Source organism: Mercurialis annua, linkage group LG3 (genome assembly GCF_937616625.2).
Source record: "Mercurialis annua linkage group LG3, ddMerAnnu1.2, whole genome shotgun sequence".
Lineage (NCBI taxonomy): Eukaryota > Viridiplantae > Streptophyta > Magnoliopsida > Malpighiales > Euphorbiaceae > Mercurialis > Mercurialis annua.
In genome coordinates, this window is record NC_065572.1 from 35,429,739 (window position 1) to 35,501,827 (window position 72,089).

At 36.5% G+C, this 72,089-nt stretch overlaps 3 long non-coding RNA genes across 3 annotated transcripts; all 3 read right to left on the minus strand.

The window, feature by feature from the left end:
* Positions 1 to 39,710: 39,710 nt before the first annotated feature.
* Positions 39,711 to 40,522, minus strand: LOC130015359 (uncharacterized). Its single transcript, XR_008790492.1, has 2 exons — positions 40,323 to 40,522; positions 39,711 to 39,877 (listed from the first exon to the last, which is right to left on the minus strand). It is a non-coding gene; the product is annotated as an uncharacterized LOC130015359 (long non-coding RNA).
* Positions 40,523 to 48,016: 7,494 nt separating this feature from the next.
* Positions 48,017 to 48,828, minus strand: LOC126672517 (uncharacterized). The gene is made up of 2 exons (XR_008790475.1): positions 48,629 to 48,828; positions 48,017 to 48,183 (listed from the first exon to the last, which is right to left on the minus strand). It is a non-coding gene; the product is annotated as an uncharacterized LOC126672517 (long non-coding RNA).
* A 7,495-nt stretch (positions 48,829 to 56,323) lies between these two features.
* Positions 56,324 to 57,135, minus strand: LOC130015349 (uncharacterized). The gene is made up of 2 exons (XR_008790467.1): positions 56,936 to 57,135; positions 56,324 to 56,490 (listed from the first exon to the last, which is right to left on the minus strand). It is a non-coding gene; the product is annotated as an uncharacterized LOC130015349 (long non-coding RNA).
* Positions 57,136 to 72,089: the final 14,954 nt, after the last annotated feature.

Sequence of the window (72,089 nt, forward strand, 5' to 3'; positions counted from 1 at the left end):
ACGATACTAAAATCCATTCACAAGATTCCCCCAACACACCCAATGTACGTTTGTGTCTAACAACCTAAGATTAGCTTTTAAGAAATTTCTAGATTTTTAAATAAGCATCAAAAACAGTTTATAACCCAAAATATTTAGCAATTCGATAAGTCTATCAATTGTAACATTAAAACCAAATCACCCAATGTAGAATTGAAATTCAAGAGACTAATATAACATCAAGTTAAGATTTCCAGAATTTATAATTCAAAGCAATATAGAAATACAATCAAACCACCCAAAGTATTGATTCATACAATGATCTAGCAATCTCTACACCACATAAGAAAAGGGAATTGAACCACATACCTCTTGATTAGGCTAATAGCAATAAAACTCAGAATTCAACCAACCCAAATCAGCCTACAATCACACGCTTATAGGCTATAGGATTTAGAACTCCTAGAATTGACGAACTATAGATGAAATCACAAGGGAATGATTAGGAACACTTACCAAGAATCAAAATTGAGATGAAATGATGGAGGAATGACCTAAGATAGAGGTTTCAGCCGAATTAGGGTTTTTAGAGAAGTTAAAAGTGTTTAAAATCTGTTTTAGGTCGAGTTAATGTGAGTTTAAATAGAAATCAGCGAACTGCACAGTGCACGCATCGCGCCCGCTACACCTCCTTCGCGCCCGCGAAACATGAATCGCGCCCGTGATTCATGCATGTCGCGCCCGCGAAATGCTACTGCCTCCGATGAAAATTTGAGATTTTGAAATTGAAATCGAAAGCGTTTCAAACTCTGAGATTACTTCTAATACATCTTAAAACACATTTTAAAAGGTTTGGAACCTTTGACACGCGAATCTAAGTGGTCGAACCACTCAAATGAACCCAAGGTATCGTTTAGACTTAACGAAACAAGTTAGAAAAAATATGGGGTGTTACATTCTCCCCAACTTAAAACAAAATCGTCCTCAATTTTACAACAACGAAACTAAACAACAACTCACATAAACACACCAAAGTAATGCACATAGTACAATGCTCAAAATATCAATCACCAAGTAGCACATAAATACACACATAACCCAAAGTACTAACATAGCATAAAAGCAACAAACAATACCAACGTACCTCAAGGAAAGAGGAAAGGATAACGGTTCCTCATGTCGGACTCCGTCTCCCAAGTGCATTCTTCTACAGAGTGATTCCGCCACAGAACTTTGACCATCGGAATCTCCTTGTTCCGCAACCTACGCACCTGCGTATCGACAATCTCAACAGGTTGTTCCTCATAAGACAGCTCTTGGTCAACCTCAACACTCTGTGGTACAATCACTTGAGAAGGGTCAGAAATGCACTTCCGCAACATCGAGATATGAAATACTGGATGCACCAAAGACATGTCTGGCGGCAAAGCCAAACGATAAGCAACTGCCCCAACTCTCTCTGTAATCTCATACGGACCAACAAACCTAGGCGCTAACTTTCCCTTAACACCAAAACGCACAACGCCCTTCATAGGCGAAACTCGAAGAAATACATAGTCACCAACCTGAAACTCAAAGTCCTTCCGCTTAAGATCGGCATAGCTTTTGTGCCGACTAAAGGCAGTCTCAAGCCTACGCTTGATCAAAGGTACCGTCTCAGAGGAAAACTGGATAATCTCAGCTCTAGAAAATTTATGCTCGCCGACCTCTTCCCAACATATAGGAGATCGACACTTGCGCCCGTACAAAGCCTCTTAGGGTGCCATCTCAATACTAGCGTGGTAACTGTTGTTTTAGGAAAACTCAATCAAAGGCAAATGAGTATCCCAGCTACCCTGAAAATCCAGAACACACATCTTGAGCATGTCCTCCAAAGTCTGAATAGTCCTCTCAGACTATCCTAGTCTGAGGAAGAAATGCAGTACTGAAATCCAACCTCGAACCCAAGGATTCCTGCAATGCCTTCCAAAACCGAGGTGTGAAAATCGAACCTCTGTTTGAAACTATCGACACTGGTACACCATGAAGACTAACAATCCGATCGATGTACAATTGTGCCAACTTCGAAGCCTGATAAGTAATCTTGATCGGTAAGAAGTGAGCTGAGTTGGTCAAACGGTCAACTATCACCCAAATCAAATCATACCTCTTCCAAGTACGTGGTAAACCAACCACAAAATCCATAGCGATCCGCTCCCATTTCCACTCTGGAATAGGTAGCGGTTGCAGATATCCAAACGGTCTCTGATGTTCTAACTTTACCTGCTGGCAAGTCAAACACTTAGACACAAACTCTGCAACATCCTTTTTCATTCCGCTCCACCAGTACGTACCCTTGAGATCATGATACATCTTGGTAGAACCCGGATGAACACTGTAAGCTGACTTGTGCGCTTCCTCCAGAATCTGGTCTCTCAAACCATCTGAATCTGGAATACACAGTCGAGAACCGAACCTGAGAACTCCATCCACCAGAACAAACTCAGAATTTCCATCCAGATGGATCTCATTCATAATCCGTTTCAATTGTGGATCATCAGCTTGTGAAGCTTTGATCCTATCAATCAAAAACTGGTTGCACCTGCAATTGTGCCAACATACAACCTTTCAGCGAAACCTGAAATCTGTATCCCGAAGCTTAAAAACTATGCCACTCACGGACCATGGGTCTCCGCCCAACCTCAGAAATATGGGCCAAACTGCCCGAAGACTTGCGACTCAACGCATCGGCCGCCACATTAGCCTTACCCGGATGGTACTGAATAGAACAATCGTAGTCTTTCAGTAGCTTCAACCATCTGTGCTGCCTCAGATTCAACTCCCGCTGATCAAAGATGTACTTCAGACTCTTATGACCAGTAAAGATCTTGCAAGTAGCACCGTACAAATAATGCCTCCAAATCTTAAGAGCAAAAACCACAGCTGCTAACTCCAGATCATGAGTAGGATAATTCACCTCATGCTTCTTCAGCTGTCGAGAAGCATAGGCAATCACCTTACCATATTGCATTAACACACAGCCCAAACCGATACGAGAAACATCACAATATACAGTGAACCCCTCAATGCCAGATGGCAAAGCCAACACAGGAGGTGTAGTCAAAATATCTTTGAGCTTCTCAAAGCTTGCCTCACACTTGTCAGTCCATTCAAACTTGACACCCTTCTATGTCAGTTTAGTCAACGGTGCAGATATTCTGGAGAAATCTTGCACGAACCGATGATAGTAGCCAGCCAACCCAAGAAAACTCCTGATCTCAATAACTGACCTTGGCCTCTGCCAATCCATAACTGCCTCAATCTTCTTCGGGTCAACCTTGATCCTATCCTTCTACACCACGTGTCCTAAGAAAGTAACTTGGTCCAGCCAGAATTCGCACTTTGAGAACTTAGCATACAGCTGATGCTCACGCAAAGTCTGCAGTATTGTCCTCAAGTGGAAAGCATGCTCCTCCTCACTCCGAGAGTAAATCAGTACGTCATCAATAAACACAATAACAAACTGATCCAGAAAAGGCTTGAACACCCGGTTCATCATATCCATAAATGTTGCTGGTGCATTAGTTAACCCAAAAGATATGACCAGAAACTCGAAGTGTCCATAAAGCATTCTTAGGCACATCGATGTCTCGGATCCGAAGTTGATGATACCCGGATCTCAAGTCAATCTTCGAAAAACACTTAGCACCCTCTAACTGATCGAACAAATCATCAATACGAGGAAGAGGATACCTGTTCTTGATAGTAACTTTGTTCAGCTGTTTGTAGTCAATACACAGCAAAAAAGACCCATCCTTCTTCTTGACAAACAACACAGGAGCACCCCACGGAGAAGTACTCGGTCTGATAAAACCATTATCCAGTAACTCTTGCAACTGTTCCTTTAACTCTTTTAGCTCTGCAAAAGCCATCCGATACAGAGGTATCGAAATAAGAGTTGTTCCAGGAACAACATCGATACAGAACTCAATATCACGGTCAGGTGGTAATCCAGGTAACTCTTCTGGAAACACATCAGTGAACTCATTCCCTATCGAGAGACTATGCGCATTACCACTGACAGCCTCTAAGTCACGAACCACCGCTAAGAAACCCTGGCAACCCTTGCCCATCATGCGCTTGGCCTTGATTGCTGAAATAAGATTCTTTGGTGTCTCTACCTTCTCCCCATGGAAAGAAAAAGGTACATCACTAGGAACCCCAAACACAACCGACTTCTCTCGAAAGTCGATAGAAACAAAATGGCGTGAAAGCCAATCCATCCCCAAGATAACATCAAAAGATAACACGTCAAGTACAATCAAATCAGCCCTAAGATATCTACCATGAATAACCACAGAACAAGACGGATAAACCACGTCCACCACAACACAGTCAGACAAAGGTGTAGATACAGATAAAGGCTCTAGCAACCTAGATGGTGTTTCACTCAACTTAGCAGCAAAACTCGAAGAAACAAAAGAGTGAGTTGCACCCGCATCAAACAAAACAACTGCATCTACAAAAGAAATCGGAATAGTACCTTGCACCACGGCGTTTGATGCACGAGCATCCTGAGGAGTCAAAGCAAACACTCTAGCCTGACCCTGTCCCTGCTGCGGTGCCTGAGCAGAACTGAAACTACCCGAACCTCTACCACCGTTACCACGGCCACCAAAACCACGTCCTCCTGAACCACGGCCCCGCTGGCCACCAAACGAAGCGGCGGGTTGAGAATACCCCGCCGAAGAAGTAAAAGCAGTCCTGTGCTGCTGAAAAGACGGCTGAGCAACACTAGCCGACGACAATTGCTGCCCAGATGTCGGGCACTGTCTCGCAAAATGGCCCGGTTGGCCACAAGCATAGCAGCTACCCGGGGCTACCGTACAAACTCCAAAGTGCCTGCGTCTGCAGTTCTGACAAAAAGGAACACTGGATGCTCCACTGCTACCCTGTCCAAAACTATGGCTACCACCGCTGTAACTAGAACTGTGGGAATACGGCTGATATCCCCTCCGTTCACCCCCTTTCTTACTCTTGTACTGGAAAGACTTGGACTGATAGCTACTGCTACCACTCTGCTGCCCACTACTCTGAACAACACCGCCCGCCTTCTTGGTCTCAGTCATTTTCCCAAAGTGCAGTAAATTTGCCTCCATCCAACGGGCACTATCCACTAGAACCGGAGATTCCTTGCTCTTCTCAGTTAGAAGACTGATAAAATCTGAGCCTAAACCTTTCACATACCTGTCGTTCACCCTTTGCTGCTCAGTCTGCAGATCTGGGGCAAAACGACACAGCCTCACAAACTCGGTAGTGTACTCGTTCACCGACCTGTCTCCCCTTTTCAAAACCACCAATCTGTCTCTATGACCTTCGGTCACTGAAAAAGGCAAGTAAAAGTTCTTGAATCGAGTCATAAAATCCTCCTAAGTAATAGTAGCCATTTCAGCACGAATGGCACTACGAAACCAATCACTTGCAGAACCCTTCAAAGACATTTCCATTAACATTATAGTTTGCCTCTCGGTAGCCTGCAATCTCTGAGCATTCCGCTCAACTTCCTCCAAGAAGTCTAGGGCATCGCCGTCGCCCGAAAAATCAGTCGACTTTAGTCTTGCATATGCCAACACAAAATCTTTGTCAGTGGTTCCGCCACCACCAACTGCAACACCACCAGCCTGTGGCACCTGCTGCTGTACAATCTATCCCAGCATAGCATACTGGTTCTGCATGGCTATCTGTCCCGCCTGCAGTTGCACTTGATTATTCTGGAGTGCAGTGATCCCAGCTAGAAACGTCGTGAAGTCAAATGGATCCATAGGAGCTTGTGGTACACCTGGTGCCTGAACGCCTGCACCACCACGTCCCCTACCTCTGCCTCCAGCAGCCTGTCCTCTGCCACCCCGTCCTCTGCCAGCTCGGCCTCTACCAGCCGGAACTCCACCTGCACGTCCCCTGCCAACTTGACCCTCTAGTTCATGTTTGTCAACTTCAATCGACATAGCGTCATCAGCTTCAGCCTCAGCCTGAGCTGCAGCACGCCTACGAGTATTCATTCCTAAGAATGAAACAGATAAATCTCAAACAATGCCCACATGGCAACACCAGAGTAAATTTAAATAGCTCAAAAATCCACAATTTATCCAAGTAATAACAACAACATTTCAAAGTAAAGCATAACTTGCAAAATAAAACATCAGTAACATATAAGACCGACTCAAACATTCCTAAAGGTGAAGGTAGAAAGTTTTGAAAACAAATGATGACGTTTCAAAAGTCAAGATTTGAATCCTAATTCCGCAATAGATCCTATAACACAACAGTAACACTTAACATGCCTTAAAGCGATAAACACATAACATGCAAAAATTTGGCCTTAGTTCGAAACTAAGGCTCTGATACCAACTTTCTCACGACCCAATTTCATGGATCGCGACCGGCGCTAGGGTATGGGTATGGTCGTACCGAAACCCATAGCAAGCCTCACGAAAAACCTTATATTCAATATAACCTGCAAGAAAACCAATGCTCGGGGGCAACCGAGACTACAGCCTAAGTCTAACAACTTATATGGTAGTTCTAGTATAATTACTTGATAGCAATTCAAAAACTATGAAACATGCCTCATATATAAATAATCCAATGCAACATACCAAAGTATAATAATATAAAAGTCGTACCACTACGACAACCAAAGTACAATAATAGAGACAACTAGTTCTACTGCGGTCTAAGAGGTAAAACTGTTGACTAGTCTAATAACATAAAAAGACCTCCAAGGAATCAAAAGATCGAGGATGACCAACGCTCTCAAAATCATAAACCTGGAAAGTTTGGAAAACAACGGGGTCAGATATACTGAGATGAGTTCATAATGCTATCTACATTTATTAAGTTTAAAACCCTTAATACAAATCCTTTTATACTAATATATATACTTGATTATGGAAAACAGTATTGAAATGAAATCGCAAAGTATTTAATCCAAAGTAGATGGGAACATATCCTCATCGATTCCCAAAGTAGGCCAGACATTAGTCAGCCAATCCCAAAGTACTTACCGGTGCACACAGTCTCGATACAAGCCTATCGAGTAGCTCGTTTCAATCCAGATCCATAATCATTAAAACAGTTCATAAACATTTGATATACTAAAATAACTTGCGGTACTTAATAAAGCGGTAAATAACACTATAAACTCACTGCTTGCTTATCCACGTGAATCTTGGCAAACAGCTAACCCTGCGTAGACTCTGAAGCACGAGCAGTCGACGGGTCTAAAACATTATATAAGTCAAAATCCGAACAACCCCTAACTCTAAGAATACTAGACTCCACATAGGACTAGCATTTCATAACGCAACCAAAGATTCAAACAAGGTAATCAAAATACCACCAAGTATCTATACAACCAATTTACAAATAAGGCAAGTTAAGCTTAGGTGAGTTCTTATCTTTTAAAACGAAGCAAAGTACTTAAATACTTAAATAGTCTTTACAAAACAATTACATTTCCCAAAGTAGTGTGTTAGCCTTATTGCAATATAGCTCAACACAACATGTCGGGAGACCACGTCTAACCCGACCCATCCATAAACCAAGTTTAAAACCAAAGTCTTTAATCAAACCTTAAATGGAATCAAAGTTATTTATAATAAGAACTCACACCGTAGCTTAATAATGCCATAAACAATTTAGCTTGCTAACACTTAGCAAGTAGCATCCCAAGTACATTTAATTATGCCTCCTCAAATAGAACCAATAAGATTCAACACCTTTCAAGTATCAACTTGAAGTTAAAATAGTTCAACCGAAACCCTACATGACATATAACGCCTTGTATGCCTTATATTATTTAATTCAAGACAAACCACATCCTAAGATAATCTAACATTCTTTTAACAAGTTTTAATCCATCTCCTAAACAATTTCCAGCCCTTAGTAATAAGTTCAAACCGAGTTTAAATTCAAAAATGTTAACCAAACTATATGCTATTCCATTTAAACAATTTCTCAAAACCGCCCCATGTATTGTTTAGCATCTAATACCCTATGATCCATTATTTTGAAATTTCCAGATTTTAGTTTAATCTTAAAACATAATTTTATCTCAAAAGCATTAATCAAACGATACTAAAATCCATTCACAAGATTCCCCCAACACACCCAATGTACGTTTGTGTCTAACAACCTAAGATTAGCTTTTAAGAAATTTCTAGATTTTTAAATAAGCATCAAAAACAGTTTATAACCCAAAATCTTTAGCAATTCGATAAGTCTATCAATTGTAACATTAAAACCAAATCACCCAATGTAGAATTGAAATTCAAGAGACTAATATAACATCAAGTTAAGATTTCCAGAATTTATAATTCAAAGCAATATAGAAATACAATCAAACCACCCAAAGTATTGATTCATACAACGATCTAGCAATCTCTACACCACATAAGAAAAGGGAATTGAACCACATACCTCTTGATTAGGCTAATAGCAATAAAACTCAGAATTCAACCAACCCAAATCAGCCTACAATCACACACATATAGGCTATAGGATTTAGAACTCCTAGAATTGACGAACTATAGATGAAATCACAAGGGAATGATTAGGAACACTTACCAAGAATCAAAATTGAGATGAAATGATGGAGGAATGACCAAAGATAGAGCCTTAGCCGAATTAGGGTTTTTAGAGAAGTTAAAAGTGTTTAAAATCTGTTTTAGGTCGAGTTAAGGTGAGTTTAAATAGAAATCAGCGAACTGCACAATGCACGCATCGCGCCCGCGAAACATGAATCGCGCCCGTGATTCATGCATGTCGCGCCCGCGAAATGCTACTGCCTCTGATGAAAATTTGAGATTTTGAAATTGAAATCGAAAGCGTTTCAAACTCTGAGATTACTTCTAATACATCTTAAAACACATTTTAAAAGGTTTGGAACCTTTGACACGCGAATCTAAGTTGTCGAACCACTCAAATGAACCCAAGGTATCGTTTAGACTTAACGAAACAAGTTAGAAAAAATACGGGGTGTTACATTCTCCCCAACTTAAAACAAAATCGTCCTCAATTTTACAACAACGAAACTAAACAAAAACTCACATAAACACACCAAAGTAATGCACATAGTACAATGCCCAAAATATCAATCACCAAGTAGCACATAAATACACACATAACCCAAAGTATTAACATAGCATAAAAGCAACCAACAATACCAACGTACCTCAAGGAAAGAGGAAAGGATAACGGTTCCTCATGTCGGACTCCGTCTCCCAAGTGCATTCTTCTACAGAGTGATTCCGCCACAGAACTTTGACCATCGGAATCTCCTTGTTCCGCAACCTACGCACCTGCGTATCGACAATCTTAACAGGTTGTTCCTCATAAGACAGCTCTTGGTCAACCTCAACACTCTGTGGTACAATCACTTGAGAAGGGTCAAAAATGCACTTCTGCAACATCGAGATATGAAATACTGGATGCACCAAAGACATGTCTGGCGGCAAAGCCAAACGATAAGCAACTGCCCCAACTCTCTCCGTAATCTCATACGGACCAACAAACCTAGGCGCTAACTTTCCCTTAACACCAAAACGCACAACGCCCTTCATAGGCGAAACTCGAAGAAATACAGTCACCAACCTCAAACTCAAAGTCCTTCCGCTTAAGATCGGCATAGCTTTTGTGCCGACTAAAGGCAGTCTCAAGCCTACACTTAGTCAAAGGTACCGTCTCAGAGGAAAACTGGATAATCTCAGCTCCAGAAAATTTATGCTCGCCGACCTCTTCCCAACATATAGGAGATCGACACTTGCGCCCATACAAAGCCTCATAGGGTGCCATCTCAATACTAGCGTGGTAACTGTTGTTGTAGGAAAACTCAATCAAAGGCAAATGAATATCCCAGCTACCCTGAAAATCCAGAACACACATCCTGAGCATGTCCTCCAAAGTCTGAATAGTCCTCTCAGACTGTCCTAGTCTGAGGATGAAATGCAGTACTGAAATCCAACCTCGAACCCAAGGATTCCTGCAATGCCTTCCAAAACCGAGGTATGAAAATCGAACCTCTGTCTGAAACTATCGACACTGGTACACCATGAAGACTAACAATCCGATCGATGTACAATTGTGCCAACTTCGAAGCCTGATAAGTAATCTTGATCGGTAAGAAGTGAGCTGAGTTGGTCAAACGGTCAACTATCACCCAAATCAAATCATACCCCTGCCAAGTACGTGGTAAACCAACCACAAAATCCATAGCGATCCGCTCCCATTTCCACTCTGGAATAGGTAGCGGTTGCAGATATCCAAACAGTCTCTGATGTTCTAACTTTACCTGCTGTCAAGTCAAACACTTAGACACAAACTCTGCAACATCCTTTTTCATTCCGCTCCACCAGTACGTACCCTTGAGATCATGATACATCTTGGTAGAACCCGGATGAACACTGTAAGCTGACTTGTGCGCTTCCTCCAGAATCTGGTCTCTCAAACCATCTGAATCTAGAATACACAGTCGAGAACCGAACCTGAGAACTCCATCCACCAGAACAAACTCAGAATTTCCATCCAGATGGATCTCATTCATAATTCGTTTCAATTGTGGATCATCAGCTTGTGAAGCTTTGATCCTATCAATCAAAACCGGTTGCACCTGCAATTGTGCCAACATACAACCTTTCAGCGAAACCTGAAATCTGTATCCCGAAGCTAAAAAACTATGCCACTCACAGACCATGGGTCTCCGCCCAACCTCAGAAATATGGGCCAAACTGCCCGAAGACTTGCGACTCAACGCATCGGCCACCACATTAGCCTTACCCGGATGGTACTGAATAGAACAATCGTAGTCTTTCAGTAGCTTCAACCATCTGTGCTGCCTCAGATTCAACTCCCGCTGATCAAAGATGTACTTCAGACTCTTATGACCAGTAAAGATCTCGCAAGTAGCACCGTACAAATAATGCCTCCAAATCTTAAGAGCAAAAACCACAGCTGCTAACTCCAGATCATGAGTAGGATAATTCACCTTATGCTTCTTCAGCTGTCGAGAAGCATAGGCAATCACCTTACCATATTGCATTAACACACAGCCCAAACCGATACGAGAAACATCACAATATACAGTGAACCCCTCAATGCCAGATGGCAAAGCCAACACAGGAGGTGTAGTAAAAATCTCTTTGAGCTTCTCAAAGCTTGCCTCACACTTGTCAGTCCATTCAAACTTGACACCCTTCTATGTCAGTTTAGTCAACGGTGCAGATATTCTGGAGAAATCTTGCACGAACCGACGATAGTAGCCAGCCAACCCAAGAAAACTTATGATCTCAATAACTGACCTTGGCCTCTGCCAATCCATAACTGCCTCAATCTTCTTCGGGTCAACCTTGATCCTATCCTTCTACACTACGTGTCCTAAGAAAGTAACTTGGTCCAGCCAGAATTCGCACTTTGAGAACTTAGCATACAGCTGATGCTTACGCAAAGTCTGCAGTATTGTCCTCAAGTGGAAAGCATGCTCCTCCTCACTCCGAGAGTAAATCAGTATGTCATCAATAAACACAATAACAAACTGATCCAGAAAAGGCTTGAACACCCGGTTCATCATATCCATAAATGTTGCTGGTGCGTTAGTTAACCCAAAAGATATGACCAGAAACTCGGAGTGTCCATAAAGCAATCTTAGGAACATCGATGTCTCGGATCCGAAGTTGATGATACCCGGATCTCAAGTCAATCTTCGAAAAACACTTAGCACCCTCTAACTGATCGAACAAATCATCAATACGAGGAAGAGGATACCTGTTCTTGATAGTAACTTTGTTCAGCTGTTTGTAGTCAATACACAGCAAAAAAGACCCATCCTTCTTCTTGACAAACAACACAGGAGCACCCCACGGAGAAGTACTCGGTCTGATAAAACCATTATCCAGTAACTCTTGCAACTGTTCCTTCAACTCTTTTAGCTCTGCAAGAGCCATCCGATACAGAGGTATCGAAATAAGAGTTGTTCCAGGAACAACATCGATACAGAACTCAATATCACGGTCAGGTGGTAATCCAGGTAACTCTTCTGGAAACACATCAGTGAACTCATTCACTATCGAGACACTATGCGCATTACCACTGACAGCCTCTAAGTCACGAACCACCGCTAAGAAACCCTGGCAACCCTTGCCAATCATGCGCTTGGCCTTGATTGCTGAAATAAGATTCTTTGGTGTCTCTACCTTCTCCCCATGGAAAGAAAAAGGTACATCACTAGGAACCCCAAACACAACCGACTTCTCTCGAAAGTCGATAGAAGCAAAATGGCGTGAAAGCCAATCCATCCCCAAGATAACATCAAAAGATAACACGTCAAGTATAATCAAATCAGCCCTAAGATCTCTACCATGAATAACCACAGAACAAGACGGATAAACCACGTCCACCACAACACAGTCAGACAAAGGTGTAGATACAGATAAAGGCTCTAGCAACCTAGATGGTGTTTCACTCAACTTAGCAGCAAAACTCGAAGAAACAAAAGAGTGAGTTGCACCCGCATCAAACAAAACAACTGCATTTACAAAAGAAATCGGAATAGTACCTTGCACCACGGAGTTTGATGCACGAGCATCCTGAGGAGTCAAAGCAAACACTCTAGCCTGACCCTGTCCCTGCTGCGGTGCCTGAGCAGAACTAAAACTACCCGAACCTCTACCACCGTTACCACGGCCACCAAAATCACGTCCTCTTGAACCACGGACCCGCTGGCCACCAAACGAAGCGGCGGGTTGAGAATACCCCGACGAAGGAGTAAAAGCAGTCCTGTGCTGCTGAAAAGACGGCTGAGCAACACTAGCCGACGACAATTGCTGCCCAGATGTCGGGCACTGTCTCGCAAAATGGCCCGGTTGGCCACAAGCATAGCAGCTACCCGGGGCTACCGTAAAAACTCCAAAGTGCCTGCGTCTGCAGTTCTGACAAAAAGGAACACTGGATGCTCCACTGCTACCCTGTCCAAAACTATGGCTACCACCGCTGTAACTAGAACTGTGGGAATACGGCTGATATCCCCTCCGTTCACCCCCTTTCTTACTCTTGTACTGGGAAAACTTGGACTGATAGCTACTGCTACCACTCTGCTGCCCACTACTCTGAACAACACCGCCCGCCTTCTTGGTCTCAGTCATTTTCCCAAAGTGCAGTAATTTTGCCTCCATCCGATGGGCACTATCCACTAGAACCGGAGATTCCTTGCTCTTCTCAGTTAGAAGACTGATAAAATCTGAGCCTAAACCTTTCACATACCTGTCGTTCACCCTTTGCTGCTCAGTCTGCAGATCTGGGGCAAAACGACACAGCCTCACAAACTCGGTAGTGTACTCGTTCACCGACCTGTCTCCCCTTTTCAAAACCAGCAATCTGTCTCTATGACCTTCGGTCACTGAAAAAGGCAAGTAAAAGTTCTTGAATCGAGTCATAAAATCCTCCCAAGTAATAGTAGCCATTTCAGCACGAATGGCACTACGAAACCAATCACTTGCAGAACCCTTCAAAGACATTTCCATTAACATTATAGTTTGCCTCTCGTTAGCCTGCAATCTCTGAGCATTCCGCTCAACTTACTCCAGAAAGTCTAGGGCATCGCCGTCGCCCGAAAAATCAGTTGACTTTAGTCTTGCATAAGCCAACACCAAATCTTTGTCAGTGGTTCCGCCACCACCAACTGCAACACCACCAGCCTGTGGCACCTGCTGCTGTACAATCTGTCCCAGCATAGCATGCTGGTTCTGCATGGCTATCTGTCCCGCCTGCAGTTGCACTTGATTATTCTGGAGTGCAGTGATCCCAGCTAGAAACGTCGTGAAGTCAAATGGATCCATAGGAGCTTGTGGTACACCTGGTGCCTGAACGCCTGCACCACCACGTCCCCTACCTCTGCCTCCAGCAGCCTGTCCTCTGCCACCCCGTCCTCTGCCAGCTCGGCCTCTACCAGCCGGAACTCCACCTGCACGTCCCCTGCCAACTTGACCCTCTAGTTCATGTTTGTCAACTTCAATCGACATAGCGTCATCAGCTTCAGCCTCAGCCTGAGCTGCAGCACGCCTACGAGTATTCATTCCAAAGAATGAAACAGATAAATCTAAAACAATGCCCACATGGCAACACCAGAGTAAATTTAAATAGCTCAAAAATCCACAATTTATCCAAGTAATAACAACAACATTTCAAAGTAAAGCATAACTTGCAAAATAAAACATCAGTAACATATAAGACCGACTCAAACATTCCTAAAGGTGAAGGTAGAAAGTTTTGAAAACAAATGATGACGTTTCAAAAGTCAAGATTTGAATCCTAATTCCGCAATAGATCCTATAACACAACAGTAACACTTAACATGCCTTAAAGCGATAAACACATAACATGCAAAAATTTGGCCTTAGTTCGAAACTAAGGCTCTGATACCAACTTTCTCACGACCCAATTTCATGGATCGCGACCGGCGCTAGGGTATGGGTATGGTCGTACCGAAACCCATAGCAAGCCTCACGAAAAACCTTATATTCAATATAACCTGCAAGAAAACCAATGCTCGGGGGCAACCGAGACTACAGCCTAAGTCTAACAACTTATATGGTAGTTCTAGTATAATTACTTGATAGCAATTCAAAAACTATGAAACATGCCTCATATATAAATAATCCAATGCAACATACCAAAGTATAATAATATAAAAGTCGTACCACTACGACAACCAAAGTACAATAATAGACACAACTAGTTCTACTGCGGTCTAAGAGGTAAAACTGTTGACTAGTCTAATAACATAAAAAGACCTCCATGGAATCAAAAGATCGAGGATGACCAACGCTCTCAAAATCATAAACCTGGAAAGTTTGGAAAACAACGGGGTCAGATATACTGAGATGAGTTCATAATGCTATCTACATTTATTAAGTTTAAAACCCTTAATACAAATCCTTTTATACTAATATATATACTTGATTATGGAAAACAGTATTGAAATGAAATCCCAAAGTATTTAATCCAAAGTAGATGGGAACATATCCTCATCGATTCCCAAAGTAGGCCAGACATTAGTCAGCCAATCCCAAAGTACTTACCGGTGCACACAGTCTCGATACAAGCCTATCGAGTAGCTCGTTTTAATCCAGATCCATAATAATTAAAACAGTTCATAAACATTTGATATACTAAAATAACTTGAGGTACTTAATAAAGCGGTAAATAACACAATAAACTCACTGCTTGCTTATCCACGTGAATCTTGGCAAACAGCTAACCCTGCGTAGACTCTGAAGCACGAGCAGTCGACGGGTCTAAAACATTATATAAGTCAAAATCCGAACAACCCCTAACTCTAAGAATACTAGACTCCACATAGGACTAGCATTTCATAACGCAACCAAAGATTCAAACAAGGTAATTAAAATACCACCAAGTATCTATACAACCAATTTACAAATAAGGCAAGTTAAGCTTAGGTGAGTTCTTATCTTTTAAAACGAAGCAAAGTACTTAAATACTTAAATAGTCTTTACAAAACAATTACATTTCCCAAAGTAGTGTGTTAGCCTTATTGCAATATAGCTCAACACAACATGTCGGGAGACCATGTCTAACCCGACCCATCCATAAACCAAGTTTAAAACCAAAGTCTTTAATCAAACCTTAAATGAAATCAAAGTTATTTATAATAAGAACTCACACCGTAGCTTAATAATGCCATAAACAATTTAGCTTGCTAACACTTAGCAAGTAGCATCCCAAGTACATTTAATTATGCCTCCTCAAATAGAACCAATAAGATTCAACACCTTTCAAGTATCAACTTGAAGTTAAAATAGTTCAACTGAAACCCTACATGACATATAACGCCTTGTATGCCTTATATTATTTAATTCAAGACAAACCACATCCTAAGATAATCTAACATTCTTTTAACAAGTTTTAATCCATCTCCTAAACAATTTCCAGCCCTTAGTAATAAGTTCAAACCGAGTTTAAATTCAAAAATGTTAACCAAACTATATGCTATTCCATTTAAACAATTTCTCAAAACCACCCCATGTATTGTTTAGCATCTAATACCCTATGATCCATTACTTTGAAATTTTCAGATTTTAGTTTAAAATTAAAACATAATTTTATCTCAAAAGCATTAATCAAACGATACTAAAATCCATTCACAAGATTCCCCCAACACACCCAATGTACGTTTGTGTCTAACAACCTAAGATTAGCTTTTAAGAAATTTCTAGATTTTTAAATAAGCATCAAAAACAGTTTAAAACCCAAAATCTTTAGCAATTCGATAAGTCTATCAATTGTAACATTAAAACCAAATCACCTAATGTAGAATTGAAATTCAAGAGACTAATATAACATCAAGTTAAGATTTCCAGAATTTATAATTCAAAGCAATATAGAAATACAATCAAACCACCCAAAGTATTGATTCATACAACGATCTAGAATCTCTACACCACATAAGAAAAGGGAATTGAACCACATACCTCTTGATTAGGCTAATAGCAATAAAACTCAGAATTCAACCAACCCAAATCAGCCTACAATCACACACATATAGGCTATAGGATTTAGAACTCCTAGAATTGACGAACTATAGATGAAATCACAAGGGAATGATTAGGAACACTTACCAAGAATCAAAATTGAGATGAAATGATGGAGGAATGACCTAAGATAGAGCCTCAGCCGAATTAGGGTTTTTAGAGAAGTTAAAAGTGTTTAAAATCTGTTTTAGGTCGAGTTAAGGTGAGTTTAAATAAAAATCAGCGAACTGCACAGTGCACGTGTCGCGCCCGCTACACCTCCTTCGCGCCCGCGAAACATGAATCGCGCCCGTGATTCATGCATGTCGCGCCTGCGAAATGCTACTACCTCAAATGAACCCAAGGTATCGCTTAGGCTTAACGGAACAAGTTAGAAAAAATACGGGGTGTTACAATGCCAAACGTATACAAACATTACAAAAAAAATTCAAACGTTTCACCTTTTTAGCAATTGAAGCCAAACGTTTAAAAACCTTATGCAACAAATCCAAATGTTTCACCTTTTTAGAAATTTAAGCAAAACGTTTACAAACGTTACAAGACAAATCCAAACGTTTCACCTTTTTAGCGATTTAAACCAAACGTTTACAAAGGTTATGAAACAAATCCAAAAGTTTCACGTTCTTAGAAATTTAAGCCAAACATTTACAAACGTTACGAAACAAATCCAAGCGATTCACCTTTTAAGCAATTTAAGCCAAACGTTTACAAACGTTACGAAACAAATCCAAATGTTTCACCTTTTAATAGAAATTGAAGCCAAATGTTACGAAACAAATCCAAACGTTTCACCTTTTTAGTGATTTAAGCCAAACGTTACGAAAAAAATCCAAACGTTTCCCCTTTTTAGCGATTTAAGCCAAACGTTACAAAACAAATCCAAACGTTTCGCCTTTTTATCGATTTAAGCCAAATGTTTTCAAACGTTACGAAACAAATCCATAAGTTTCACCTTTTTAGCTACTTAAGCCAAACGTTTACAAACATTACGAAACGAATCCAAAGATTTCGCTTTTTTAAAAATTTAAGCAAAACATTTACAAACGTTACGAAACAAATCCAAACGTTTCCCCTTTTTAGCGATTTAAGCCAAACGTTTACAAACATTACGAAACAAAACTAAACGTTTAAAACGTTACGAAACAAATCCAAACGTTTAACATTTTTAGCGATTTAAGCCAAACCTTTACAAACGTTACGAAACAAAACCAAGCATTTCACCTTTTTAGCAAATTATGCCAAACGTTTATAAAGGTTACGAAACAAATCCAAACGTGTCACATTTTTAGCAATTTTAGCCGAACGTTTGCAAAGGTTATGAAACAAATCCAAATGTTTCAACTTTTTAGCAATTTAAGCCAAACATTTACAAACGTTAGGAAACAAATCCAAGCGTTTCACCTTTTTAGCAATTTAAGCAAAAAACGTTTACAAACGATACGAAACAAATGCAAAAGTTTCCCTTTTTAGCGATTTAAGCCACACGTTTTTCAAACGTTATGAAACAAATCCAAACGTTTGACTTTTTTAGCAATTTAAGCCAAACGTTTACAAACGTTACAAAACAAATACAAATGTTTAACCTTTTTAGCGATTTCAGCCAAACGTTTACAAACGTTACAAAATAAATCCAAACGTTTCACCTTTTTAACGATTTAAGCCAAAAGTTTACAAACGTTACGAAAGAAATCCAAATGTTTCGTCTTTTTAGCAATTCAAGCCAAACTTTTACAAACGTTACAAAACAAATCCAAATGTTTCATCTTTTTAGCGATTTAAGCCAAACATTTACAAACGTTACTAAAAAAAACCAAACGTTTAAAATGTTAAGAAACAAATCCAAACTTTTCACCTTTTTAGCGATTTAGCGATTTAAGCCAAATGTTACGAAACAAATCCAGACGTTTCACCTTTTTAGCGATTTAAGCCAAACGTTACGAAACAAATCCAAATGTTTCACCTTTTTAGCGATTTAAGCCAAACGTTTACAAACGTTACAAAACAAATCAAAACGTTTCACCTTTTTATCGATTTAAGCCAAACGTTTATAAACGTTACGAAAAAAATCCATACGTTTCACCTTTTTAGCGATTTAAGCCAAATGTTTACAAACGTTACAAAACAAATCCAAACGTTTCACCTTTTTATCGATTTAAGCCAAATGTTTACAAAAGTTACGAAACAAATCCATAAGTTTCACCTTTTTAGCGATTTAAGCCAAACGTTTACAAACATTACCAAACTAATCCAAACATTTTGCCTTTTTCGCAATTTAAGCAAAACATTAACAAACGTTACGAAACAAATCCAAACGATTCCCCTATTTAGCGATTTAAGCCAAAAGTTTACAAACATTAGGAAACGAAACTAAAAGTTTAAAACATTACGAAACAAATCCAAACGTTTAATATTTTTAGCGATTTAAGCCAAACGTTTACAAACGTTACGAAACAAAACCAAGCATTTCACCTTTTTAGCAATTTAAGCCAAACGTTTAGAAACGTTACAGAACAAATCCAAGCGTTTCACCTTTTTAGTTATTTATGCCAAACCTTTACAAACGTTTCAAAACAAATCCAAACGTTTCACATTTTTAGGAATTTAAGCCAAACGTTTACAAACATTACGAAACAATTCCAAGCGTTTCAACCTTTTAGCAATTTAAGCCATATGCTTACAAACGCTACAAAACAATTTCAAACGCTTCACCTTTTTAGCGATTCGAGCCGAACTGTTACAAACTTTGCGAAACAAAACCAAACATTTCACATATTTAGCAATTTAAGCCAAACGTTTACAAATGTTACAAAACAAATCCAAACATTTCCCCTTTTTAGCGATTTAAGCCAAACGTTTAAAATGTTTGTAAACAAATCCAAACCTTTCACCTTTTTAGCGAATTATGCCAAACGTTTCCAAATGTTTAGAAATAAATCCAAACGTTTCATCTTTTTAGCGATTTAAGCCAAACGTTTACAAAAGTTACAAAACAAATCCAAACGTTTCACCTTTTTATCGGTTTAAGCCAAACATTTACAAACGTTACGAAACAAATCCATAAGTTTCACCTTTTTAGCGATTTAAGCCAAACGTTTACAAACATTACGAAACAAATCCAAAATTTTTGCTTTTTAGAAATTTAAGCAAAACATTTACAAATGTTACGAAACAAATCCAAACGTTTCCCCGTTTTAGCGATTTAAGCGAAACGTTTACAAACATTACGAAACAAAACTAAACGTTTAAAACGTTACGAAACAAATCAAACGTTACATATTTTTAGCTATTTAAGCCAAACATTAATCCTGAAGATCACTAAACTTTCAAATTTTTTCATTTCAGTCACTAAACTATTTTTTTTTCATGTCAATCACTGAACTTTCATTTTTTTTTTCATTTTGGTATTTCAGGCCAAAAATGCTTAGGTGGCAGCCAGAAGTTGACATGTGACATCTGGATTTTACAAGTTTTACTTTGAAAATTTATCAAACATACATAATTTCAGTTTGAAAATGACTTTTTGGATCAAATAATGCATATATGGCAACTTTTCAGGTTAAAAAAAACTTAATTCCGGCTGCCACCTAAGCATTTTTAGCCAGAAAATACCAAAATGAAAAAAAATGAAAGTACAATGATCAAAATGAAAAAAAAAATAGTTTAGTGACTGAAATGAAAAATTTCGAAAGTTCAGTGATCTTCAGGATTAATTACCCCTTTACAAATGTTAACAAAACCAAACATTCCACATTTTTAGCAATTTAAGCCAACCGTTTAGAAACGTTACGAAACAAATCCAAACGTTTAACATTTTTAGCGATTTAAGCCAAACCTTTACAAACGTTACGAAACAAAACCAAGCATTTCACCTTTTGAGCGAATTATGCCAAACGTTTATAAAGGTTACGAAACAAATCCAAAGGTTTCATATTTTTAGCAATTTTAGCCGAACGTTTACAAAGGTTATGAAACAAATCCAAATGTTTCAACTTTTTAGCAATTTAAGCCAAACATTTACAAACGTTAGGAAACAAATCCAAGCATTTCACCTTTTTAGCAATTTAAGCCAAACGTTTACAAACGTTACGAAACAAATGCAAAAGTTTCCCTTTTTAGCGATTTAAGCCACACGTTTTTCAAACGTTATGAAACAAATCCAAACGTTTGACCTTTTTAGCAATTTAAGCCAAACGTTTACAAACGTTACAAAACAAATACAAATGTTTAACCTTTTAAGCGATTTAAGCCAAACGTTTACAAACGTTACAAAATAAATCCAAACGTTTCACCTTTTTAACGATTTAAGGCAAAAGTTTACAAACGTTACGAAAGAAATCCAAACGTTTCGTCTTTTTAGCAATTCAAGCCAAACTTTTACAAATGTTACAAAACAAATCCAAATGTTTCATCTTTTTAGCGATTTAAGCCAAACGTTTACAAACGTTACTAATAAAACCAAACGTTTAAAATGTTAAGAAACATATCCAAACGTTTCACCTTTTTAGCGATTTAAGCCAAATGTTACGAAACAAATCCAGACGTTTCACCTTTTCAGCGATTTAAGCCAAACGTTACGAAACAAATCCAAATGTTTCACCTTTTTAGCGATTTAAGCCAAACGTTTACAAACGTTACAAAACAAATCAAAACGTTTCACCTTTTTATCGATTTAAGCCAAACGTTTATAAATGTTACGAAACAAATCCGTACGTTTCACCTTTTTAGCGATTTAAGCCAAACGTTTACAAACGTTACAAAACAAATCCAAACGTTTCCCCTTTTTATCGATTTAAGCCAAATGTTTACAAAAGTTACGAAACAAATCCATTAGTTTCACCTTTTTAGCGATTTAAGCCAAACGTTTACATACATTACCAAACGAATCCAAACATTTTGCCTTTTTCGCAATTTAAGCAAAACATTAACAAACGTTACGAAACAAATCCAAACGGTTCCCCTTTTTAGCGATTTAAGCCAAAAGTTTACAAACATTAGGAAACGAAACTAAAAGTTTAAAACGTTACGAAACAAATCCAAACGTTTAACATTTTTAGCGATTTAAGCGAAACCTTTACAAACGTTACGAAACAAAACCAAGCATTTCACCTTTTTAGCAATTTAAGCCAAACGTTTAGAAACGTTACAGAACAAATCCAAGCGTTTCACCTTTTTAGTTATATAAGCCAAACCTTTACAAACGTTTCAAAACAAATCCAAGCGTTTCACATTTTTAGGAATTTAAGCCAAATGTTTACAAACATTACGAAACAATTCCAAGCGTTTCAACCTTTTAGCAATTTAAGCCATATGCTTACAAACGTTAAAAAACAATTCCAAACGCTTCACCTTTTTAGCGATTCGAGCCGAACGGTGTCAAACTTTGCGAAACAAAACCTAACATTTCACCTTTTTAGCAATAACGTTTACAAATGTTACAAAACAAATCCAAACATTTCCCCTTTTTAGCGATTTAAGCCAAACGTTTAAAATGTTTGTAAACAAATCCAAACCTTTCACCTTTTTAGCGAATTATGCCAAACGTTTCCAAATGTTAAGAAATAAATCCAAACGTTTCATCTTTTTAGCGATTTAAGCCAAACGTTTACAAACGTTACAAGACAAATCCAAACGTTTCACCTTTTTTATCGGTTTAAGCCAAACGTTTACAAACGTTACGAAACAAATCCATAAGTTTCACCTTTTTAGCGATTTAAGCCAAACGTTTACAAACATTACGAAACGAATCCAAAATTTTAGCTTTTTTAGCAATTTAAGCAAAACATTTACAAACGTTACGAAACAAATCCAAACGTTTCCCCGTTTTAGCGATTTAAGCTAAAGGTTTACAAACATTACGAAACAAAACTAAACGTTTAAAACGTTACGAAACAAATCCAAACGTTACATATTTTTAGCTATTTAAGCCAAACATTGATCCTGAAGATCACTGAACTTTCAAATTTTTTCATTTCAGTCACTAAACTATTTTTTTTTCATTTCAGTCACTGAACTTTCATTTTTTTTTCATTTTGGTATTTCTGGCCAAAAATGCTTAGGTGGCAGCCAGAAGTTGACATTTGACATCTGGATTTTACAAGTTTTACTTTGAAAATTTATCACACATACATAATTTCAGTTTGAAAATGACTTTTTGGATAAAATAATGCATATATGGCAACTTTTCAGGTTAAAAAAAAACTTAATTCCGGCTGCCACCTAAGCATTTTTAGCCAGAAAATACCAAAATGAAAAAAAATGAAAGTTCAATGATTAAAATGAAAAAAAAAATAGTTTAGTGACTGAAATGAAAAATTTCAAAAGTTCAGTGATCTTCAGGATTAATTACCCCTTTACAAATGTTACTAAACAAAACCAAACATTCCACATTTTTAGCAATTTAAGCCAAACGTTTAGAAACGTTACAAAACAAATCCAAGCATTTCACCTTTTTAGTTATTTAAGCCAAACCTTTACAAACGTTTCAAAACAAATCCAAGCGTTTCACATTTTTAGGAATTTAAGCCAAATGCTTACAATTATTATGAAACAAATCCAAGCGTTTCAACCTTTTAGCAATTTAAGCCAAATGTTTACAAACGTTACAAAACAATTCCAAACGCTTCACCTTTTTAGAGATTTGAGCCGAATAGTTACAAACTTTGTGAAACAAAATAAAACGTTTCACCTATTTAGCAATTTAAGCCAAACCTTTACAAACGTTACGAAACAAATGCAAAAGTTTCCCTTTTTAGCGATTTAAGCCACACGTTTTTCAAACGTTATGAAACAAATCCAAACGTTTGACCTTTTTAGCAATTTAAGCCAAACGTTTACAAACGTTACAAAACAAATACAAATGTTTAACCTTTTTAGCGATTTCAGCCAAACGTTTACAAACGTTACAAAATAAATCCAAACGTTTCACCTTTTTAACAATTTAAGCCAAAAGTTTACAAACGTTACGAAAGAAATCCAAACGTTTCGTCTTTTTAGCAATTCAAGCCAAACTTTTACAAATGTTACAAAACAAATCCAAATGTTTCATCTTTTTAGCGATTTAAGCCAAACGTTTACAAACGTTACTAAAAAAAAACAAACGTTTAAAATGTTAAGAAACAAATCCAAACGTTTCACCTTTTTAGCGATTTAAGCCAAATGTTACGAAACAAATCCAGACGTTTCACCTTTTTAGCGATTTAAGCCAAACGTTACGAAACAAATCCAAATGTTTCACCTTTTTAGCGATTTAAGTCAAACGTTTACAAACGTTACAAAACAAATCAAAACGTTTCACCTTTTTATCGATTTAAGCCAAACGTTTATAAACGTTACGAAACAAATCCATACGTTTCACCTTTTTAGCGATTTAAGCCAAACGTTTACAAACGTTACAAAACAAATCCAAACGTTTCTCCTTTTTATCGATTTAAGCCAAATGTTTACAAAAGTTACGAAACAAATCCATAAGTTTCACCTTTTTAGCGATTTAAGCCAAACGTTTACAAACATTACCAAACGAATCCAAACATTTTGCCTTTTTCGCAATTTAAGCAAAATATTAACAAACGTTACGAAACAAATCCAACCGATTCCCCTTTTTAGCGATTTAAGCCAAAAGTTTACAAACATTACGAAACGAAACTAAAAGTTTAAAACGTTACGAAACAAATCCAAACGTTTAACATTTTTAGCGATTTAAGCGAAACCTTTACAAACGTTACGAAACAAAACCAAGCATTTCACGTTTTTAGCAATTTAAGCCAAACGTTTAGAAACGTTACAAAACAAATCCAAGCGTTTCACCTTTTTAGTTATTTAAGCCAAACCTTTACAAACGTTTCAAAACAAATCCAAGCGTTTCACATTTTTAGGAATTTAATCCAAATGTTTACAAACATTACGAAACAATTCCAAGCGTTTCAACCTTTTAGCGATTTAAGCCATATGCTTACAAACGTTACAAAACAATTCCAAACGCTTCACCTTTTTAGCGATTCGAGCCGAACGGTTACAAACTTTGCGAAACAAAACCAAACATTTCACCTATTTAGCAATTTAAGCCAAACGTTTACAAATGTTACAAAACAAATCCAAACATTTCCCCTTTTTAGCGATTTAAGCCAAACGTTTAAAATGTTTGTAAACAAATCCAAACCTTTCACCTTTTTAGCGAATTATGCCAAACGTTTCCAAATGTTAAGAAATAAATCCAAACGTTTCATCTTTTTAGCGATTTAAGCCAAACGTTTACAAACGTTACAAGACAAATCCAAACGTTTCACCTTTTTTATCGGTTTAAGCCAAACGTTTACAAACGTTACGAAACAAATCCATAAGTTTCACCTTTTTAGCGATTTAAGCCAAACGTTTACAAACATTACGAAACGAATCCAAAATTTTAGCTTTTTTAGCAATTTAAGAAAAACATTTACAAACGTTACGAAACAAATCCAAACGTTTCCCCGTTTTTGCGATTTAAGCTAAAGGTTTACAAACATTACGAAACAAAACTAAACGTTTAAAACGTTACGAAACAAATCCAAACGTTACATATTTTTAGCTATTTAAGCCAAACATTGATCCTGAAGATCACTGAACTTTCAAATTTTTTCATTTCAGTCACTAAACTATTTTTTTTTCATTTCAGTCACTGAACTTTCATTTTTTTTTCATTTTGGTATTTCTGGCCAAAAATGCTTAGGTGGCAGCCAGAAGTTGACATTTGACATCTGGATTTTACAAGTTTTACTTTGAAAATTTATCACACATACATAATTTCAGTTTGAAAATGACTTTTTGGATCAAATAATGCATATATGGCAACTTTTCAGGTTAAAAAAAACTTAATTCCGGCTGCCACCTAAGCATTTTTAGCCAGAAAATACCAAAATGAAAAAAAATGAAAGTTCAATGATTAAAATGAAAAAAAAAATAGTTTAGTGACTGAAATGAAAAATTTCGAAAGTTCAGTGATCTTCAGGATTAATTACCCCTTTACAAATGTTACTAAACAAAACCAAACATTCCACATTTTTAGCAATTTAAGCCAAACGTTTAGAAACGTTACAAAACAAATCCAAGCGTTTCACCTTTTTAGTTATTTAAGCCAAACCTTTACAAACGTTTCAAAACAAATCCAAGCGTTTCACATTTTTAGGAATTTAAGCCAAATGCTTACAATTATTATGAAACAAATCCAAGCGTTTCAACCTTTTAGCAATTTAAGCCAAATGTTTACAAACGTTACAAAACAATTCCAAACGCTTCACCTTTTTAGAGATTTGAGCCGAATAGTTACAAACTTTGTGAAACAAAATAAAACGTTTCACCTATTTAGCAATTTAAGCCAAACCTTTACAAACGTTACGAAACAAATGCAAAAGTTTCCCTTTTTAGCGATTTAAGCCACACGTTTTTCAAACGTTATGAAACAAATCCAAACGTTTGACCTTTTTAGCAATTTAAGCCAAACGTTTACAAACGTTACAAAACAAATACAAATGTTTAACCTTTTTAGCGATTTCAGCCAAACGTTTACAAACGTTACAAAATAAATCCAAACGTTTCACCTTTTTAACAATTTAAGCCAAAAGTTTACAAACGTTACGAAAGAAATCCAAACGTTTCGTCTTTTTAGCAATTCAAGCCAAACTTTTACAAATGTTACAAAACAAATCCAAATGTTTCATCTTTTTAGCGATTTAAGCCAAACGTTTACAAACGTTACTAAAAAAAACCAAACGTTTAAAATGTTAAGAAACAAATCCAAACGTTTCACCTTTTTAGCGATTTAAGCCAAATGTTACGAAACAAATCCAGACGTTTCACCTTTTTAGCGATTTAAGCCAAACGTTACGAAACAAATCCAAATGTTTCACCTTTTTAGCGATTTAAGCCAAACGTTTACAAACGTTACAAAACAAATCAAAACGTTTCACCTTTTTATCGATTTAAGCCAAACGTTTATAAACGTTACGAAACAAATCCATACGTTTCACCTTTTTAGCGATTTAAGCCAAACGTTTACAAACGTTACAAAACAAATCCAAACGTTTCACCTTTTTATCGATTTAAGCCAAATGTTTACAAAAGTTACGAAACAAATCCATAAGTTTCACCTTTTTAGCGATTTAAGCCAAATGTTTACAAACATTACCAAACGAATCCAAACATTTTGCCTTTTTCGCAATTTAAGCAAAATATTAACAAACGTTACGAAACAAATCCAACCGATTCCCCTTTTTAGCGATTTAAGCCAAAAGTTTACAAACATTACGAAACGAAACTAAAAGTTTAAAACGTTACGAAACAAATCCAAACGTTTAACATTTTTAGCGATTTAAGCGAAACCTTTACAAACGTTACGAAACAAAACCAAGCATTTCACGTTTTTAGCAATTTAAGCCAAACGTTTAGAAACGTTACAAAACAAATCCAAGCGTTTCACCTTTTTAGTTATTTAAGCCAAACCTTTACAAACGTTTCAAAACAAATCCAAGCGTTTCACATTTTTAGGAATTTAATCCAAATGTTTACAAACATTACGAAACAATTCCAAGCGTTTCAACCTTTTAGCGATTTAAGCCATATGCTTACAAACGTTACAAAACAATTCCAAACGCTTCACCTTTTTAGCGATTCGAGCCGAACGGTTACAAACTTTGCGAAACAAAACCAAACATTTCACCTATTTAGCAATTTAAGCCAAACGTTTACAAATGTTACAAAACAAATCCAAACATTTCCCCTTTTTAGCGATTTAAGCCAAACGTTTAAAATGTTTGTAAACAAATCCAAACCTTTCACCTTTTTAGCGAATTATGCCAAACGTTTCCAAATGTTAAGAAATAAATCCAAACGTTTCACCTTTTTAGCGATTTAAGCCAAACGTTTACAAACGTTACAAAACAAATCTAAACGTTTCACCTTTTTATCAGTTTAAGCCAAACGTTTACAAACGTTACGAAACAAATCCATAAGTTTCACCTTTTTAGCGATTTAAGCCAAACGTTTACAAACATTACGAAACGAATCCAAAATTTTTGCTTTTTTAGCAATTTAAGCAAAACATTTACAAACGTTACGAAACAAATCCAAACGTTTCCCCGGTTTAGCGATTTAAGCTAAACGTTTACACACATTACGAAACAAAACTAAACGTTTAAAATGTTACGAAACAAATCCAAACGTTACATATTTTTAGCTATTTAAGCCAAACATTGATCCTGAAGATCACTGAACTTTCAAATTTTTTCATTTCAGTCACTAAACTATTTTTTTTTCATTTCAATCACTGAACTTTCATTTTTTTTTCATTTTGGTATTTCAGGCCAAAAATGCTTAGGTGGCAGCCAGAAGTTGACATGTGATATCTGGATTTTACAAGTTTTACTTTGAAAATTTATCACACATACATAATTTCAGTTTGAAAATGACTTTTTGGATCAAATAATGCATATATGGCAACTTTTCAGGTTAAAAAAAACTTAATTCCGGCTGCCACCTAAGCGTTTTTAGCCAGAAAATACCAAAATGAAAAAAAATGAAAGTTCAATGATCAAAATGAAAGAAAAAATAGTTTAGTGACTGAAATGAAAAATTTCGAAAGTTCATTGATCTTCAGGATTAATTACCCCTTTACAAATGTTACGAAACAAAACTAAACATTCCACATTTTTAGCAATTTAAGCCAAACGTTTAGAAACGTTACAAAACAAATCCAAGCGTTTCACCTTTTTAGTTATTTAAGCCAAACCTTTACAAACGTTTCAAAACAAATCCAAGCGTTTCACATTTTTAGGAATTTAAGCCAAATGTTTACAAACATTATGAAAAAAATCCAAGCGTTTCAACCTTTTAGCAATTTAAGCCAAATATTTACAAGCGTTACAAAACAATTCCAAACGCTTCACCTTTTTAGAGATTTGAGCCGAACAGTTACAAACTTTGTGAAACAAAATCAAACGTTTCACCCTATTTAGCAATTTAAGCAAAACGTTTACAAACGTTACAAAACAAATCCAAACGTTTCCCCTTTTTAGCGATTTAAACCAAATTTTTAAAATGTTTCGAAGCAAATCCAAACGTTTCATCTTTTTAGCGAATTATGCCAAACGTTTCCAAATGTTAAAAAACAAATCCAAACGTTTGACCTTTTTAGCGATTGCAGCCAAACGTTTATAAAGGTTACAAAACAAATCCAAACGTTTCACATTTTTAGCAATTTTAGCCGAACGTTTACAAAGGTTAGGAAACAAATCCAAATGTTTCAACTTTTTAGCAATTTAAGCCAAACATTTACAAACGTTAGGAAACAAATCCATGCGTTTCACCTTTTTAGACATTTAAGTCAAACGTTTACAAACGTTACGAAACAAATGCAAACGTTTCCCTTTTCAGCAATTTAAGCAAAACGTTTTTCAAACGTTATGAAACAAATCCAAACGTTTGACCTTTTTAGCAATTTAAGCCAAACGTTTACAAACGTTATAAAACAAATAGAAATGTTTAACCTTACTAGCGATTTCAGCCAAACGTTTACAAATGTTACAAAACAAATCCAAACGTTTCCCCTTTTTAACGATTTAAGCCAAAAGTTTACAAACGTTATGAAAGAAATCCAAACGTTTCGCCTTTTTAGCAATTGAAGCCAAACTTTTACAAACGTTACAAAACAAATCCAAATGTTTCATCTTTTTAGCGATTTAAGCCAAACGTTTACAAACATTACTAAAAAAAACAAACGTTTAAAATGTTAAGAAACAAATCCAAACGTTTCACCTTTTTAGCGATTTAAGCCAAATGTTACGAAACAAATCCAAACGTTTCACCTTTTTAGCGATTTAAGCCAAACGTTACGAAAAAAATCCAAATGTTTCACCTTTTTAGCGATTTAAGCCAAACGTTTACAAACGTTACAAAAAAATCAAAACGTTTCAACTTTTTATCGATTTAAGCCAAACGTTTATAAACGTTACGAAACAAATCCATACGTTTCACCTTTTTAGCGATTTAAGCCAAACGTTTACAAACGTTACAAAACAAATCCAAACGTTTCACCTTTTTATCGATTTAAGCCAAATGTTCACAAAAGTTACGAAACAAATCCATATGTTTCACCTTTTTAGCGATTTAAGCCAAACGTTTACAAACATTACGAAACGAATCCAAACATTTTGCCTCTTTAGCAATTTAAGCAAAACATTAACAAACGTTACGAAACAAATCCAAACGGTTCTCCTTTTTAGCGATTTAAGCCAAAAGTTTACAAACATTACGAAACAAAACTAAACGTTTAAAACGTTACGAAACAAATCCAAACGTTTAACATTTTTAGCGATTTAAGCCAAACCTTTACAAACGTTAAGAAACAAAACCAAGCATTTCACCTTTTTAGCAATTTAAGCTAAACGTTTAGAAACGTTACAAAACAAATCCAAGCGTTTCACCTTTTTAGTTATTTAAGCCAAACCTTTACAAACGTTTCAAAACAAATCCAAGCGTTTCAAATTTTTAGGAATTTAAGCCAAATGTTTACAAACATTACGAAACAATTCCAAGCGTTTCAACCTTTTAGCAATTTAAGCCATATGTTTACAAACGTTACAAAACAATTCCAAACGCTTCACCTTTTTTGCGATTCGAGCCGAACGGTTACAAACTTTGCGAAACAAAGCCAAACCTTTCTAGAGATTTAATCAAAACGTTTAAAATGTTTCGAAACAAATCCAGACCTTTCACCTTTTTAGCGAATTATGCCAAACGTTTCCAAATGTTAAGAAACAAATCAAAACGTTTCACCTTTTTAGCGATTGAAGCCAAACGTTTACGAACGTTACGAAACAAATCCATACGTTTCACCTTTTTAGCGATTTAAGCCAAACGTTTATAAACGTTACAATAATAATCCAAACGTTTCACCTTTTTATCGATTTAAGCCAAATGTTTGCAAACGTTACGAAACAAATCAATAAGTTGTTTCACCTTTTTAGCGATTTAAGCCAAACGTTTACAAACATTACGAAACGAATCCAAATTTTTTGCTTTTTTAGCAATTTAAGCAAACATTTACAAACGTTACGAAACAAATCAAAACATTTCCCCGTTTTAGAGATTTAAGCCAAACTTTTACAAACATTACGAAACAAAACTAAACGTTTAAAACGTTACGAAACTAATCCAAACGTTTCACATTTTTAGCGATTTAAGCCAAACCTTTACAAACGTTACGAAACAAAACCAAGCATTTCACCTTTTTAGCAATTTAAGCCAAACGTTTAGAAACGTTACAAAACAAATCCAAGCGTTTCACCTTTTTAGTTATTTAAGCCAAACCTTTACAAACGTTTCAAAACAAATCCAAGCGTTTCACATTTTTAGGAATTTAAGCCAAATGCTTACAATTATTATGAAACAAATCCAAGCGTTTCAACCTTTTAGCAATTTAAGCCAAATGTTTACAAACGTTACAAAACAATTCCAAACGCTTCACCTTTTTAGAGATTTGAGCCGAACAGTTACAAACTTTGTGAAACAAAACCAAACGTTTCACCTATTTAGCAATTTAAGCCAAACGTTTACAAACGTTACAAAACAAATCCAAACGTTTCCCCTTTTTAGCGATTTAAACCAAACGTTAAAAATGTTTCGAAGCAAATCCAAACGTTTCACCTTTTTAGCGAATTATGCCAAACGTTTCCAAATGTTAAGAAAAAAATCCAAACGTTTGACCTATTTAGCGATTAAAGCCAAACGTTTATAAAGGTTACGAAACAAATCCAAACATTTCATATTTTTAGCAATTTTAGCCGAACGTTTACAAAGGTTAGGAAACAAATCCAAATGTTTCAACTTTTTAGCAATTTAAGTCAAACATTTACAAACGTTAGGAAACAAATCCAAGATTTTTACCTTTTTAGCAATTTAAGCCAAACGTTTACAAACGTTACGAAACAAATGCAAACGTTTCCCTTTTTAGCGATTTAAGCAAAACGTTTTTCAAACGTTATGAAACAAATCCAAACGTTTGACCTTTTTAGCAATTTAAGCCAAACGTTTACAAACGTTATAAAACAAATAGAAATGTTTAACCTTACTAGCGATTTCAGCCAAACGTTTACAAATGTTACAAAACAAATCCAAACGTTTCACCTTTTTAACGATTTAAGCCAAAAGTTTACAAACTTTACGAAAGAAATCCAAACGTTTCGCCTTTTTAGCAATTCAAGCCAAACTTTTACAAGCGTTACAAAACAAATCCAAATGTTTCATATTTTTAGCGATTTAAGCCAAACATTTACAAACGTTACTAAATAAAACCAAACGTTTAAAATGTTAAGAAACAAATCCAAACGTTTCACCTTTTTAGCGATTTAAGCCAAACGTTACGAAACAAATCCAAACGTTTCACCTTTTTAGCGATTTAAGCCAATCATTATGAAACAAATCCAAATGTTTCACCTTTTTAGCGATTTAAGCCAAACGTTTACAAACGTTACAAAACATATCAAAACGTTTCACCTTTTTATCGATTTAGGCCAAACGTTTATAAACGTTACGAAACAAATCCATACGTTTCACCTTTCTAGCGATTTAAGCCAAACGTTTACAAACGTTACAAAACAAATCCAAACATTTCACCTTTTTATCGATTTAAGCCAAATGTTTACAAAAGTTACGAAACAAATCCATAAGTTTCACCTTTTTAGCGATTTAAGCCAAACGTTTACAAACATTACGAAACAAATCCAAACGCTTCCCCTTTTTAGCGATTTAAGCCAAACGTTTACAAACATTACGAAACAAAACTAAACGTTTAATACGTTACGAAACAAATCCAAACGTTTCACATTTTAAGCGATTTAAGCCAAACCTTTACAAACGTTACGAAACAAAACCAAGCATTTCACCTTTTTAGCAATTTAAGACAAACGTTTAGAAACGTTACAAAACATATCCAAGCGTTTCACTTTTTTACTTATTTAAGCCAAACCTTTACAAACGTTTCAAAACAAATCCAAGCGTTTAATATTTTTTGGAATTTAAGCCAAATGTTTACAAACATTATGAAACAAATCCAAGCGTTTCAACCTTTTAGCAATTTAAGCCAAATGTTTACAAACATTACAAAACAATTCCAAACGCTTCACCTTTTTAGCGATTTGAGCCGAACGGTTACAAACTTGGCGAAACAAAACCAAACGTTTCACCAATTTAGCAATTTAAGCCAAACGTTTACAAATGTTACAAAATAAATCCAAGCGTTTCCCCTTTTTAGCGATTTAAGCCAAACGTTTAAAATGTTTCGAAACAAATCCAAACGTTTTCCATTTTTAGCGAATTTATGCCAAACGTTTCCAAATGTTAAGAAACAAATCCAAACGTTTCACCTTTTTAGCGATTGAAGCCAAACGTTTATAAAGGTTATGAAACAAATCCAAACGTTTCACCTTTTTAGCGATTGAAGCCGAACGTTTACAAAGGTTACGAAACAAATCCAAACGTTTCACATTTTTAGCGATTTTAGCCGAACGTTTACAAAGGTTATGAAACAAATCTAAATGTTTCAACTTTTTAGCAATTTAAGCCAAACATTTACAAACGTTAGGAAAGAAATCCAAGCGTTTCACCTTTTTAGCAATTTAAGCCAAACGTTTACAAACGTTACGAAACAAATCCAATCGTTTCACCTTTTTAGCAATTTAAGCCAAACGTTTACAAACGTTACAAAACAAATGCAAACGTTTCCCTTTTTAGCAATTTAAGCCAAACGATTTTCAAACGTTACGAAACAAATCCAAACGTTTGACCTTTTTAGCAATTTAAGCCAAACGTTTACAAACGTTACAAAACAAATACAAATATTTAACCTTTTTAGCGATTTCAGACAAACGTTTACAAACGTTACGAAACAAATCCAAACGTTTCATCTTTTTAATGATTTAAGCCAAAAGTTTACAAACGTTACGAAAGAAATCCAATCATTTCGCCTTTTTAGCAATTCAAGCCAAACTTTTACTAACGTTTCAAAACAAATCCAAATGTTTCATCTTTTTAGTGATTTAAGCCAAACGTTTACATACATTACTAAACAAAACCAAACGTTTAAAACGTTACGAAACAAATCCAAACATTTCACCTTTTTAGTTATTTAAGCCAAACGTTACGAAACCAATCCAAACGTTTCACCTTTTTAGCTATTTAAGCCAAACGTTTACAAACGTTACAAAACAAATCAAAACGTTTCCCCTTTTTATCGATTTATGCCAAACGTTTACAAACGTTACGAAACAAATCCATACGTTTCACCTTTTTAGCGATTTAAGCCAAACGTTTACAAACATTACGAAACGAATCCAAACATTTCGCTTTTTTAGCAATTTAGACAAAACATTTACAAATGTTACGAAACAAATCCAAACGTTTCCCCTTTTTAGCGATTTACGCCAAACATTTACAAACATTACGAAACAAAACTAAACGCTTAAAACGTTATGAAACCAATCCAAACGTTACACATTTTTAGCGATTTAAGCCAAACCTTTAAAAAAGTTACAAAACAAATACAAGAGTTTCACCTTTTTAGTTATTTAAGCCAAACCTTTACAAACGTTTCAAAACAAATCCATGTGTTTCACATTTTTACGAATTTAAGCCAAATGTTTACAAACATTACGAAACAAATCCAAGCGTTTCAACCTTTTAGTAATTTAACCAAATGTTTACAAACGTTACGAAACAAATCCAAATGCTTCACCTTTTTAGCGATTTAAGCCGAACGGTTACAAACTTTACGAAACAAAACCAAACGTTTCACCTATTTAGCAATTTAAGCCAAACGTTTACAAATGTTAAGAAACAAATCCAAACGTTTCCCCTTTTTAGCGATTTAAGCCAAACGTTTAAAATGTTTCGAAACAAATCCAAACGTTTAACCTTTTTAGCGATTTAAACCAAACGTTTACAAACGTTACGAAAGAAATCAAAACGTTTTGCATTTTTAGCAATTCAAGCCAAATCATTTACAAAAGTTACGAAACAAATCCAAACGTTTCCCCTTTTTAGCGATTTAAGCCAAACGTTTACAAACATTACGAAACAAAGCTAAACGTCTAAAACGTTACGAAACAAATCCAAACGTTTCACATTTTTAGCGATTTAAGCCAAACCTTTACAAACGTTACGAAACATAAAAAAGCATTTCACCTTTTAGCAATTTAAGCCAAACGTTTAGAAACGTGACAAAACAAATCCAAGCGTTTCACCTTTTTAGTTATTGAAGCCAAACCTTTACAAACCTTTCAAAAGAAATCCAAGCGTTTCACATTTTTAGGAATTTAAGCCAAATGTTTACAAACATTATGAAACAAATCCAAGCGTTTCAACCTTTTAGCAATTTAAGCCAAATGTTTACAAAAGTTACAAAACAATTCCAAACGCTTCACCTTTTTAGCGATTTGAGCCGAACGGTTACAAACTTTGCGAAACAAAACCAAACGTTTCACCTATTTAGCAATTTAAGTCGAACGATTACAAACGTTACGAAACAAATCCAAACGTTTCCCCTTTTTAGCGATTTAAGCCAAACGTTTAAAAGGTTTCGAAACAAATCCAAACGTTTCACCTTTTTAGCGAATTATGCCAACATTTACAAACGTTAAGAAAAAAATCCAAACGTTTGACCTATTTAGCGATTAAAGCCAAACGTTTATAAAGGTTACGAAACAAATCCAAACATTTCATATTTTTAGCAATTTTAGCCGAACGTTTACAAAGGTTAGGAAACAAATCCAAATGTTTCAACTTTTTAGCAATTTAAGTCAAACATTTACAAACGTTAGGAAACAAATCCAAGATTTTTACCTTTTTAGCAATTTAAGCCAAACGTTTACAAACGTTACGAAACAAATGCAAACGTTTCCCTTTTTAGCGATTTAAGCAAAACGTTTTTCAAACGTTATGAAACAAATCCAAACGTTTGACCTTTTTAGCAATTTAAGCCAAACGTTTACAAACGTTATAAAACAAATAGAAATGTTTAACCTTACTAGCGATTTCAGCCAAACGTTTACAAATGTTACAAAACAAATCCAAACGTTTCACCTTTTTAACGATTTAAGCCAAAAGTTTACAAACTTTACGAAAGAAATCCAAACGTTTCGCCTTTTTAGCAATTCAAGCCAAACTTTTACAAGCGTTACAAAACAAATCCAAATGTTTCATATTTTTAGCGATTTAAGCCAAACATTTACAAACGTTACTAAATAAAACCAAACGTTTAAAATGTTAAGAAACAAATCCAAACGTTTCACCTTTTTAGCGATTTAAGCCAAACGTTACGAAACAAATCCAAACGTTTCACCTTTTTAGCGATTTAAGCCAATCATTATGAAACAAATCCAAATGTTTCACCTTTTTAGCGATTTAAGCCAAACGTTTACAAACGTTACAAAACATATCAAAACGTTTCACCTTTTTATCGATTTAGGCCAAACGTTTATAAACGTTACGAAACAAATCCATACGTTTCACCTTTCTAGCGATTTAAGCCAAACGTTTACAAACGTTACAAAACAAATCCAAACATTTCACCTTTTTATCGATTTAAGCCAAATGTTTACAAAAGTTACGAAACAAATCCATAAGTTTCACCTTTTTAGCGATTTAAGCCAAACGTTTACAAACATTACGAAACAAATCCAAACGCTTCCCCTTTTTAGCGATTTAAGCCAAACGTTTACAAACATTACGAAACAAAACTAAACGTTTAATACGTTACGAAACAAATCCAAACGTTTCACATTTTAAGCGATTTAAGCCAAACCTTTACAAACGTTACGAAACAAAACCAAGCATTTCACCTTTTTAGCAATTTAAGACAAACGTTTAGAAACGTTACAAAACATATCCAAGCGTTTCACTTTTTTACTTATTTAAGCCAAACCTTTACAAACGTTTCAAAACAAATCCAAGCGTTTAATATTTTTTGGAATTTAAGCCAAATGTTTACAAACATTATGAAACAAATCCAAGCGTTTCAACCTTTTAGCAATTTAAGCCAAATGTTTACAAACATTACAAAACAATTCCAAACGCTTCACCTTTTTAGCGATTTGAGCCGAACGGTTACAAACTTGGCGAAACAAAACCAAACGTTTCACCAATTTAGCAATTTAAGCCAAACGTTTACAAATGTTACAAAATAAATCCAAGCGTTTCCCCTTTTTAGCGATTTAAGCCAAACGTTTAAAATGTTTCGAAACAAATCCAAACGTTTTCCATTTTTAGCGAATTTATGCCAAACGTTTCCAAATGTTAAGAAACAAATCCAAACGTTTCACCTTTTTAGCGATTGAAGCCAAACGTTTATAAAGGTTATGAAACAAATCCAAACGTTTCACCTTTTTAGCGATTGAAGCCGAACGTTTACAAAGGTTACGAAACAAATCCAAACGTTTCACATTTTTAGCGATTTTAGCCGAACGTTTACAAAGGTTATGAAACAAATCTAAATGTTTCAACTTTTTAGCAATTTAAGCCAAACATTTACAAACGTTAGGAAAGAAATCCAAGCGTTTCACCTTTTTAGCAATTTAAGCCAAACGTTTACAAACGTTACGAAACAAATCCAATCGTTTCACCTTTTTAGCAATTTAAGCCAAACGTTTACAAACGTTACAAAACAAATGCAAACGTTTCCCTTTTTAGCAATTTAAGCCAAACGATTTTCAAACGTTACGAAACAAATCCAAACGTTTGACCTTTTTAGCAATTTAAGCCAAACGTTTACAAACGTTACAAAACAAATACAAATATTTAACCTTTTTAGCGATTTCAGACAAACGTTTACAAACGTTACGAAACAAATCCAAACGTTTCATCTTTTTAATGATTTAAGCCAAAAGTTTACAAACGTTACGAAAGAAATCCAATCATTTCGCCTTTTTAGCAATTCAAGCCAAACTTTTACTAACGTTTCAAAACAAATCCAAATGTTTCATCTTTTTAGTGATTTAAGCCAAACGTTTACATACATTACTAAACAAAACCAAACGTTTAAAACGTTACGAAACAAATCCAAACATTTCACCTTTTTAGTTATTTAAGCCAAACGTTACGAAACCAATCCAAACGTTTCACCTTTTTAGCTATTTAAGCCAAACGTTTACAAACGTTACAAAACAAATCAAAACGTTTCCCCTTTTTATCGATTTATGCCAAACGTTTACAAACGTTACGAAACAAATCCATACGTTTCACCTTTTTAGCGATTTAAGCCAAACGTTTACAAACATTACGAAACGAATCCAAACATTTCGCTTTTTTAGCAATTTAGACAAAACATTTACAAATGTTACGAAACAAATCCAAACGTTTCCCCTTTTTAGCGATTTACGCCAAACATTTACAAACATTACGAAACAAAACTAAACGCTTAAAACGTTATGAAACCAATCCAAACGTTACACATTTTTAGCGATTTAAGCCAAACCTTTAAAAAAGTTACAAAACAAATACAAGAGTTTCACCTTTTTAGTTATTTAAGCCAAACCTTTACAAACGTTTCAAAACAAATCCATGTGTTTCACATTTTTACGAATTTAAGCCAAATGTTTACAAACATTACGAAACAAATCCAAGCGTTTCAACCTTTTAGTAATTTAACCAAATGTTTACAAACGTTACGAAACAAATCCAAATGCTTCACCTTTTTAGCGATTTAAGCCGAACGGTTACAAACTTTACGAAACAAAACCAAACGTTTCACCTATTTAGCAATTTAAGCCAAACGTTTACAAATGTTAAGAAACAAATCCAAACGTTTCCCCTTTTTAGCGATTTAAGCCAAACGTTTAAAATGTTTCGAAACAAATCCAAACGTTTAACCTTTTTAGCGATTTAAACCAAACGTTTACAAACGTTACGAAAGAAATCAAAACGTTTTGCATTTTTAGCAATTCAAGCCAAATCATTTACAAAAGTTACGAAACAAATCCAAACGTTTCCCCTTTTTAGCGATTTAAGCCAAACGTTTACAAACATTACGAAACAAAGCTAAACGTCTAAAACGTTACGAAACAAATCCAAACGTTTCACATTTTTAGCGATTTAAGCCAAACCTTTACAAACGTTACGAAACATAAAAAAGCATTTCACCTTTTAGCAATTTAAGCCAAACGTTTAGAAACGTGACAAAACAAATCCAAGCGTTTCACCTTTTTAGTTATTGAAGCCAAACCTTTACAAACCTTTCAAAAGAAATCCAAGCGTTTCACATTTTTAGGAATTTAAGCCAAATGTTTACAAACATTATGAAACAAATCCAAGCGTTTCAACCTTTTAGCAATTTAAGCCAAATGTTTACAAAAGTTACAAAACAATTCCAAACGCTTCACCTTTTTAGCGATTTGAGCCGAACGGTTACAAACTTTGCGAAACAAAACCAAACGTTTCACCTATTTAGCAATTTAAGTCGAACGATTACAAACGTTACGAAACAAATCCAAACGTTTCCCCTTTTTAGCGATTTAAGCCAAACGTTTAAAAGGTTTCGAAACAAATCCAAACGTTTCACCTTTTTAGCGAATTATGCCAACATTTACAAACGTTAAAAAACAAATTCAAACGTTAAAAAAGGTTACGAAAAAAATCCATACGTTTCACATTTTTAGCAATTTTAGCCGAACGTTTACAAAGGATATGAAACAAATCCAAATATTTCAACTTTTTAGCAATTTCAGCCAAACGTTAGGAAACAAATCCAAGTGTTTCACCTTTTTAGCAATTTAAGCCAAACATTTACAAATGTTACGGAACAAATCCAATCGTTTCACCTTTTTAGCAATTTAAGCCAAACGTTTACAAACTGTCACGACCCATTTTCATGAATCGTGACCGGCGCTAGGGTATGGGTATGGTTGTACCAAAACCCGTAGCTAGCCTTGCGGATAACCAACTTAGATACATTTAAAACAAAGTACCTGCAGAAAATCACATGCTCGGGGGCAACCGAGACTTCAGCCTAATCTAGCAGTACAGATAAACAGCATATATTTAAAGTACGCTTATTCTCAAATAAACTCCAACATGGCAATATAATATAAATGCCATAACACTGTAATCATGCTACAAGCGATATGTAATAGTTGGACCAATCCAACAACAATAGTCAAAAATATAAATAAAAGACTAAGACATGAATAACTGATACTACTACTGCGGTCTAAGAGTTTAAAACAGTTCGACTCTTTTATTCTGAAAATAAAATAAAACCTCCGAGAATGAAGAAACGGAGATCGACCAACGCTCAAATCATAAACCTGGAAAATTTGGGAAAACAACGGGGTCAGATTTACCGAGTAGAGTTTATATAACCATTTACATTTATTAAGTTAAAAACCTTTAAAAACGTTTAATAAAACATTTTCATTATGGATTATCAATGAAACCCTAAACCACAATTCTAAATCCATTGTCGTGTCGGTGAGACGTATCTCAATAACCGATCCCCGACTATCACTTAATAAATAGTGAGCCCAGGAGACGTATCTTCCACCGGTGCCCTCACTAAGGTGAGACGTATCTCAAACCTACCTCATTACCATAATCATTACCGGTGCGCACGCAGTCCCGATGATGCCCATCGAGTAGCACGTTCCAAATCAAATCCACAATGCCGAAAACAGTTCAAAAGCTGCTTATACATATATATATACAAAATAATACATTTGCTTAATAAAGAGGTAAATAGAGATATAAACTCACTGCTTGCTATTCCACGTGAAACTTGACAAGCACCTAACTCTGGTTCGCCTCTGAAGTACGAACAGTCGACGGGTCTAAATAAAATATTAAAATCATAATTAAAATCAGACCCTAACTCTAAAGAGTACTAAACACCACATAGGACTAGTACACACAACAACACGCCAATGAATAATCAAACACATAAGATTAAAACGTATTAAAACTATAACCCAAGTTATAGAAATCAAATCATATAGTTATATATAATAAATTACAATTCAAGTAATTTATTAAACAATTTAACCCAAGTTAAAAAAATTCATATCAGTGAGTCAGCCGAGTTATTAAAAACTACCAAGCTTCTTCCCACTTGTTGGGCGACCACAGTCTAACCCAAAACAAAACTTTATTAAATTTATAAACCCGAGTTTATAATTTAAAATACTTTAATAAAACAATTATCTATATTAAATAGAATTTAATATCTTATAATTCAAGTAACCCAAGTTACACCCCAAAAACTTAATTAAACAAGTCATAAAAGTTTAGGGACTAAATTGTACTTTAGCCAAATAGGGACTAAACTGTACTTTAGCCAAATAGGTATTAAAAATCAAATTAACTTCCCATTCTTAATTTATTAAATTATAAATCAATTAGAAGTCTATAAGATAAAACTTAACTTAAATAAGCTTTTAGAAACTTTCAGGGGCTAAATTGTAATTTAGCCAAAGTTGACATTTTAATCGAAATTAAATATAATTACCCGAGTAATTATATTAATTTAGATTATTAAAATAATTATCGTATTCAAGTGGTAATTTTAAATTGAAACATTAGAAAAGTTATTATTGAATGAAAACTTAGCTAGGGATTTAATTGATTTTTAGCCATTTATTAGGTGACCATAATGGCCAATTTGCCACCTTCTCCAATTAACAAATTCAAATCAAAATCATTCCCTCCATCTCCTAAAGTTGCAGTAACTAAAACATAAGTTTCATTCAACCTAACATTATAAAAATAAATTGAAAGTAGAATAAGAGGATCTAATCTATTTAAACAAACAATTTGGATGAACACAAATGATATTTAACCATCCCTAACAATTCAAAATCACAACTCTCTAATGCATACAGTGAACCCGCCAAAACCCATCTTTGAAAACTAATGTCACAAGATAACAATATTCATATGTTTAAATCATAACGAGAATGGCAACGACGAGATCAAAGAAACACGACAACAAGAAATAGAGTCATGGCAGCAAAAGATCAACACAACAAACAATACAATCTCGTCGGCCGATATATAGCAGGAACAAGTCGACATCGAAACGACAACAAACGGAGGAATTCTTACGTACCGTATATGATTCTGAAGCGTTAGGATTAAAGAGTTCGAAGAATAATGATGAACCGTCGAAAGAAATCTCAGATTAATGCTATAACAAAAGGGATACGGATTAAGAACGATAATATCGATATCGAAACAAAGAAACGAGATGAACGATTACTTACCGGATCTTGAATCGAATGGAAAAAGAATGATGGAGGTTAAGATTTCTGAGATTGAAAAGAAGACGATGGCGGCTGAGGTTAATTTAATATGATGAAGAAAATATTAGGTTTAGCAGACGAAGAAACGTGAAGGCAGCAGTGTCTTTATAAGGTGAGAAAAGAAGAAACGTATTAAGCAGTAACATTACCTGCTGCTTCTATTTTTCAAGCTTTAAAATGTAAAGGCCTTTGGCCAAGTACAAATAATTTGGGCCAATTATTTCCGTGTAGAGGAAATAAGAAATGCATGCATGGCCTTTGTGGTATGCATGGCATACTATTGTTTTTTTTTATTAAGATTTAATAATACAAACTAACACGAATCGAATCACGACCGAATCAACGAGCGACTCCAATAAAATTAAATAAAATTATTTACTAAAATAATATTAAATTACCTAAAGTTTGACGGAATACAAATTTAAAATTTAAATTAAAAAAAATAATAATAATTTAAAAATACGGGATATTACATTCTCCCCAACTTATTGAAAATTCGTCCTCGAATTTAGAACACAAAAACTAAAAGTATAACAACACGTAAGCCACACAAGATCAAACAACGACAACGCATAATCAAAGATACACGTACCTCAAGGAAAGAGGAAGGGATAACGTTTCCGCATATCGGACTCCGTCTCCCAAGTGCACTCCTCAACAGAATGATTCCGCCACAGAACTTTGACCATCGGAATCTCCTTGTTCCGTAACTTGCGCACTTGCGTATCAACAACCTCAATTGGTTGTTCCTCATAGGACAGCTCCTGGTCAATCTTAACGCTCTGAGGCACAATCACATGTGAAGGATCTGAGATGCACTTCCTCAGCATAGAAACATGAAAAACAGGATGCACTAACGACATGTCTGGCGGAAGAACCAGACGATAAGCCACCTCTCCAATCCTCTCTGAAATCTCATAGGGACCAATGTACCTCGGAGCCAACTTTCCCTTGACACCAAAACGAACCACGCCTTTCATAGGCGAAACTCGAAGAAACACAAAGTCTCCCACCTGAAACTCGATGTCTTTCCTCTTCGGATCTGCATAACTCTTATGCCGACTAAAAGCTGTCTCCAACCTCCGTTTTATCAACGGTACCTTCTCTGAGGTAATCTGAATAATCTCAGCACCAGACAACTTCCGCTCGCTGACCTCTTCCCAGCAGATAGGAGATCGACACTTGCGTCAGTACAAAGCCTCATAAGGTGCCATCTCAATGCTCGCATGGTAACTGTTGTTGTAGGAAAACTCAATCAACGGCAAATGAGTATCCCAGCTACCCTGAAAATCAAGAATGCACATCCTGAGCATATCCTCCAACGTCTGAATAGTCCTCTCAGACTGACCGTCAGTCTGAGGATGAAAAGCTGTACTGAAGTCCAATCGAGAACCCAAGGACTCCTGTAACGCTTTCCAGAACCTCGAAGTGAAAACAGAACCTCTGTCAGAAACAATTGAAACCGGTACACCATGCAAACTGACAATCCTGTCGATGTACAACTGAGCCAACTTCGAAGCAGGATACGAAACCTTGATCGGAAGGAAATGAGCTGACTTGGTCATACGGTCAACTATCACCCAGATGGAATCGTACCCCTGTCGAGTACGTGGTAAACCAACAAAAAAGTCCATGGCAATCCGCTCCCACTTCCACTCTGGAATAGGTAGTGGTTGTAGATAGCCAAAAGGTCTCTGATGTTCCAGCTTCACCTGCTGGCAAGTCAGACACTTGGAAACGTACTCTGCAACATCCTTCTTCATTCCGCTCCACCAATACGTACCCTTGAGGTCATGGTACATCTTGGTAGATCCCGGATGAACACTGTAGGCTGATCTATGCGCTTCCTCCAGAATCTGGTCTCTCAAACCATCTGAATCCGGAACGCACAGTCTCGAACCAAACCTGAGAACTCCGTCAACAAAAACAAACTCGGAATTCCCATCCAGATGGATCTCGTCCATAATTCGTTTCAATTGTGGATCCTCAGCTTGTAAAGCTTTAATCCTATCAATCAAAACCGGCTGCACTTGCAGATGTGCCAACAAACTCCCGTTCTGAGAAACCTGAAAACCGTAGCCCGAAGTTATCAAACCATGCCATTCTCGAACCATGGGTCTACGTCCAACCTCAGAAATATGGGCTAAGCTGCCCGAAGACTTGCGACTCAAAGCATCGGCCACCACACTAGCCTTACCAGGATGATACTGAATAGTACAGTCGTAGTCTTTCAACAACTCTAGCCACCTCCTCTGTCTCAGATTCAACTCTCGCTGATCAAAGATGTACTTCAGACTCTTGTGATCAGTGAAGATCTCGCAAGTCGCACCGTACAAGTAGTGCCTCCAGATCTTCAGAGCAAAAACTACAGCAGCTAACTCCAGGTCATGTGTAGGGTAATTCACCTCATGCTTCTTCAGCTGACGAGAAGCATAGGCGATCACCTGTCCATGTTGCATCAACACGCAACCTAAACCAATCCGAGAAGCATCGCAGTACACAGTAAAACCCTCAATGCCAGAAGGCAACGCCAAAACAGGAGCTGTAGTCAGAATCTCCTTCAGCTTCTCGAAACTTGCCTCACACTTGTCGGTCCACTCAAACTTAACACCCTTCTGTGTCAGCTTAGTCAAAGGTGCAGATATTCGAGAAAAATCCTGCACGAACCGACGGTAGTAGCCAGCTAACCCAAGAAAACTCCTGATCTCGGTAACTGACCTCGGCCTCTGCCAATCCATAACCGCCTCAATCTTCTTCGGATCAACCTTGATCCCATCCTTCGACACCACGTGTCCTAAGAAGGTAACCTGTTCCAGCCAAAACTCGCACTTTGAGAACTTAGCATACAACTGATGCTCTCGCAAGGTCTGTAGTATAGTCCTCAAGTGATAAGCATGCTCCTCCTCACTCCGAGAATAAATCAGGATGTCATCAATGAAGACGATAACAAACTGATCCAAAAACGGCTTGAAAACCCGATTCATCATGTCCATGAACGCTGCTGGTGCGTTAGTCAACCCAAACGACATGACCAGAAACTCGAAATGCCCATAACGCGTTCTGAAAGCAGTCTTAGGCACATCGACATCCCGAATCCGAAGTTGATGATACCCGGATCTCAAGTCAATCTTGGAGAAACACTTCGCACCTTGCAACTGATCAAACAAATCGTCGATGCGAGGAAGAGGATATCTGTTCTTGATGGTAGCCTTGTTCAACTGTCTGTAGTCGATACAAAGTCGAAAGGAACCATCCTTCTTCTTAACAAACAGAACTGGAGCACCCCACGGAGAAGTACTCGGTCTGATGAAGCCACTGTCCAACAGTTCTTGTAACTGCTCCTTCAACTCCTTCAGCTCAGCAGGAGCCATCCGATACGGCGGTATCGAAATAGGACCAGTTCCAGGAACAACGTCAATGCAGAACTCGATATCCCGATCAGGTGGTAATCCAGGCAACTCCTCTGGAAAAACATCAGTGAACTCATTCACTATAGGGACAGTGTTCATACTGCCCACCTCAGCATCCATGTCTCTAACCACCGCTAAGAAAGCTTGACAACCCTTACTCATCATCCGCTTTGCCTTGATCGCAGAAATCAGATTCTTCGGTGTCTCCGCCTTTTCCCCTTGAAAAGAAAAGGGTAGATCACCTGGAATCCGAAACTCAACCGACTTCCCTCGACAGTCGATCGAAGCATAATGGCGTGCCAGCCAATCCATCCCCAAAATCACGTCAAATGAAAGAACATCAAAAACAACTAAGTCAGCACGCAAGTCTCTTCCATGGATAACCACGGAACACGATGGATACACAACATCCACCACCACACAGTCAGACAAGGGAGTAGAAACAGATAAAGGTTCACTCAGACTTGTTGGTGTTACACCCAACTTAGCAGCAAAACACGTAGACACAAAAGAATGGGTTACACCCGCATCAAATAAAACAAGTGCATCTACGAAAGAGATCTGAAGAGTACCTAGCACCACTGCGTTAGATGCATGAGCATCCTGAGGAGTCAAGGCAAAAACTCTGGCCTGACCCTGACTCTGCTGCTGAGAGCTCTGCCCGGTACCATAGCTGCCAGAACCTCTACCGCCGTTGCCACGGCCTCCAAAACCACGCCCTCCAGAACCTCGGCCCCGCTGGCCACCAAAAGAAGCAGCAGGTTGAGAAAACCCTGCTGGTGTAGAGAACACTGGTCTCTGACTCTGATAGGATGGCTGAGCGACACTAGCTGCCGACATCTGCTGTCCAGATGCCTGACACTCTCTGGCAAAGTGACCCGGCTGGCCACAAGTAAAACAACCCCCTGGTGCTAAACGACACTCGCCTGGATGTCGACGTCTGCAGTTCTGACAGAAAGGAAAACTAGCACCTCCGCTGTTACCGCGCCCAAAACTGCGGCTGCTACCGCTGTTGCTTGAACTATAGGTGTACGGCTGATAACTCTTCTTGACACCCCTCTTCTTGTTCTTGTACTGAGAAGGTGCCGATTGGTAGCTACCACCACCACTCTGCTGTCCAGGGCCAGAAGACTTCTTGGTCTGAGAAGGACCAGAAATATCCCCAAACTGCAGTAACGAGCTCTCCATACGCCGAGCACTGTCTACAACGTCCGTAAAATCCCTGCGTGTCTCAGTCAGCAAACTCACAAAATCGCGCCCTAAGCCTTTCACGTATCTGTTGTTCACCCTCTCCTGATCTGTCTGCAAGTCCGGCGCGAACCGACCCAACCTCACGAACTCTGCCGTATACTCGGATACTGACCTATCATCCCTAGTAAGTGAGAGCAATCTGTCTCTGTGACCCTCTGTCACTGAAAACGGCAAGAAGAAAGCTCTGAATCTCGCCATAAACTGAGCCCAAGAGATGGTAGCCATGTCAGCATGAACAGAGCTACGAAACCAGTTTCCGGCTGAACCCTTCATTGACATCTCTACAAGAACGACGGTCTAACGCTCCGTAGCCTGTAGTCGCCGAGCATTCTGCTCAACCTCCTCTAGAAAATCCAGCGCGTCTCCAGAACCGTCAAACTCAGTTGGCTTCAGCCTCATGTAAGCCAAAACCAAATCTCTGTCAGTGGTTCCGACACCACCAACTGCTGTACCTCCAGCCTGTGGTTGCTGTTGTTGGGCAATCTGACCCAAAACCGCATACTGATCCTGCAAAGCGACCTGTCCCGCTTGCAGCTGAACCTGGTTGAGTTGTAAGGCAGCGACTCCAGCCAAAAACGTGTTGAAGTCGAAATCGCCCAACTCAGGTTGTGCCACACCTGGTGCTTGAGCACCTCCTGCAGCACCGCGTCCAACGCCTCTGCCTCTACCTCTGCCAGCTTGACCTCGGCCACCTCGGCCTCGACCAGCTCGACCCCGACCAGCTGGACCTCTGCCTGCTAGTCCTCTACAAGCATGAACCTCTGGTTCATTCTGATCCACCTCCATAGAGATCGCGTCATCAGCCTCAGCATTTTGCTGAGCCGCAGCACGAGTACGAGTATTCATTCCTAAGAATGAAACAAGAACAATTTTAAATAACACAGCAAATTTCATACCCAAGCATGAAATAGAACTAACACCAAATAAGATTTCCCGAGAGATCAACAATGATAAAAATTTATTCACCCAAGTGAAAATAATAATATAGTAAACAATAAAGCAAATAAATTCACACGACTGACTCACGACATTCCTATAGGAGTAGGCAGAAAGTTTTGAAAACAAAAGATGACGTTTCAAAGACAAGACTCGAATCCTAATTCCGCAGTAGTTCCTAGGACAATTTAGTCACTTAACATGCCAAACAATTAAACATTTAACAATTTTAAAGGCCTTGGTTTGAAACCAAAGCTCTGATACCAAGTTTGTCACGACCCATTTTCATGAATCGTGACCGGCGCTAGGGTATGGGTATGGTTGTACCAAAACCCGTAGCTAGCCTTGCGGATAACCAACTTAGATACATTTAAAACAAAGTACCTGCAGAAAATCACATGATCGGGGGCAACCGAGACTTCAGCCTAATCTAGCAGTACAGATAAACAGCATATATTTAAAGTACGCTTAATCTCAAATAAACTCCAACATGGCAATATAATATAAATGCCATAACACTGTAATCATGCTACAAGCGATAAGTAATAGTTGGACCAATCCAACAACAATAGTCAAAAATATAAATAAAAGACTAAGACATGAATAACTGATACTACTACTGCGGTCTAAGAGTTTAAAACAGTTCGACTCTTTTATTCTGAAAATAAAATAAAACCTCCGAGAATGAAGAAACGGAGATCGACCAACGCTCAAATCATAAACCTGGAAAATTTGGGAAAACAACGGGGTCAGATTTACTGAGTAGAGTTTATATAACCATTTACATTTATTAAGTTAAAAACCTTTAAAAACGTTTAATAAAACATTTTCATTATGGATTATCAATGAAACCCTAAACCACAATTCTAAATCCATTGTCGTGTCGGTGAGACGTATCTCAATAACCGATCCCCGACTATCACTTAATAAATAGTGAGCCCAGGAGACGTATCTTCCACCGGTGCCCTCACTAAGGTGAGACGTATCTCAAACCTACCTCATTACCATAATCATTACCGGTGCGCACGCAGTCCCGATGATGCCCATCGAGTAGCACGTTCCAAATCAAATCCACAATGCCGAAAACAGTTCAAAAGCTGCTTATACATATATATATACAAAATAATACATTTGCTTAATAAAGAGGTAAATAGAGATATAAACTCACTGCTTGCTATTCCACGTGAAACTTGACAAGCACCTAACTCTGGTTCGCCTCTGAAGTACGAACAGTCGACGGGTCTAAATAAAATATTAAAATCATAATTAAAATCAGACCCTAACTCTAAAGAGTACTAAACACCACATAGGACTAGTACACACAACAACACGCCAATGAATAATCAAACACATAAGATTAAAACGTATTAAAACTATAACCCAAGTTATAGAAATCAAATCATATAGTTATATATAATAAATTACAATTCAAGTAATTTATTAAACAATTTAACCCAAGTTAAAAAAATTCATATCAGTGAGTCAGCCGAGTTATTAAAAACTACCAAGCTTCTTCCCACTTGTTGGGCGACCACAGTCTAACCCAAAACAAAACTTTATTAAATTTATAAACCCGAGTTTATAATTTAAAATACTTTAATAAAACAATTATCTATATTAAATAGAATTTAATATCTTATAATTCAAGTAACCCAAGTTACACCCCAAAAACTTAATTAAACAAGTCATAAAAGTTTAGGGACTAAATTGTACTTTAGCCAAATAGGGACTAAACTGTACTTTAGCCAAATAGGTATTAAAAATCAAATTAACTTCCCATTCTTAATTTATTAAATTATAAATCAATTAGAAGTCTATAAGATAAAACTTAACTTAAATAAGCTTTTAGAAACTTTCAGGGGCTAAATTGTAATTTAGCCAAAGTTGACATTTTAATCGAAATTAAATATAATTACCCGAGTAATTATATTAATTTAGATTATTAAAATAATTATCGTATTCAAGTGGTAATTTTAAATTGAAACATTAGAAAAGTTATTATTGAATGAAAACTTAGCTAGGGATTTAATTGATTTTTAGCCATTTATTAGGTGACCATAATGGCCAATTTGCCACCTTCTCCAATTAACAAATTCAAATCAAAATCATTCCCTCCATCTCCTAAAGTTGCAGTAACTAAAACATAAGTTTCATTCAACCTAACATTATAAAAATAAATTGAAAGTAGAATAAGAGGATCTAATCTATTTAAACAAACAATTTGGATGAACACAAATGATATTTAACCATCCCTAACAATTCAAAATCACAACTCTCTAATGCATACAGTGAACCCGCCAAACCCCATCTTTGAAAACTAATGTCACAAGATAACAATATTCATATGTTTAAATCATAACGAGAATGGCAACGACGAGATCAAAGAAACACGACAACAAGAAATAGAGTCATGGCAGCAAAAGATCAACACAACAAACAATACAATCTCGTCGGCCGATATATAGCAGGAACAAGTCGACATCGAAACGACAACAAACGGAGGAATTCTTACGTACCGTATATGATTCTGAAGCGTTAGGATTAAAGAGTTCGAAGAATAATGATGAACCGTCGAAAGAAATCTCAGATTAATGCTATAACAAAAGGGATACGGATTAAGAACGATAATATCGATATCGAAACAAAGAAACGAGATGAACGATTACTTACCGGATCTTGAATCGAATGGAAAAAGAATGATGGAGGTTAAGATTTCTGAGATTGAAAAGAAGACGATGGCGGCTGAGGTTAATTTAATATGATGAAGAAAATATTAGGTTTAGCAGACGAAGAAACGTGAAGGCAGCAGTGTCTTTATAAGGTGAGAAAAGAAGAAACGTATTAAGCAGTAACATTACCTGCTGCTTCTATTTTTCAAGCTTTAAAATGTAAAGGCCTTTGGCCAAGTACAAATAATTTGGGCCAATTATTTCCGTGTAGAGGAAATAAGAAATGCATGCATGGCCTTTGTGGTATGCATGGCATACTATTGTTTTTTTTTTATTAAGATTTAATAATACAAACTAACACGAATCGAATCACGACCGAATCAACGAGCGACTCCAATAAAATTAAATAAAATTATTTACTAAAATAATATTAAATTACCTAAAGTTTGACGGAATACAAATTTAAAATTTAAATTAAAAAAAATAATAATAATTTAAAAATACGGGATATTACATTCTCCCCAACTTATTGAAAATTCGTCCTCGAATTTAGAACACAAAAACTAAAAGTATAACAACACGTAAGCCACACAAGATCAAACAACGACAACGCATAATCAAAGATACACGTACCTCAAGGAAAGAGGAAGGGATAACGTTTCCGCATATCGGACTCCGTCTCCCAAGTGCACTCCTCAACAGAATGATTCCGCCACAGAACTTTGACCATCGGAATCTCCTTGTTCCGTAACTTGCGCACTTGCGTATCAACAACCTCAATTGGTTGTTCCTCATAGGACAGCTCCTGGTCAATCTCAACGCTCTGAGGCACAATCACATGTGAAGGATCTGAGATGCACTTCCTCAGCATAGAAACATGAAAAACAGGATGCACTAACGACATGTCTGGCGGAAGAACCAGACGATAAGCCACCTCTCCAATCCTCTCTGAAATCTCATAGGGACCAATGTACCTCGGAGCCAACTTTCCCTTGACACCAAAACGAACCACGCCTTTCATAGGCGAAACTCGAAGAAACACAAAGTCTCCCACCTGAAACTCGATGTCTTTCCTCTTCGGATCTGCATAACTCTTATGCCGACTAAAAGCTGTCTCCAACCTCCGTTTTATCAACGGTACCTTCTCTGAGGTAATCTGAATAATCTCAGCACCAGACAACTTCCGCTCGCCGACCTCTTCCCAGCAGATAGGAGATCGACACTTGCGTCAGTACAAAGCCTCATAAGGTGCCATCTCGATGCTCGCATGGTAACTGTTGTTGTAGGAAAACTCAATCAACGGCAAATGAGTATCCCAGCTACCCTGAAAATCAAGAATGCACATCCTGAGCATATCCTCCAACGTCTGAATAGTCCTCTCAGACTGACCGTCAGTCTGAGGATGAAAAGCTGTACTGAAGTCCAATCGAGAACCCAAGGACTCCTGTAACGCTTTCCAGAACCTCGAAGTGAAAACAGAACCTCTGTCAGAAACAATTGAAACCGGTACACCATGCAAACTGACAATCCTGTCGATGTACAACTGAGCCAACTTCGAAGCAGGATACGAAACCTTGATCGGAAGGAAATGAGCTGACTTGGTCATACGGTCAACTATCACCCAGATGGAATCGTACCCCTGTCGAGTACGTGGTAAACCAACAACAAAGTCCATGGCAATCCGCTCCCACTTCCACTCTGGAATAGGTAGTGGTTGTAGATAGCCAAAAGGTCTCTGATGTTCCAGCTTCACCTGCTGGCAAGTCAGACACTTGGAAACGTACTCTGCAACATCCTTCTTCATTCCGCTCCACCAATACGTACCCTTGAGGTCATGGTACATCTTGGTAGATCCCGGATGAACACTGTAGGCTGATCTATGCGCTTCCTCCAGAATCTGGTCTCTCAAACCATCTGAATCCGGAACGCACAGTCTCGAACCAAACCTGAGAACTCCGTCAACAAAAACAAACTCGGAATTCCCATCCAGATGGATCTCGTCCATAATTCGTTTCAATTGTGGATCCTCAGCTTGTAAAGCTTTAATCCTATCAATCAAAACTGGCTGCACTTGCAGATGTGCCAACAAACTCCCGTTCTGAGAAACCTGAAAACCGTAGCCCGAAGTTATCAAACCATGCCATTCTCGAACCATGGGTCTACGTCCAACCTCAGAAATATGGGCTAAGCTGCCCGAAGACTTGCGACTCAAAGCATCGGCCACCACATTAGCCTTACCAGGATGATACTGAATAGTACAGTCGTAGTCTTTCAACAACTCTAGCCACCTCCTCTGTCTCAGATTCAACTCTCGCTGATCAAAGATGTACTTCAGACTCTTGTGATCAGTGAAGATCTCGCAAGTCGCACCGTACAAGTAGTGCCTCCAGATCTTCAGAGCAAAAACTACAGCAGCTAACTCCAGGTCATGTGTAGGGTAATTCACCTCATGCTTCTTCAGCTGACGAGAAGCATAGGCGATCACCTGTCCATGTTGCATCAACACGCAACCTAAACCAATCCGAGAAGCATCGCAGTACACAGTAAAACCCTCAATGCCAGAAGGCAACGCCAAAACAGGAGCTGTAGTCAGAATCTCCTTCAGCTTCTCGAAACTTGCCTCACACTTGTCGGTCCACTCAAACTTAACACCCTTCTGTGTCAGCTTAGTCAAAGGTGCAGATATTCGAGAAAAATCCTGCACGAACCGACGGTAGTAGCCAGCTAACCCAAGAAAACTCCTGATCTCGGTAACTGACCTCGGCCTCTGCCAATCCATAACCGCCTCAATCTTCTTCGGATCAACCTTGATCCCATCCTTCGACACCACGTGTCCTAAGAAGGTAACCTGTTCCAGCCAAAACTCGCACTTTGAGAACTTAGCATACAACTGATGCTCTCGCAAGGTCTGTAGTATAGTCCTCAAGTGATAAGCATGCTCCTCCTCACTCCGAGAATAAATCAGGATGTCATCAATGAAGACGATAACAAACTGATCCAAAAACGGCTTGAAAACCCGATTCATCATGTCCATGAACGCTGCTGGTGCGTTAGTCAACCCAAACGACATGACCAGAAACTCGAAATGCCCATAACGCGTTCTGAAAGCAGTCTTAGGCACATCGACATCCCGAATCCGAAGTTGATGATACCCGGATCTCAAGTCAATCTTGGAGAAACACTTCGCACCTTGCAACTGATCAAACAAATCGTCGATGCGAGGAAGAGGATATCTGTTCTTGATGGTAGCCTTGTTCAACTGTCTGTAGTCGATACAAAGTCGAAAGGAACCATCCTTCTTCTTAACAAACAGAACTGGAGCACCCCACGGAGAAGTACTCGGTCTGATGAAGCCACTGTCCAACAGTTCTTGTAACTGCTCCTTCAACTCCTTCAGCTCAGCAGGAGCCATCCGATACGGCGGTATCGAAATAGGACCAGTTCCAGGAACAACGTCAATGCAGAACTCGATATCCCGATCAGGTGGTAATCCAGGCAACTCCTCTGGAAAAACATCAGTGAACTCATTCACTATAGGGACAGTGTTCATACTGCCCACCTCAGCATCCATGTCTCTAACCACCGCTAAGAAAGCTTGACAACCCTTACTCATCATCCGCTTTGCCTTGATCGCAGAAATCAGATTCTTCGGTGTCTCCGCCTTTTCCCCTTGAAAAGAAAAGGGTAGATCACCTGGAATCCGAAACTCAACCGACTTCCCTCGACAGTCGATCGAAGCATAATGGCGTGCCAGCCAATCCATCCCCAAAATCACGTCAAATGAAAGAACATCCAAAACAACTAAGTCAGCACGCAAGTCTCTTCCATGGATAACCACGGAACACGATGGATACACAACATCCACCACCACACAGTCAGACAAGGGAGTAGAAACAGATAAAGGTTCACTCAGACTTGTTGGTGTTACACCCAACTTAGCAGCAAAACACGTAGACACAAAAGAATGGGTTACACCCGCATCAAATAAAACAAGTGCATCTACGAAAGAGATCTGAAGAGTACCTTGCACCACTGCGTTAGATGCATGAGCATCCTGAGGAGTCAAGGCAAAAACTCTGGCCTGACCCTGACTCTGCTGCTGAGAGCTCTGCCCGGTACCATAGCTGCCAGAACCTCTACCGCCGTTGCCACGGCCTCCAAAACCACGCCCTCCAGAACCTCGGCCCCGCTGGCCACCAAAAGAAGCAGCAGGTTGAGAAAACCCTGCTGGTGTAGAGAACACTGGTCTCTGACTCTGATAGGATGGCTGAGCGACACTAGCTGCCGACATCTGCTGTCCAGATGCCTGACACTCTCTGGCAAAGTGACCCGGCTGGCCACAAGTAAAACAACCCCCTGGTGCTAAACGACACTCGCCTGGATGTCGACGTCTGCAGTTCTGACAGAAAGGAAAACTAGCACCTCCGCTGTTACCGCGCCCAAAACTGCGGCTGCTACCGCTGTTGCTTGAACTGTAGGTGTACGGCTGATAACTCTTCTTGACACCCCTCTTCTTGTTCTTGTACTGAGAAGGTGTCGATTGGTAGCTACCACCACCACTCTGCTGTCCAGGGCCAGAAGACTTCTTGGTCTGAGAAGGACCAGAAATATCCCCAAACTGCAGTAACGAGCTCTCCATACGCCGAGCACTGTCTACTACGTCCGTAAAATCCCTGCGTGTCTCAGTCAGCAAACTCACAAAATCGCGCCCTAAGCCTTTCACGTATCTGTTGTTCACCCTCTCCTGATCTGTCTGCAAGTCCGGCGCGAACCGACCCAACCTCACGAACTCTGTCGTATACTCGGATACTGACCTATCATCCCTAGTAAGTGAGAGCAATCTGTCTCTGTGACCCTCTGTCACTGAAAACGGCAAGAAGAAAGCTCTGAATCTCGCCATAAACTGAGCCCAAGAGATGGTAGCCATGTCAGCATGAACAGAGCTACGAAACCAGTTTCCGGCTGAACCCTTCATTGACATCTCTACAAGAACGACGGTCTGACGCTCCGTAGCCTGTAGTCGCCGAGCATTCTGCTCAACCTCCTCTAGAAAATCCAGCGCGTCTCCAGAACCGTCAAACTCAGTTGGCTTCAGCCTCATGTAAGCCAAAACCAAATCTCTGTCAGTGGTTCCGACACCACCAACTGCTGTACCTCCAGCCTGTGGTTGCTGTTGTTGGGCAATCTGACCCAAAACCGCATACTGATCCTGCAAAGCGACCTGTCCCGCTTGCAGCTGAACCTGGTTGAGTTGTAAGGCAGCGACTCCAGCCAAAAACGTGTTGAAGTCGAAATCGCCCAACTCAGGTTGTGCCACACCTGGTGCTTGAGCACCTCCTGCAGCACCGCGTCCAACGCCTCTGCGTCTACCTCTGCCAGCTTGACCTCGGCCACCTCGGCCTCGACCAGCTCGACCCCGACCAGCTGGACCTCTGCCTGCTAGTCCTCTACCAGCATGAACCTCTGGTTCATTCTGATCCACCTCCATAGAGATCGCGTCATCAGCCTCAGCATTTTGCTGAGCCGCAGCACGAGTACGAGTATTCATTCCTAAGAATGAAACAAGAACAATTTTAAATAACACAGCAAATTTCATACCCAAGCATGAAATAGAACTAACACCAAATAAGATTTCCCGAGAGATCAACAATGATAAAAATTTATTCACCCAAGTGAAAATAATAATATAGTAAACAATAAAGCAAATAAATTCACACGACTGACTCACGACATTCCTATAGGAGTAGGCAGAAAGTTTTGAAAACAAAAGATGACGTTTCAAAGACAAGACTCGAATCCTAATTCCGCAGTAGTTCCTAGGACAATTTAGTCACTTAACATGCCAAACAATTAAACACTTAACAATTTTAAAGGCCTTGGTTTGAAACCAAAGCTCTGATACCAAGTTTGTCACGACCCATTTTCATGAATCGTGACCGGCGCTAGGGTATGGGTATGGTTGTACCAAAACCCGTAGCTAGCCTTGCGGATAACCAACTTAGATACATTTAAAACAAAGTACCTGCAGAAAATCACATGCTCGGGGGCAACCGAGACTTCAGCCTAATCTAGCAGTACAGATAAACAGCATATATTTAAAGTACGCTTAATCTCAAATAAACTCCAACATGGCAATATAATATAAATGCCATAACACTGTAATCATGCTACAAGCGATAAGTAATAGTTGGACCAATCCAACAACAATAGTCAAAAATATAAATAAAAGACTAAGACATGAATAACTGATACTACTACTGCGGTCTAAGAGTTTAAAACAGTTCGACTCTTTTATTCTGAAAATAAAATAAAACCTCCGAGAATGAAGAAACGGAGATCGACCAACGCTCAAATCATAAACCTGGAAAATTTGGGAAAACAACGGGGTCAGATTTACTGAGTAGAGTTTATATAACCATTTACATTTATTAAGTTAAAAACCTTTAAAAACGTTTAATAAAACATTTTCATTATGGATTATCAATGAAACCCTAAACCACAATTCTAAATCCATTGTCGTGTCGGTGAGACGTATCTCAATAACCGATCCCCGACTATCACTTAATAAATAGTGAGCCCAGGAGACGTATCTTCCACCGGTGCCCTCACTAAGGTGAGACGTATCTCAAACCTACCTCATTACCATAATCATTACCGGTGCGCACGCAGTCCCGATGATGCCCATCGAGTAGCACGTTCCAAATCAAATCCACAATGCCGAAAACAGTTCAAAAGCTGCTTATACATATATATATACAAAATAATACATTTGCTTAATAAAGAGGTAAATAGAGATATAAACTCACTGCTTGCTATTCCACGTGAAACTTGACAAGCACCTAACTCTGGTTCGCCTCTGAAGTACGAACAGTCGACGGGTCTAAATAAAATATTAAAATCATAATTAAAATCAGACCCTAACTCTAAAGAGTACTAAACACCACATAGGACTAGTACACACAACAACACGCCAATGAATAATCAAACACATAAGATTAAAACGTATTAAAACTATAACCCAAGTTATAGAAATCAAATCATATAGTTATATATAATAAATTACAATTCAAGTAATTTATTAAACAATTTAACCCAAGTTAAAAAAATTCATATCAGTGAGTCAGCCGAGTTATTAAAAACTACCAAGCTTCTTCCCACTTGTTGGGCGACCACAGTCTAACCCAAAACAAAACTTTATTAAATTTATAAACCCGAGTTTATAATTTAAAATACTTTAATAAAACAATTATCTATATTAAATAGAATTTAATATCTTATAATTCAAGTAACCCAAGTTACACCCCAAAAACTTAATTAAACAAGTCATAAAAGTTTAGGGACTAAATTGTACTTTAGCCAAATAGGGACTAAACTGTACTTTAGCCAAATAGGTATTAAAAATCAAATTAACTTCCCATTCTTAATTTATTAAATTATAAATCAATTAGAAGTCTATAAGATAAAACTTAACTTAAATAAGCTTTTAGAAACTTTCAGGGGCTAAATTGTAATTTAGCCAAAGTTGACATTTTAATCGAAATTAAATATAATTACCCGAGTAATTATATTAATTTAGATTATTAAAATAATTATCGTATTCAAGTGGTAATTTTAAATTGAAACATTAGAAAAGTTATTATTGAATGAAAACTTAGCTAGGGATTTAATTGATTTTTAGCCATTTATTAGGTGACCATAATGGCCAATTTGCCACCTTCTCCAATTAACAAATTCAAATCAAAATCATTCCCTCCATCTCCTAAAGTTGCAGTAACTAAAACATAAGTTTCATTCAACCTAACATTATAAAAATAAATTGAAAGTAGAATAAGAGGATCTAATCTATTTAAACAAACAATTTGGATGAACACAAATGATATTTAACCATCCCTAACAATTCAAAATCACAACTCTCTAATGCATACAGTGAACCCGCCAAACCCCATCTTTGAAAACTAATGTCACAAGATAACAATATTCATATGTTTAAATCATAACGAGAATGGCAACGACGAGATCAAAAAAACACGACAACAAGAAATAGAGTCATGGCAGCAAAAGATCAACACAACAAACAATACAATCTCGTCGGCCGATATATAGCAGGAACAAGTCGACATCGAAACGACAACAAACGGAGGAATTCTTACGTACCGTATATGATTCTGAAGCGTTAGGATTAAAGAGTTCGAAGAATAATGATGAACCGTCGAAAGAAATCTCAGATTAATGCTATAACAAAAGGGATACGGATTAAGAACGATAATATCGATATCGAAACAAAGAAACGAGATGAACGATTACTTACCGGATCTTGAATCGAATGGAAAAAGAATGATGGAGGTTAAGATTTCTGAGATTGAAAAGAAGACGATGGCGGCTGAGGTTAATTTAATATGATGAAGAAAATATTAGGTTTAGCAGACGAAGAAACGTGAAGGCAGCAGTGTCTTTATAAGGTGAGAAAAGAAGAAACGTATTAAGCAGTAACATTACCTGCTGCTTCTATTTTTCAAGCTTTAAAATGTAAAGGCCTTTGGCCAAGTACAAATAATTTGGGCCAATTATTTCCGTGTAGAGGAAATAAGAAATGCATGCATGGCCTTTGTGGTATGCATGGCATACTATTGTTTTTTTTTATTAAGATTTAATAATACAAACTAACACGAATCGAATCACGACCGAATCAACGAGCGACTCCAATAAAATTAAATAAAATTATTTACTAAAATAATATTAAATTGCCTAAAGTTTGACGGAATACAAATTTAAAATTTAAATTAAAAAAATAATAATAATTTAAAAATACGGGATATTACACAAACGTTACGAAACAAATGCAAACGTTTCACCTTTTTAGCGATATATGCCAAACGTTTTTCAAATGTTAAGAAACAAATCCAAACGTTTCACCTTTTTAGCGATTGAAGCCAAACGTTTACAAAGGTTAAGAAACAAATCCAAACGTTTCACCTTTTTAGCGATTGAAGCCGAACGTTTACAAAGGTTACGAAACAAATCCAAACGTTTCACATTTTTAGCGATTTTAGCCGAACGTTTACAAAGGTTATGAAACAAATCTAAATGTTTCAACTTTTTAGCAATTTAAGCCAAACATTTACAAACGTTAGGAAACAAATCCAAGTGTTTCACCTTTTTAGCAATTTAAGCCAAACGTTTACAAACGTTACGAAACAAATCCAATCGTTTCACCTTTTTAGCAATTTAAGCCAAACGTTTACAAACGTTACAAAACAAATGCAAACGTTTCCCTTTTTAGCAATTTAAGCCAAACGATTTTCAAACGTTACGAAACAAATCCAAACGTTTGACCTTTTTAGCAATTTAAGCCAAACGTTTACAAACGTTACAAAACAAATACAAATATTTAACCTTTTTAGCGATTTCAGACAAACGTTTACAAACGTTGCGAAACAAATCCAAACGTTTCATCTCTTTAATGATTTAAGCCAAAAGTTTACAAACGTTACGAAAGAAATCCAATCATTTCACCTTTTTAGCAATTCAAGCCAAACTTTTACTAACGTTACAAAACAAATCCAAATGTTTCATCTTTTTAGTGATTTAAGCCAAACGTTTACATACATTACTAAACAAAACCAAACGTTTAAAACGTTACGAAACAAATCCAAACATTTCACCTTTTTAGTGATTTAAGCCAAACGTTACGAAACCAATCCAAACGTTTCACCTTTTTAGCTATTTAAGCCAAACGTTTACAAACGTTACAAAACAAATCAAAACGTTTCACCTTTTTATCGATTTATGCCAAACGTTTACAAACGTTACGAAACAAATCCATACGTTTCACCTTTTTAGCGATTTAAGCCAAACGTTTACAAACATTACGAAACTAATCCAAACATTTCGCTTTTTTAGCAATTTAGACAAAACATTTACAAACGTTACGAAACAAATCCAAACGTTTCCCCTTTTTAGCGATTTACGCCAAATATTTACAAACATTACGAAACAAAACTAAACGCTTAAAACGTTACGAAACCAATCTAAACGTTACACATTTTTAGTGATTTAAGCCAAACCTTTACAAAAGTTACAAAACAAATACAAGAGTTTCACCTTTTTAGTTATTTAAGCCAAACCTTTACAAACGTTTCAAAACAAATCCATGTGTTTCACATTTTTACGAATTTAAGCCAAATGTTTACAATTATTATGAAACAAATCCAAGCGTTTCAACCTTTTAGCAATTTAAGCCAAATGTTTACAAACGTTACAAAACAATTCCAAATGCTTCACCTTTTTAGAGATTTGAGCCGAACAGTTACAAACTTTGTGAAACAAAACCAAACGTTTCACCTATTTAGCAATTTAAGCCAAACGTTTACAAACGTTACAAAACAAATCCAAACGTTTCCCCTTTTTAGCGATTTAAACCAAACGTTTAAAATGTTTCGAAGCAAATCCAAACGTTTCACCTTTTTAGCGAATTATGCCAAACGTTTCCAAATGTTAAGAAAAAAATCCAAACGTTTGACCTTTTTAGCGATTAAAGCCAAACGTTTATAAAGGTTACGAAACAAATCCAAACGTTTCACATTTTTAGCAATTTTAGCCGAACGTTTACAAAGGTTATGAAACAAATCCAAATGTTTCAACTTTTTAGCAATTTAAGCCAAACATTTACAAACGTTAGGAAACAAATCCAAGATTTTCACCTTTTTAGCAATTTAAGCCAAACGTTTACAAACGTTACGAAACAAATGCAAACGTTTCCCTTTTTAGCGATTTAAGCAAAACGTTTTTCAAACGTTATGAAACAAATCCAAACGTTTGACCTTTTTAGCAATTTAAGCCAAACGTTTACAAACGTTATAAAACAAATAGAAATGTTTAACCTTACTAGCGATTTCAGCCAAACGTTTACAAATGTTACAAAACAAATCCAAACGTTTCCCCTTTTTAACGATTTAAGCCAAAAGTTTACAAACTTTACGAAAGAAATCCAAACGTTTCGCCTTTTTAGCAATTCAAGCCAAACTTTTACAAGCGTTACAAAACAAATCCAAATGTTTCATCTTTTTAGCGATTTAAGCCAAACATTTACAAACGTTACTAAAAAAAACCAAACGTTTAAAATGTTAAGAAACAAATCCAAACGTTTCACCTTTTTAGCGATTTAAGCCAAACGTTACGAAACAAATCCAAACGTTTCACCTTTTTAGCGATTTAAGCCAAACATTATGAAACAAATCCAAATGTTTCACCTTTTTAGAGATTTAAGCCAAACGTTTACAAACGTTACAAAACATATCAAAACGTTTCACCTTTTTATCGATTTAGGCCAAACGTTTATAAACGTTACGAAACAAATCCATACGTTTCACCTTTTTAGCGATTTAAGCCAAACGTTTACAAACGTTACAAAACAAATCCAAACGTTTCACCTTTTTATCGATTTAAGCCAAATGTTTACAAAAGTTACGAAACAAATCCATAAGTTTCACCTTTTTAGCGATTTAAGCCAAACGTTTACAAACATTACGAAACAAATCCAAACATTTTGCTTTTTTAGCAATTTAAGCAAAACATTAACAAACTTTACGAAACAAATCCAAACGCTTCCCCTTTTTAGCGATTTAAGCCAAACGTTTACAAACATTACGAAACAAAATTAAACGTTTAATACGTTACGAAACAAATCCAAACGTTTCACATTTTAAGCGATTTAAGCCAAACCTTTACAAACGTTACGAAACAAAACCAAGCATTTCACCTTTTTAGCAATTTAAGCCAGACGTTTAGAAACGTTACAAAACAAATCCAAGCGTTTCACTTTTTTACTTATTTATGCAAAACCTTTACAAACGTTTCAAAACAAATCCTAGCGTTTAATATTTTTTGGAATTTAAGCCAAATGTTTACAAACATTATGAAACAAATCCAAGCGTTTCAACCTTTTAGCAATTTAAGCCAAATGTTTACAAACATTACAAAACAATTCCAAACGCTTCACCTTTTTAGCGATTTGAGCCGAACGGTTACAAACTTGGCGAAACAAAACCAAACGTTTCACCAATTTAGCAATTTAAGCCAAACGTTTACAAATGTTACAAAATAAATCCAAGCGTTTCCCCTTTTTAGCAATTTAAGCCAAACGTTTAAAATGTTTCGAAACAAATCCAAACGTTTCCCCTTTTTAGCGAATTTATGCCAAACGTTTCCAAATGTTAAGAAACAAATCCAAACGTTTCACCTTTTTAGCGATTGAAGCCAAACGTTTACAAAGGTTATGAAACAAATCCAAACGTTTCACCTTTTTAGCGATTGAAGCCGAACGTTTACAAAGGTTACGAAACAAATCCAAACGTTACACATTTTTAGCGATTTTAGCCGAACGTTTACAAAGGTTATGAAACAAATCTAAATGTTTCAACTTTTTAGCAATTTAAGGCAAACATTTACAAACGTTAGGAAACAAATCCAAGTGTTTCACCTTTTTAGCAATTTAAGCCAAACGTTTACAAACGTTACGAAACAAATCCAATCGTTTCACCTTTTTAGCAATTTAAGCCAAACGTTTACAAACGTTACAAAACAAATGCAAACGTTTCCCTTTTTAGCAATTTAAGCCAAACAATTTTCAAACGTTACGAAACAAATCCAAACGTTTGACCTTTTTAGCAATTTAAGCCAAACGTTTACAAACGTTACAAAACAAATACAAATATTTAACCTTTTTAACGATTTCAGACAAACGTTTACAAACGTTACGAAACAAATCCAAACATTTCACCTTTTTAATGATTTAAGCCAAAAGTTTACAAACGTTACGAAAGAAATCCAAACATTTCGCCTTTTTAGCAATTCAAGCCAAACTTTTACTAACGTTACAAAACAAATCCAAATGTTTCATCTTTTTAGTGATTTAAGCCAATTGTTTAGATACATTACTAAACAAAACCAAAAGTTTAAAACGTTACGAAACAAATCCAAACATTTCACCTTTTTAGTGATTTAAGCCAAACGTTACGAAACCAATCCAAACGTTTCACCTTTTTAGCTATTTAAGCCAAACGTTTACAAACGTTACAAAACAAATCAAAACGTTTCCCCTTTTTATCGATTTATGCCAAACGTTTACAAACGTTACGAAACAAATCCATACGTTTCACCTTCTTAGCTATTTAAGCCAAACGTTTACAAACATTACAAAACGAATCCAAACATTTCGCTTTTTTAGCAATTTAGACAAAACATTTACAAACGTTAGGAAACAAATCCAAACGTTTCCCCTTTTTAGCGATTTACGCCAAATATTTACAAACATTACGAAACAAAACTAAACGCTTAAAACGTTACGAAACCAATCCAAACGTTACACATTTTTAGCGATTTAAGCCAAACCTTTACAAAAGTTACAAAACAAATACAAGAGTTTCACCTTTTTAGTTATTTAAGCCAAACCTTTACAAACGTTTCAAAACAAATCCATGTGTTTCACATTTTTACGAATTTAAGCCAAATGTTTACAAACATTACGAAACAAATCCAAGCGTTTCAACCTTTTAGTAATTTAACCAAATGTTTACAAACGTTACGAAACAAATCCAAATGCTTCACCTTTTTAGCGATTTAAGCCGAACGGTTACAAACTTTACGAAACAAAACCAAACGTTTCACCTATTTAGCAATTTAAGCCAAACGTTTACAAATGTTAAAAAACAAATCCAAACGTTTCCCCTTTTTAGCGATTTAAGCCAAACGTTTAAAATGTTTCGAAACAAATCCAAACTTTTCACCTTTTTAGCGATTTAAACCAAACGTTTACAAACGTTACGAAAGAAATCAAAACGTTTTGCCTTTTTAGCAATTCAAGCCAAACGTTTACAAACGTTACAAAATAAATCCAAACGTGTCTCCTTTTTAGGGATTGAAGCCAAACGTTTACAAACGTTACGAAACAAAACCAAACGTTTATAACGTTATGAAACAAATCCAAACGTTTCACATTTTTCGCGATTTGAACCAAACCTTTACAAATGTTATGAAACAAAATCAAGCGATTTAAACCAAACGTTTACATAGGTTATGAAACAAATCCAAATGTTTCACGTTCTTAGGAATTTAAGCCAAACATTTATAAATGTTACGAAACAAATCCAAGCGATTCACCTTTTAAGCAATTTAAGCCAAACGTTTACAAACGTTACGAAACAAATCCAAACGTTTAACCTTTTAATAGAAATTTAAGCCAAACGTTACGAAACAAATCCAAACGTTTCCCCTTTTTAAGGATTTAAGCCAAACGTTATGAAATAAATCCAAATGTTTCATCTTTTTAGCGATTTAAGCCAAACGTTTACAAACGTTACAAAACAAATCTAAATGTTTCAACTTTTTATCAATTTAAGTCAAACGTTACGAAGCAAATCCGTAAGTTTCACCTTTTTAGCGATTTAAGCCAAACGTTACATACATTACGAAACGAATCCAAACATTTCGCTTTTTTAGCAATTTAAGCAAATCATTTACAAAAGTTACGAAACAAATCCAAACGTTTCCCCTTTTTAGCGATTTAAGCCAAACGTTTACAAACATTACGAAACAAAGCTAAACGTTTAAAACGTTACGAAACAAATCCAAACGTTTCACATTTTTAGCGATTTAAGCCAAACCTTTACAAACGTTACGAAACATAAAAAAGCATTTCACCTTTTAGCAATTTAAGCCAAACGTTTAGAAACGTGACAAAACAAATCCAAGCGTTTCACCTTTTTAGTTATTGAAGCCAAACCTTTACAAACCTTTCAAAACAAATCCAAGCGTTTCACATTTTTAGGAATTTAAGCCAAATGTTTACAAACATTATGAAACAAATCCAAGCGTTTCAACCTTTTAGCAATTTAAGCCAAATGTTTACAAAAGTTACAAAACAATTCCAAACGCTTCACCTTTTTAGCGATTTGAGCCGAACGGTTACAAACTTTGCGAAACAAAACCAAACGTTTCACCTATTTAGCAATTTAAGCCGAACGATTACAAACGTTACAAAACAAATCCAAACGTTTCCCCTTTTTAGCGATTTAAGCCAAACGATTAAAAGGTTTCGAAACAAATCCAAACGTTTCACCTTTTTAGCGAATTATGCCAAACATTTACAAACGTTAAAAAACAAATTCAAACATTAAAAAAGGTTACGAAACAAATCCATACGTTTCACATTTTTAGCAATTTTAGCCGAACGTTTACAAAGGATATGAAACAAATCCAAATATTTCAACTTTTTAGCAATTTAAGCCAAACGTTAGGAAACAAATCCAAGTGTTTCACCTTTTTAGCAATTTAAGCCAAACATTTAAAAACGTTACGGAACAAATCCAATCGTTTCACCTTTTTAGCAATTTAAGCCAAACGTTTACAAACGTTACGAAACAAATGCAAATGTTTCACCTTTTTAGCGATATAAGCCAAACGTTTTTCAAAGGTTACGAAACAAAAGTCCAAACGTTGACCTTTTTAGCAATTAAAGACAAACGTTTACAAACGTAACAAAACAAATCCAAACGTTTAACCTTTTTAGCGATTTCAGCCAAACGTTTAAAAACGTTACGAAACAAATCCAAACATTTCATCTTTTTAACGATTTAAGCCAAAATTTTACAACCGTTACGAAAAAAATCCAAAAGTTTCGCCTTTTTAGCAATTCAAGCCAAACTTTTACAAACGTTACAAAACAAATCCAAATGTTTCATCTTTTAAGTGCTTTAAGCCAAACGTTTACAAACGTTACTAAACAAAACCAAATGTTTTAAACGTTATGAAACAAATCTAAACATTTCACATTTTTAGCGATTTAAGCCAAACCTTTACAAATGTTACGAAATAAAACCAAACGTTTGATCTTTTTAGCAAATTAAGCCGTTTACAAACATCACGAAACAAATCCAAGAGTTTCACCTTTTTAACAATTTAAGCCAAACATATACAAATGTTCCCAAACAAATCCAAGCGATTCACCTTTTTAGCAATTTAAGCCAAACGTTTACAAACGTTACGAAACAAATCCAAGCGTTTCACCTTTTAAGCAATTTAAGCGAAACGTTTACAAACGTTACGAAACAAATCCTAAAGTTTCACCTTTTTAGCGATTTAAGCCAATCGTTTTTCAACGTTACGAAACAAATCCAAACATTTTCCCTTACAAACGTTACGAAACAAATCCAAATGTTTCCCCATTTTAGCGATTTAAGCCAAACGTTTAAAACGTTACGAAACAAATCAAAACATTTCACCTTTTTAGCAATTTATGCCAAAATGTTAACAAATGTTACGAAACAAATACAAACGTTTCATCCTTTTAGCAATTTATGCCAAACGTTTACAAAAGTTACGAAATAAATTAACATGTTTCACATTTTTAGCGATTTATGCCAAACGTTTACAAACGTTACGAGACAAATCCAAACGTTTAACCTTTTTAGTGATTTAAGCAAAACATTTGCAAACATTACGAAAGAAATTCAAACGTTTCCCGTTATTAGTAGTTTGAGCCAAACGTTTATAAACATTACGAAACAAATTTAAACATTTCCCCTTTTAAGCGATTTAAGCCAGACGTTTACAAACGTTGCAAAACAAATCCAAACGTTTTACCTTTTTAGCAATTTACGCCAAACGTTTACAATAGTTACGAAACAAATCCAAATGTTTCACCTTTTTAACAATTTAAGCCAAACGTTTACAAACGTTATGTAAATCCAAACGTTTACAAACGTTATGCAAATCCAAACGTTTCAATTTAAGCCAAACGTTTACAAACGTTATGAAACAAATCAAAACGTTTCACCTTTTTAGCGATTTAAGCCAAACATATATAAACGTTTTAAACGATTTGGATTTATTTTGTAAGGTTTTAAACGTTTGGTTTTGTTTCATAACCTCTTTTTAGCAATTTCAGGCAAACATTTACAAATGTTACGAAACAAATCCAAACGTTTAACCTTTTCAGCGATATAAGCCAAACGTTTACAAACGTTACGAAACAAATCCAAACGTTCCATCTTTTTGGCGATTTAAGCCAAACATTTACAAAGGTTATGAAATAAATCCAAATGTTTCACTTTTTTAGCAATTTGAACCAAACATTTACAAACGTTGCGAAACAAATCTAAACGTTTCATCTTTTTAGCAATTTAAGCCAAACGTTTACAAACGTTACGAAAAAATCCAATCGTTTCACCTTTTTACCAATTTAAGCCAAACGTTTACAAACTTTACGATACAAATCCAAACGTTTCCCCTTTTTAGCGATTTAAGCCAAAAGTTTACAAACGTTACAAAATAAATCCAGACGTTGAACCTTATTAGCGATTTAAGCCAAACGTTTACAAATGTTACGAAATTAATCCAAACGTTTCACCTTTTTAGCGATTTAAGCCAAAACGTTTACAAACGTTAATAAAGAAATCCAAACGTTTCGCCTTTTTAGCAATTCAAGCCAAACGTTTACAAACGTTACAAAACAAATCCAAACATTTCGCCTTTTTAGCGATATAAGTCAAACGTTTACTAACGTTTCAAAAGAAAACCTAACATTTAAAACGTTATGAAACAAATCCAAACGTTTAACATTTTTAGCGATTTCAGGCAAACCTTCACAAATTTTACGAAACAAAATCAAGGGTTTCACCTTTTTAGAAAATTAAGCCAAACGTTTACAAACGTTACGAAACAAATCCAATCGTTTCACCTTTTTAGCAATTTAAGCCAAACATATACAAACATTTTGAAACAAATCCAAGGGTTTACCTTTTTAGTAATTTAAGCCAAACATTTACAAACGTTACAAAACAAAACCAAGCGTTTCACCTTTTTAGTAATTTAAGACAAACGTTTACAAACGTTACGAAACAAATACAAACGTTTAACCTTTTTAGCGATTTAAGCCGAATATTTACAAACATTACGAAATAAAACCAAACATTTCGCTTATTTAAGCCAAACGTTTACAAATGTTACGAAACAAATCCAAACGTTTCCCGTTTTTAATTATTTAAGTCAAACGTTTGAAACGTTTCGAAAAAAATCCAAACGTTTCATCTTTTTAGCAAATTATGCCAAACGTTTACAAACTTTACGAAACAAATCCAAACGTTTCACCTTTTTAGTGATTGAAACCAGACGTTTACAAACGTTACGAAACAAATCCAAACGTTTCACATTTTTAGCAATTTTTGCCAAACGTTTACAAACATTACGAAATAAAAACCAAGCGTTTCACCTTTTTAGCAATTTAAGCCAAATGTTTACAAACTTAACGATACAAATCCAAGCGTTTCTCTTTTTTAGCAATTTAAGTCAAACATTTACAAACGTTACGAAACAAATCCAAACAGTTCATATTTTTAGCGATTTAAGCCAAACGTTTACAAACGGTATGAAATAAATCCAAGCGTTTCAGCTTTATAGCAATTTAAACCAAACGTTTACAAACGTTACGAAACAAATCCAAGTGTTTCACATTTTTTGGAATTTAAACCAAATATTTACAAACGTTACAAAACAAATCCAAACGTTTCACCTTTTTAGCAATTTAAGCCAAATGTTTACAAACATTACGAAAAAAATTCAAACGTTTCAATTTTTTAGCGATTTAAGACGAACGTTTACACAGGCTAAGAAACAAAATCAAAACTTTCACCTTTTTAGAAATTGAAGTTAAACGTTTACAAACGTTACGAAACAAATCCAAACGTTTCTCCTTTTTAGCGATTTAAGCCAAACGTTTAAAACGCTTCGAAACAAATCCAAACGTTTCGCCTTTTTACCGAATTATTCCAAACGTTTACAAACGTTACGAAACAAATCCAAACGTTTCACCTTTTTAGCGATTGAAGCCAAACGTTTACAAACGTTACGAAACAAATCCAAACATTTCACATTTTTAGCAATTTAAGCCAAACGTTTACAAACATTATGAAATAAAAACCAAGCGTTTCACCTTTTTAGAAATTTAAGCCAAAAGTTTACAAACTTAACGATACAAATCCAAGCGTTTCACCTTTTTAGAAATTTAAGCCAAACATTTACAAATGTTACGAAACAAATCCAAACATTTCTTGGCTCAGCGGGACGCGCGGGTCCGGATCGTATATTTCAATTCAAAATCAAAATTCCAACAATCTAAATCCTATGGTTGGTCATATCAACAACAAATGGATCGTCGTATCATTTAGTAATTAAAGCACGCATATCGTAAGAAGAATACCTATGTCGATTCTCCAACGATTCTTGTAATCCCGAAAGTATGGCGACCTCAAGCTCATCCACACGAGTATGCGTCCGATTGAATTCTCGCCTTGAACTAATCCTGCAAGAGTTCCTCTTGCCGAGCAGCCCGAAGCTCAACCTCTCGCCGTGATCACGACCTTGCTTGGATGTATGAAAAACGTCGCCAAGTTTTTGCCGTGATTGATGACTCCTTGAACTCCTTCAAGTGCTTTCTCTCTCTACAACTTTGTAGTGAGATGTGTGTTGTGTGGTGTAATAAAATGAGCAAGGACAAGATCTATTTATAGGCTAGAGCATGTCTTAAGAATGCAACACCTTGCATGCTAGGTGCCAAAAACACCAAGCAAAGGTGTTGCCACCACATGACACCTTTCATGTGGTGACATCACATAGGTGATGTCATCATATGATATCACATATATGACATAAGCTTATCTCATTAAATCATCACCATGACATCATCATTCCATTAGCTTATGATTAGTGATTTAAGTAACATTAATGACACTAATTAATTACTTAAGCCTTTTAATCATAAAACTTGGTTAAAATATAATTAGGTTCCTACTAATTTATAACTCTTATTAATTAGTCCCTAATTAACATGGACATAGTACAATTAGGTTCCTACTAATTAATAACTCTTACAAATTAGTCCCTAATTGTACTTGTTTTTCATCTTAGATTAATTTCCAAGATATGGTAGTATCTATATGAAATCAATCTTTCATAAACTCAATCGGTTGCACACTCTATTGTGTGTGACTAACTAGGTTCACATCTATATGGCAACGAGAGTCATAAGAAACGCCTTTCATATATTAAATAATTAAATCCCATTTAATTATTAATTCTCGTAGATCGAGAGTGACGTCTAGCAACATATCACGACCCCCAAATAGAGATGAATGTTTCGATGCATTCTTTATGAACCAATGTTCATAATTACCGTACACTCAAAATTCCCTTCATCTAAGATTCCAATCTCGACTAGTGTCACGGTTTAGTCAAATACTATTTGTCTTGATTATATGACCTCATCTCTTAGTTCTAATTCTTGATCAATATGACTTCCACTAGAAACAACTTTCTATATAAGTCATATACACCTGCGCAGGTTTTATCATCCATCAAGAACAATTCTAGATAGCATAGAATCTTCTCTCCGTTCATCCAGAGTGATGAATCCTTTGTAGGTTAAACCCCTATCTTCATAAACAACTAACTAGAGCCAACACATCCCGCTGCCCTAGCTCATGAAAGATCTAGAGTTAAGGAGTATCAAACTCTAATCACCTATATACAAGATAGTGTCACCGCAAGTCAAAGGACATATGTACAATTATGAACTAGATGACATTAAATTGACTTTAATGAATTACCATTTATAAGTCATATAGCGTCACTTGTTCGACTCACTCAACACCTTGAGTATCCACATGTTTATTTTGATCCCCATCAAGTAGTATGAGACTCACTACTTTCTTTAATTAGTAACTCTTTACTAATCAAGAGAATAAACAGAGGTGACGATCTTTCCGAGATAATGCGATGCCCTTATTCGTAGGATCCCATCAATCGTGAACAGTTATTTAGATCACTTGTATAATAGAATTTGTCATTCATATTCTTAACACCTTAACAATAGATTCTATCACAATGTGATAAGGACAATATGTAATAAATAAACACTTAGTTGATGAGACACTTAGTTCAAATAAAACATATATATCATTGCCAATGGGATTTGTTTATACAAGAATAAATAGAAAATGGCCCTAGGGCACATACTACTAACAATATCCCACTTGCACTAGTTCCATTGGCTACTATATCTAAGCCCCATCTTCTCAAGATGTAAATCTAATTGACTCTGGGTCATAGGCTTTGTCAGTGGGTCAGCAGTGTAATCGGCTGATGCTATCCTTTGGAGAGACACTTCTCCTTTTCCAATAATTTCTCGAATAATATGATATCGCCTTTCTATGTGTTTGGATTTTTGGTGAGACCGGGGTTCCTTTGCCTGGGCTATAGCACCATTGTTGTCGCAGAAAAGAGGAACTGCGGACTCAATGGTAGGAACCACACCAAGTTCAGAAACAAACTTCCTAATTCAAACAGCTTCCTTTGCAGCATCTGATGCCGCAATATACTCGGCTTCTGTAGTGGAATCTGCAATGGTTTCTTGTTTGGAACTCTTCCAACTCACTGCTCCTCCATTACACGTGAATACGAATCCAGATATAGACTTACGATCGTCTATATCTGATTGAAAATCAGAATCTTTTAAGCCATCTATTTTATAATCACCTCTTCCATATGTTAAGACCATATCTTTAGTTCTTCTCAAGTACTTAAAGATATTCTTAACCGTCATCCTGTGTTCTGAACTTGGATTTGATTGATATGTGCTAGTCAAACTAACTGCATAGGCAATATCTGGCCTCGTACACAACATAGCATACATAAGACTACCAATTGCCGAAGCATATGGTATCTTTGCTATTTCAACTCTTTCTCCAGAAGTCTTTGGAGACATTTCCTTTGAAAGGTGAATTCCATGCCTAACAGGAATCAATCCTCTCTTAGAATTTTCCATATTGAACTTTTTCAATATATTTTCTAAGTAGAGCCTTTGGGAGAGACCAGTCATTCTCTTAGATCTATCTCTATAGAGTCTAATAC